This window comes from Phragmites australis, chromosome 7, assembly GCF_958298935.1.
Source record: "Phragmites australis chromosome 7, lpPhrAust1.1, whole genome shotgun sequence".
Taxonomy (NCBI): Eukaryota; Viridiplantae; Streptophyta; class Magnoliopsida; order Poales; family Poaceae; genus Phragmites; species Phragmites australis.
In genome coordinates this window covers 35,659,599-35,731,220 of record NC_084927.1, presented here as the reverse complement: position 1 = coordinate 35,731,220, position 71,622 = coordinate 35,659,599, and the positions used below count along the sequence as shown (strand labels likewise).

Here is a 71,622-nt window from a genome sequence, read left to right as displayed (position 1 = left end):
GTCAGAAACAATGGGCCCGCAGAGCTCATTAACAAGAAACGGAGTAACGACATCAAGCTTAGTCTCAAGTAAGCACACAACATAAGCACTGTGATATGTAATCATGGATTGAATGATGTCACGACGGGCCCTAAAGTTGAGGCCGCATACATTCCAACTGAGAATGTTAAAATTATCCATGAAAGTGGAAACGACAACATTGCATGGAGGCACCTAGCAAGCTAGGGCCTCCGCGGCTTGCGCGGTGGCGCTGCATATGCCTGGCAAGTTTGTGTCGTAATGGCCTTGTCATCCTTGGCCAGGCCAAGGCGTTGCATGAGCAGAGCCTCCCCTCTCTTGGTAGGTCTGATCGAGGAGATGTTGGCCGAGCAACCAACCGCTTACTCCTCGAGGTGCAAATTCCAAGCACGGGAAGGAGTTAGAAGAACGGGTCGGCATTGCCAGGGGGTGGGAATCTCCCTAGAAAGTTTTTGGAGGAAAGAAGCCGACGCTGCCTCGACCGTGTCGCCCGTCAAAGCATCTGGGGCAACTGAAACAGCGCATGCGTTCATTGGAGTATCGTCTGCTTGCTGCTGAGACACGGTGCAGGTCATCCGACAACAGGCCCGTCTACGAAACCGACTGCCCAAACGCAGAGAGGAGGAGCACCGAGCAGAGCGAGCGGCGAATCGACAACCACAACCCATATAGTGTGGGCCATCGTAGAGGCGACCCAAGTCTTCCTAGGAGGTGGGCTCTAGACTGGGATCAGCAATGGAGAGAGTGGGGGCCTCAGAACCCAAGGAATGAATAGTAGGTGGCACACGACACGCACGCCTCGAGTATATGAGAGCAATGCGTCGAGAGTCAGCAAGTACCTCGCGACCATGTTTGACTTTGGTGGCACAACGATTGAGTTCCTCTAGCATAGGGTTGTAGGCACTCTAATGGGTGTCACGTGTGGGAGGATAGATTGCGATAGGGTCGTTCTCCCTAGACCATGATGCACCGAAAGTAGACAACACAATGCATGCGCCCACAAACGATGTGAACAGGCCCATCCTCGAGCAGCGTGATAGGGAAGGATCTGAACTGGATATGCACGGATGACGAGGATAACGAAATGACGCCTTCCACCCATCAGACACCGTGAGGATGGCTACGCACTAGTGATGGTCCAGATCCAGCCTTTGTGCATGGCAATGGCAAGAAGGACAACTAACGCCCCGGTGGAAGGCTAGAATGACCCATGCCTCCCTCGCTGGCCTCATCTCCGAAGGAGAACATGCCGCTGCTACTGGAGGAGGAGGGTGTCCGAAATTGCACCAAGGAGACGAGCTGGATGGAGACATCATATCTTAAGTTCCTCACCTCCGAGATGTATGGCGGAATGCAACTGAAGAGTTGCTGCATGATAGGGTCGCTATACCGCAAGGAACGGCCTGGCTCTGGAACATCCATTACAACATTGCTGGGGATTTTCTCCATAAAATCACACAAAGCAACAACACAGAGATCCGCAAGGTTTGCCCTATCTATAAGGGCGACTTCATCCTCTAGCCTCTCCACCCAGCAATGGTTGCCTAGTAGGTATTGAGCCGTAGAAGCCAACCATGTATGAGGCGAGACTCCGTGAAATGAGATGATGACACGGTAAGGTAAGGCGCCGCTGGTCGCATAATCCAGCCTCGTCCAAGGCCAGAAGAACCAGAGTGATTAGGAGATAGAGGCATGCTGCTTGCGGTAAGGATGGATTCACATGCAGCTTGCGACCAGCAGATGATTAAAAAATTGTAGGGGTAGAACACCATAACATTGAACTCCATCGTCGAAACTCTGAGACCACCGGTGATGAAACTAGAGAGCTCCGATAGAAACCCTGTCGGGCGCTGTCGGCGTAAGCAAGGATCACCAAGCGGAGATGACTCTCGTTTGCAGAGAACGTGTTCGACCAAGGCACCACGCATCGCCGAGGTGCCGGGGTGGGGTAGGGACAACAACCTTCCAGGTGGAGGTCTGTGGCGAAACTGGGCCTGCACATGCTGGAGGAGAACCTGAAGGGGTGGACCTGAGGGCCGTGGTCCCGGAGGGAGTGGAGCCTCCCTGAGAGCCATGCTGCTCAGACCCAGCGAAGAGAGGTGGCGTAGCGGCCCGGGCCGTCGAACCCACCGGAGTGGAGCCATTCGGGGAGATGCGACAGAATTGACGGTGACGGTCAGATCCCTCTGAACTGGAGGACGAAGCCCGTGAGCGTTTGCAGTATTTGGCATGATGCCAGAAGTCTTTGCAACAAAAGCATCTGGTGGAAGACGGTAATCCGCACGACGATGCGTAGTAGACAAGCAATTGAGACAGTGGCCATTGAGAGTAGAGAGCAAGCTTTGCATGCGAGGGGCAGAGTGCAGACGACCAGAGGCAGCCTTCGGTGCCCGAGCGCGATTGTGTTTGGTGACCACAATCCAGCCGCTATCGTCGGCCTAGGGAGGAGGGGTAGGCGGTGCGGGCGACAGGCGAGAAGTGGAGCAGATAGGAAGGGCAGGTGGTGCCCTCCTCGCGGAGGCCATGAAACCAGTGGGAGCAACTTGACGGGGAAGGAAAGGTTCCATGTCATGAAGGATGGATTTTCCTTTGAGAGCGGCCGACAACCTCGTGGCCTCAGGCGAAGGCGAGCACCCGACCAAAGACGCAGAAAGTGGGGACTCGTGGAGCCATCGCTGCAGTTTGGATCTGCCTGTGGAGGTGGCACTAGGGCAGCAGGGTCGAGCGAGAGGGGAGAGGGGAGGAGAGGTCACTGGGGAAACGGGTGGTGGACAAGGAAGGACCGACGGTGGTTGGTGGGTGGACACCGAGCTCAGGGTGAGCGATGGCGGGGGAGAGGGAGGGGAAGCGAACTCCATCAAAACACCAGAAATCGTGCTTTGTATATTCGTATAGATATTGACTTAACATGAATGACCAATGAAAGTAGATGTGGCACTTGCAACACCAGTAACATCATTTGGTAGGGATAGATAAGTTAGTGATACATGTTATAAGTCTAGAAAAGAGAAACCCTAGATTAGCACATACCTAGAGCTCTCATAGCTCATGAATGCAAGCATGATGCGTAGTAATGTGACTTTTAGACTCACATAAATGTTGAGTATCACCGAGAGTTTTCCCAAACACTCATATTGCACCTAAAACTCATAAAGATAGTAACTTGAATAGTGCCACATGAAATGCTTGCAGGGAACTCATGATAAAACCGAACATGGTTCATTATTGCATGCATGTTACCCACATGACCATCATATATACTTAGATGCTTGGTAACACCGAGAGTTCCCCCAAACACTGCACAGTAGCCCTCAAGCCAGAGACTTGTGAAGTGCTTGCAAGGAACTCCTAGTAATACCAAACGTGTGGTCCAATGTTAGTTCATCTCATGTGGTATTTGACCATATGCTATGCTAAACGTTTAGTGACACCGAGAGTTCCCCCACGCACTTCACAAAAGCTCTCAAAGTAGTGCTTTGTGAAGTGATTGCAAAGAACTCCTGGTGACGCCGAACCTAATTTTTCTCCACTATCTTATATCACATGCTGGCCTACTATAATCTCCAAAGTACATGCATTCATAGACCTAAAAGTAATTGTTGCTTGCCACCCAGAGTTCCCCCAAACACTTCACTATGTTTACATCTCTCTGCTAGCCCCATCACCATGCACATAAACATGCACCAGTGCCATGAAATGGAGTGTAGCTACTGAAGTGATTTGAGGAGAACTCCAGATGACAACCAACCAAATTAGGACACTTCATCTCCTGGACAGGACCACTTCGCTTGTTTAATCTTCCCCTGATGATGAGCTCAGAGCTGGCTGCTATTTATAAGCCTAGACTAGAGAGTAAGCTAGCTGCTTCCTCCTGTGGACTGTACGTGGTTCTTGGTCTTTGTAGTGGATGGAGCGGGGAATGCACCTAACCGTGATGCAGCCTAGGTTAACAAGCAGCCGAGCGAAGGAATCTCGTGAGGCCTCTGGTCCGCACTCAGCAGGTTCTGTCTCCGAGCTCCGAATCGCAGAAAGCGCATGCTGCAAAAGCTCCCAGCCTGCAAATTCCCTTATCTCCAGCAGAGCCTCTGTGCCGTCGCCCCGTTTCTGACCACGCATAATCCTTTCAGCTCAACAGCATGTATACGCTCATGGTAGACTCTTGTCAATTACTGGCAAACAATGGCCAATGAGTGTAAAGCTAGCTTATGCCAGTTGCAGGCAAGGGAAGAAAGAAACATGCAAGGTGCACTTCCGTGTAAGCGTGAGTAGTTTGTAGCTGGGGAAAAGCTAACTCTACCATGTGAGTGTTGCCGCATGTAAATGTTTGGTTCCAGTCACTCAGATGCGACCCATTGCAGTAGGCGCATTTAGCAGTTGTGCTCTGGTGCATACTACTGACTTGTACAGGCCCAGTTTAACTGAGATGTGCTACTGGTCTGATTAACCCATGTTGAGCTAGCAGCCTAGCAGAGAAGGTAACTTTGCCGAGAGTATATTTTTTGTGCATCAATACTTGATGAGATTGATTTGTGATTTGTGAGTGAGAGATCACACACACACTCATATATACACACACACACACGAAGATTTCAGTTATCTTTCACGCATGTGGTTGTCGGTGGAATATTATTGGAACTTGGAGGCTCGTCAGTTTTTAATAGAGGATGGCAATCATACAATAAAAAATGATAAAACACATAACCTAATCTGGTATTTCCTGCTATAAAATTTGTCCAAATCCTGTGGGCTAGTTGTGTCATTATGCGTGACTGAATGGGCAGGCAGCATAAAGGAAAAATGCTGGGACACCAAAGAATCAATGACTCGTATTTCCAAATCCCAAAACGCCAAAACCACATACTCAAATGAAAAGCTAGAGAGGGCGTCCAGGTTCAATGTATGCGATCCCTGTCACTGCAAGACATCTTTCAAACCCCACTAGACAAGTTTCAAAGCAAAGTTCAAATTGCAACTCTGAACTTCGGGGAGATGGAGAGCGGGATATTTGCAGTATAAGTAACTTTGAAGAAGCATCATTCGTAAAGGAGAGATGCATCAAAAACTATTCTTCCCCAAGCTGTAGCCTGCGCGAGGAGAGGTGATCTCTCCCATGGAGTTCCCCCATTCACTTCTTGGTTCCTGTTCTTTCCTTCAGGTAGAAAAGATTTGGTTTTGTAATTTCTTGCCTCATAGTCATAGGGAAATGGATTTGTCACCAATCATCGTCATGCATGTTGTAGCTTGATTGTATCGATGCAAATAAATCGCTGATGTTTCTTGATCTTCTTTATTGACTCAAGTTTCTTGTGTGTTTGCTTGCGATCGCCTACAGAAATGAAAATGTGAGTCTTCTAGTTAATGTAGCTTTTTCGTAGTGTTGATATGTAAAGATACGAAGCTTCGATCCTTCTTTCGTGCTTGCTTGAATGGTAAAGAGTAGGCATTTTACAGACGGCTGGAGAATGATTAGAATTTTAGATCACAGATCAGTCAGAAAGAAAGAAAGAAAGAAAGACAAACAAATCAATAGCTCGCCAAACCGCAATCTTTCTGTAATTACATCGCTAAGCCTTATATCGATGAACTCAAATAAACAGTTGGTCAGTTAAGCCAGCTAAAGTCCCCTGAATTTTTCCAGGCAGCTAGTTTCTTATATTCCAGCAAACGACATGTTGTAGCAAAAATGGCCATATTAGATTATAATTATGATTTTGGTGATTAATGATAATATAGTTATTATGACTAACATATTTGTTAAAAATATATGTTAGTAGATCTTATGGTTGCAATACATTAAGAAGTCACCATGGTTAGGACAAAATTTGATTAAATTAGAAAAATCCTAGGAAGATTTGTCCTACCGAAAAATTCGGTGCAGAGGAGTTTGCACTTATCGGAGCATTATGTCCAGAGGCTGATAGTCTCACCGGATGATCCGTGTTTAGGGGTTAAACTTATCGGAGTATTTCTGACAAATAGGAGAAGGCTGACTACCTCACCGGATAGTCCGGTGATCTATACTATGTAACACCGGAACATTTCTTGCAGAGAAGAATACAAGTACAGAAAACTAAAGATCAACTCTCTGAAAGGTCCAATGTTTAGTTTGTGCATATCGGAGTATAGCATCTAAGCATTTCTTGCAGAGGTCACTGCAAGTGCTAAAGAATGAATATCAACTCATCGAATAGTTCGAGGATCACAGATATAGTTGCACAGAAGTATTTTTCAGAGAAAGAAAGAGAATGTTTAACTCATCAGATGGTCCAGTGCACCAGAGTATTTTACATAGAGATGCTGTAAAGGCTCGGATGGCTCAAGATAACTCACTGAAAAGTCTGGTAATAGATTTAAAGGCACACCGAAGTGTCTTGTGTTCACAGAGGCTATGAGTGGAGTTTTAACGGCTAGTTTCTGAGTTGTACTCACCGGATGATACAGTGTTAATACTACTGTTCTCATCGGATCATCCGGTGTTAATAACTTTTCTGAACCATTGAAAAAACGGCTAGTTTTCTGAATCTTTGCGCATTTATCTTTCTACAACAGTTTGCTAAGATTAGCTATAGGTTGTAAAACTCTTTTGAATGGTAAAATAGACACATTAGATAAATCTAAAACATATTTAGATAGATTTATCTTATAAAATTTTTAGAGTTAATTTAGTTTAGATTTTTAAGTGTTCTAACTCAATTTTCTCGTAAGACGTACCGATCCTCACACACGTCCATTCTTAAAAAAAAAAAAAGCAAACGACACGAGCGTTTTCCTTGTTTTTCAACATGGTGAGTTTCTAACACAATCTCCAGACGAAATTCCTACATACACAGTTTGCAGACTGAAAACTCAAGTGTCAAGGCTACGGTAGCATGCTGATTGCTACTGTTGTCATGGAACATTTGCTTCTGACTTGAACATGCAGTCATGAATCATGCCGCATAACCACAACCAACAACAAAGCCTTTTGTCCTAAGCAAGATGAAAGCCAACAAGAGCCACAAAACTCTGCATAACCGCAAAACATCACAGAAACTAGCGCATCTCCAAGCTGCAATAGCGACATTTCCTGATCCCTACGTAGCATCTCTGGTATTCCACAAAAATGAGCAGCTTTAAACAAGAAGGCATGCAATAGAGCAAATTCAGCCAGGAAACAGAAAACGAGCCTTTATTCACTCGTGGGCATCGTTAATTAGAGGAGTCAAGCTAAACAGCACATGATCGTTACAAGGTAGAGGAATGGTCTGATCTCTCACTAGATCGATCCCTCGACTGGAGATATCGTCCTCTTGCCTGTGCAGTTTTACTCCATTGGGCTTGTCCATCCTAGCTATGCCAGCATCACAACGGTAAGAGATTTCATGAGGCTACCTGTCCATAGCGAAATCTCCATATGCTAGCTTGTATGTACATGACTCGATAAAGATTTAATAGTTCTAACAAACTTCCGTCTCAAACTTCAGACATATCCCCATACTAAAGAGCTCCTGGTAGAGCAATTTTGCACCATATGGCACATTGATCCTAACAATGTTCTCTGAAGATTTGCAAAAGCCGCAGTACGGGCCACGGATCTTTTTTCCTCCAGGGACGCACCTCATGATAACATTAGCCACCCGCTCACATGTCTGGCAGGCGTGCATCTGAGAGAAGTCACTGAGCATGAAGAGCCGCTCATGGAGGTTGGCAGCTGCCCCATGGGCGAGGAGGCAATCACGCTCCATTTCTCCAAACTTAACTCCGCCAAACCTTTTCCTGTCGGCGACAGGCTGCCTTGTGAGTGGGTGCACTGGCCCAGTGTTCCGGAATTTCACCTTATCTTCGGCCATGTGAATCAGCCTTTGATAAAAGGTAGGGCCCATGAAAATCAAGGAGTGCATCCTTTCACCCGTTCGGCCATTGAGAACACTTTCGGCTCCCCATCTTGAAAATCCAGCCCTGCAATGCAACAAGATACGTAAATTTTGGAAATTAACTAAATAAGTCACAGAAGAAAACAAGTCTACACCCCAAGAAAATAGCTAAAATATTCTCATACTCAGAGCTATTCCCTGCAAAATTGCGCTTGATCATCTAAAGTAAGATGCTCACTAATGCCAACATGTCGGTGCATGAGTACACTCACAGCTTCATATCATCTACTATTAGCACTATGGATGTCTAGTTTGAGAAGAAAAAAAAAGGCATCAACTGATACATAATATCTGTAAATAAAAACCAACATACTTCCACTATTTGGAGTAAAACTACAAAAAAGATATATACATATGCATAACATTATGTAAAACTTAGGAATTAGGAAACATGTACATTATGCATAGGGTGCATTAATGATGTACATGATTTTTATAAGATGCAACTGAAACAGATTACAAAGTTCTCACTAAAATGCTCAACCCTTTGAAAGCATTTCATCTATTTGTATAGTGTGCAAGAGACTGGTTACTGAATTAGGGAAAGCAACTAATCCATCCATTTAAAAAAGAAACACTTACTTGTGCAACTGTTCTGCAATAACATCAACTGATGCTGTGGTGAATGGTGTAGCATATCTCATTGTACCTCCGAGGGCTATTCCCTTCCCCAAAGCAGCTTCAAGCAGCTGGCCAGGAGTTTGACGTGTTGGGAAGGCATGTGGATTTATCACAATATCTGGGACTATTCCTTGGCGGGTAAATGGGAAGTTCTCCTGAGATTCTAGAAAGCCAACAACACCTTTCTGGCCATGCATGCTGGAAAACTTATCTCCAAGGCACGGTGATCGAACCTGAAATCAGATCAGGTAACAAACTTCATATGGCCAACAAAAGGCAGCACATGCTGTGTGAATGTAAAGGTACACCAAAAAGGACAGGGAAGCATATGCATTCAAAATGTCGCTGAGTCGCCCAGTTGAGAGCTATTTGGCGGTGGTATTACAAGTGTTTAGCAGGGAAAAATATCTGAGGAAAATGGAAAAAAGGAGAGTCAGGCTGCTGGCTCAACCAGGCAAGCAGCCCATCTGGGTCCATCCATCTCCCTAGATTCAAGGAGAGAGGGTATAATTTAAAATTTGAAAAAACAATGCAAGCATGGAACGAATCAAGTAAACTGTTGTCCCCATAAAAGGGTAATGAATTTTAGCAAGTTTTTACATTAGGCATAAACTGATGAAGTATGATATAATCCCTTAATACCATGACCTCGCTGGGGTATCAATGAGTGTACATATGCTTATTTTTCCAATTATTCCCTCTTAGTTACATGGCAAGAATTAGGGTAGATAATTCATTATTCCAAAAAGGAAAGATCAATAAGGCCAACAACAATCCCTCAAGAGCAAGATGATTACTGGGCCCCATAAGCAGCAATTCACTAGTTTGCTAAAGCATGCTACATCATTAGGCACACAAAACAGGCAACACACCCAACTAAGAAGCATTGCAGCTGCCGATGGTTTCTGTCAGTCAATCAGTGGAACAGAGAGAGATCAGGAGTAATACGTGGCATTCTATTGTCTATAAGTAAGATTATAGTATACTTGCTAGTGAAGTCAGAGTTCAAGGAATGTGCTACATAATTGATACTTCTTTGCTAAAGATAAACGTCATTTACCTGTCTTAGAGTAACAACAGCAAAATTCTTCCCTTCATCATTTGCTGAAAGCAAAACTTTCTGTACCATTCCCTTTTCAGTATGCTTCAGCTTAATACTGTGGTCTTCTCCAGTTTCTGAGACTTTCCCGATAACAATGTCATTGGTCTGAAGACTTGCACCAATGTAAGGTAAGCCATCATCATCAAGATTGTCGACCCGTCCTTTCTTGCTTTCCATTTTTCCAAAGTCTATCTTTTCCTTCTTCAGTCGTTTGTGGAAGTCTTTGTTTTCTACTTCTGCCTTATAGCTCCTGAGGTGTTCAGTCCTAAACATACCTCGTTCAAGAGAAGCCCTATTCATAACCAGCGAATCCTCTTGGTTAAACCCCTGATGAACATTGACTGCCACAATCGCATTTTGGCCATTGAAATATTCTGGCCTAGCAAAGTCATCTTTTCTTCCAAAAGTATAATCCGATCTGCCAAGACAGTCGGCTATAACTGTTTTGAAAAGAGGCCTCTGAGGATAATACAGTTGATGAGAAAGAGTATCAACTCTGATGCATGGATTTGTTGTAGAGTATCCAATAGCTTGCTGTGAGTGTTTTTCAGATTGGTACAATACCCTCCGAGCGAAGTTGTGGTTTGCAAAAGGAATAATACCACAACTTAATCCCAGAAGAAAAGAGGGGTCCAGCTCACAGTGAGTATAACCAGAGATCTCTCCTTCACTCCCCAACAAACGCCTGATTCCCCAGGCACATTGTATATCTTCCTCCTCTTCAACACCAATGAACTCAATTATTTCTTGTTGCATTAATTCCTGGAAAGTGTAAGAGCGGCCCTTTGGTTTTCTGATTTTATTCAGATTTTCAACCACAATAAGGGGTCTGAGGATTCGCCCTGCGTCAGAGAACACACGAACCTCCTTTTGGTGCATGTCCCTTTTGATTTCAACCTAATAACATAAAACAGAAAACATAAGAAACATTATAAAGGACATCTTGGCGTAAAGTGTTTGTAAATATTATCGAGAAGGTGTAAACATATCAAAGGAACCAACATCCTCTTGTTTGTCTATTGAGAAAAGGATGCAATCTCAAATTACACTACTCAAACACACATTCAAGTTAGGCAGTAAAGAACCTCTTAATTTCATTGACCAAATTGTGTAAAACATTTATTCTCAAAAAATAGATACTTACAAATATAAGACAGAGCATCAAGATGCACTACAAAATGGCATAGCAGAAATAACAAGCCATGAACTACGGCAAACCATTATTACTCAAGTAGATTGGAATTAAGTTCTATGGGTCCATAGTATACAAAAGACGAAGATTTGACTTTTGCAAAAACTATGACAGATCATTAGGAACTCTTCCGAAACAAAAAAATTAAACGGGTATGGAACCTGCACACCAAGCATCTTGGTAAAAGCTGTACATAAGTTTAGCAGAAAGCCTCTAGCCATGGGAAAGAGAGCAAACCTGTGGATCAATCAGACTGCTGCGTCTCATGCACCTTAATCGCAAGACAAATGAAGCTGAATCAGTACAAGACCCTACCCAATTGCCATTCAGAAAGATCTTGTCCATTCTTGTAACCTTCTCATTAGGAATTTCATCCAGCTTATTCATTCCACAAGAAATGAAGCTGTCAATCAAAGGCTGCACCACCCTAGAGCTAACAATAGCAGTAACAGCTAGATTTTTCACGAGTCCACAGTTTTCACCATCAGGAGTGGACATAAAACAGAGCTTTCCCCAGTAGGACGGATTCCTGTACATAAGGGTTTTATGTTTCAAGTCAGTCTACACTAGGACATACAAAAGCGCAAGATGGACATGCAACACTTGGTTTAAGAAAAAAAATTACTTACGGATATCTCGCGTCACCAGCTTTCCCAGCATAAGCAACCCGCTGACGGGTTTTCCTCAAGTCTGACATCATTTGAAGAGGATTTGTTCTCCTTAGAGTTGCAACAATTCCTGAGCACCGTTCATTTCTTTTGTAGGGATGGCACCAAGAACCAGTGGAAAAGGCACGATTTAGACCGTTAGTAACAATCGATGCATCCAGATAACGCTCAAGATCTTGTAACTCACGGTCACTATTCAAATCTCTCTGAATGGCCTTAACCATGCGTCTCTCTGCATGCCTAATATGTGCCCGAAGTTCCCTTCCAAGCAATTCACCAGCCAAGTCCAACCTCTTGTTCCGGAAATCATCCTTATTATCACACTTGCGCTTCCCAGTGAAAGCCATAAGCAGGCATTTCACCATGTAACCTAAGAAAAGTGCTTTGTTCCTATTTCCACTAATATCAGGAAAGAGAAACCTAGCAACATAGTCATCAAAGGATTCCGCTGGAGGAAATTTTGAATTTTTTATCAACTCATCAACATATTGACAGGCTTTTTCTGAATTACGAAAGCCTTCACACAGTTCATCAGATTCTTTGATAGTCGCAGATATCGTGTTGATAACAGAAGCATCAGAGTCTTGCATATCTATCACATCAAAGGCTTCCTTATCTGATGATATGCCTAGGGCAAAAAACATCAACCAAACTGGCATAGTCGCATACAAAAAGGAGATGGAAATGATTTTACTCCCACTAAAATATTCACTCTTTGTAGATTCAACTAGTTTTACATATATGCGTCTTCGTTTGATTTGAGACATAAAAGAGACAGTCCAGCAAGGACGGTCAGCAATCCAAATCCTGCTCAGGCATCTTTGCTCCTGAGCAATGAATACCTGCAGGTTTGACAAAAATAGAAACATAGTGAGATGGAAGAACATGCTATGTATGGTACAAACATTTTCTTTGCAGAAAAGGGCTGCTATTCTGACAGAGTCACTCCCCAAAAGGAAACACCAAATAAACTTAGCAAATGGTCAGCACTCTGGCTTACTACTTCTAGCTTGCCGGACATAATTGTGAAACGACCTCAGAGTATGTCATCAGCAAACCCTCATTGTCCAACCAAAATTTGAATATCTACTAGGATCTCCACCATATGCTTCTAATAATATATTGCAGCACAAGGAACTGAGCCTAGCTCAGTTGATGGGATGTGTGGGTGTGCACCCCCGCCACCTAGGTTCAAGTCCTCTTCAACTTGAATTTGAGTGCCTATTTCTACTTATATGCAATGCCACATAGTTCCTCCTAGGTTGGTCGAGTTTTTCATCATTCTAAAAAATAATAATATATTGCAGCACATTGAGGCCACATATAGCTAAAACACAAGAAGCCAGTATATGGTACCAGTAGCAGACCAACTCACGTGGCTGCTGTGCCAAAGTTAATTCCTGTGATGACACCCCATGTCTATATAACTACAATTCATGACAACTGTAATAGAGCCATTATGTTTGGTACTAGTGCTTTCACAAAACTATATCTGGACCTCTTTTTTCATTCCTAAGAGTTACCAGTAATGCACATATAAGATTCTTCGAGTTGGAATTTAAGAAAGCTCACAACCCTATAGTCTCATCTCAGACTACAAAAAGGACACTTGAAACATGCGTGATTCAATCATCCTGCATAATACATTAACAAATAATGGAACAAGCAAACAGAGATCAGAGTTATACCTTCTCCATTCCCTTGACCAAAAAGTATCCACCAGAGTCAAACAGGCAGTCACTTTCCTTGAGACTATGCAGCAAGCATAAATTTGATTTCACCATAACTGGAAGGCGACCAATAGATATCCAATGAGTTTCATTAATAAAGTCTCTTTTTTGAACAAAACCATCATTCCCCGTTTTAGACTTGTCACTTTTCTCTAAAGAATAAACCTGATACAGTTGAGAACGCTTCAAACAATCAGTCAGGTGACTGTGACACTCAAATCTGAGTAACACTTTAACACCAATATCAGTGCCATAACTCAATGTCTCTAGTTTCATTATGCACAAGCAGAGAAATCAGCATATAATGTTGCTTGGAATAAGTAAATGTATTCACATAATAATTCAACTAGAAGCCAGTGTGCAGGAAAAAACAACAGCTAATTGTGCTGATGAGTGATGACTCCTGGACTGTTTTGAAAACACCAATCACCCACCCAATTCTAGGTTGCCCTATTTAATGTTCAACCATGGACCATCTGCTAAATTGATTAGGGTACCAGGGAATAATATGACTACCAAATGAAATGCAGACGCCTAAATTTGCTCGGTAGTAAAATAAAAAGATAGATAGCTAAGGTGTTGGTTTATAGGCTTAGTTTATGAGAACAGGACTAAATTTTGTGTTGCCTACAGTGCTTAAAAAGAGGATCATGCCATCCATATCATAGAATTTCGGTATTCTTTTTTTTCTTTCACATCATTGATTCCACAGTTTGTATTCGTGGCATTTTTTCAGAAAATCATGGCATAAAGAATAAGTAATTGGCATATACAAGAATGCAAATACTCAGGACCTGAATATTCACTTCTACTTTAATTTTGGAAGCATATGTCATATTCTGGAGGCGAGCATGCCTCGGTTTAAAATCAATATCAACTTCATCTTTGCCAGACCAAAATACAGGCCTTTGAAGCTTCACTCTCCCAAACTTGATGATGCCATGCTTCCAGCCACCTGATCCTTTCTTTGAAGGATCATAGCCAGGTTCAACAATCACTTCCCCAAGCGAATCAAAAAGCTCCTGGAGCCCATGGGAGACAAACTCATTGTAGGAATTTATCTGATGGCTAATCAGACCAATTTCATCAAAAAAGGACCTTGATGCTTCTTTGCAAAATTTCTCCAAGCTTTCCACACTCATGTCAATTGGAACTTTTGCGTGTGGATTGGAAGAAGACTTTCCTTTGGCACCATCATCAAGGGATGATTTTCCCTTCATATCCACATCCATAGAAGACTGCCCTCTGTCAACATCTATAAGGGACTCCCTGTTTGCCTCATCCACTTTATGGGAATTTCCCAATCCATTGTCATCCATTATCATAGGTTCCAGCTCAGAATCAGAGCCATTTGGTGATTCCTGACTTTCCTTCGGTGGCTCTTCCATTGCGCAAGCACTGGCAGCTAATACCCTATCAAGCATCACAAGATCATCATATAATCATAAATTAGTCAATTAGAAACTAACCATTTCAATAGAAAACATGTCATATATGTTGCACCGTTAAGATCCAGAAATACAGATCATTAATCATTTATGGAGAAAAACGCTCATAACGCGCAGGAGGGCTTGCACGCATGCAGCATCTTCCCAAAAAGCTGGATACCTCAACCTCAGGATGATGTTATGTCTGTTTGGATGTTACAGTATTTCAAAACCACAGTATTCGAAAACTACAGTTTTTTAGATACATGGCATGAAATGTCACAGTTTGTGATTACCACGGTATTTTACAGTTTTGAGCAAAACCAAGATGTGTTTGGCAAACTGCAGTATTTTTATATGGCAATCGTTCGAAAACATAGTTATTAGACTGGCCATTGGTTATAAAAAAGGCAGTAATGTTGTGCACACTCATGGAGCGCTAGCCAGTAGCCAGGACATCCATTAAGTAGCTATATATTCAAATTTTATGACTGCAGTACGGGCCGGTATATTAGGTATGCCAAATTTACCACATGGAAGTTCAAGGCCGGTATATAAAGGCTTTGTTGTTGTTGAGGTTCAATTTTACTCTTGGAGAAAGAAATAACAAACATTCGCTTGTATGTACATATGGTGGACCACATGGCCAGGTCAATTTTCGTGGTACATGCATTATTACGGTTGCTAATCATGCTGCAGTCCGGTGTGGTTACCATCCACGGCACCGTGCAAGAGCTCGGTTTAAATTTTTTTCTAAAACTCCAAAAATACCACTTTGTTGTATCCAAACACCTAAAAGTTTTGAATACAACGGTATCTCAAGAAACCATGGTATTTTCTAAAAACTCCAAAAAAACTACTCATAAAAACAGGGCCTAAATGATTTATACAGCTCAGTACACTGAGTTGCACAAAACATAAGGAGCAAGTGACAGCACAAATCAGAGAAATCCACCCTAACTTATACCAATAGAGTCACGTAAGCAGAAAACAATGATATCAACACCCTGGCTCACCATCATCACTGGTTCACAAACTGAAGGAACTGAATACAAGTCACACATCAATCATTTGCACAAGCAAGTCACAACGGATACCCCATATATGCCACCGGCTGATCTCCCTTTCACAGTACTGAGTTATCATCAGGAGCGGGCTTAACATGGGGCGGGGATTCAGTTGAACCCCAAAAATTCATGGACAATAAACCGCATTGGCTAGCAAGAAGCTCTGCGGTGTCAACTAGGTCAGTTTTGCGCGCTAAAGAAGAAGAACCTAATTGAATCACTCATGTATGTATTGGATTAATAAAGCACCACGCAGCAAACAAATCGACAGAAAACTGAAAATGGAAACCGACTCTTACAACAGGGGGAATCCATCCAATCAAGGGTTACCTACGAGCAAACGAAGAAATCAATCCACGTACGTCTGGATGGAGGTCCACTCAACTAGACCGGCGGCAGTAGTCGACTGAGGAGCGGCGGGTGGAGGATCCGATGGTGGGAGGGGAAACTGCAGGAGGCCGGACGCGCACTCCCTTAGGGGGAGGGGGTGCGCGGCGGCCTCGCCGGATGCGTCGTCCCGAAGCAGAACCCTAGCTCGCCGGAACGACGACTCCGTGCGATGCGAGCGATGCTTCCGAGAGTGGGTGGGAGGAGGGTTCTGTCTCTCTGCGGGAGAAGCGCCTTGGGTCACGAGGGAGGGGTTTAGCGCTGTGTTCAGTTGGTCTTTTCTGGCTTCTCAAGTCAAGTGTTGAGTTAATTTTTGAAAAGTTGATTTTAGAGAAATAAATTAAAGCTTAAGAAACTGTTGAGATGAGCTTTTCTGATTTCTGTTGTACTGGAAAATTAAATTTTTTAAAAAAACTAATGATAAAAGGTCAAAGACAAGGAGAAACAGTTTTTTAACCGAAAGTCAAAATAACTTAGCTCGACCAAACAGACCGAGGTGCGATGTCACCGGTAGTTTTGGCAAGCGAGTCCTGCTATTTAGCGTGCGTGAGTAAGTTTCCTCGCGAATCTCCTGACAGCCTCCGCTCTTTCATTTTTTGAAAACTTTTTCCTCTCACGTCATTTTTTTGAAAAAGTTTGTACGAAGACAATTTGACTTAAAAAATTTTGAGAAAAATTTATACGAAAAAAGTTTTGAAAAAAGTTTACGTGGATCTCACCCAACCGTTGTTCGCTCGAAGCTCACGCGCGCGGACCGTCACGGGCTGTCTGATCGTGAGCGCACGCACGTGTGGGCTTTAGCGGTTATGGGCCGTCCACGTCGCTCGGGCCGTCACGTGCGACTTGGGCCGTCCATGTCGTACGTGGTTTGTTGTCGTAGCGCGCGCGTTCCAAACAGATTTTTCGCTGACAAGCGGGCAACCGGTCGGAAGTGCTCTGTGGGGCCCGGCATCAGTGAGGAGAGGATTCGATCGGCGGAGAAGGATCGGACGTCTGTAGCGCGCTGCAGGACATTGAACGGTGGGCTGCGTTGCCTCGAGCGGATCAAGGAGGGTCGCGTGGGATCTTCTGTGCACGATCACGGTTCATTTCAAGTTTACAGGGACGAAGGATGAGTGACTGAACGGCCTAACGTTAACTAAATAGGCTGCTGAGAGGTTGGTTTTTGAAAAAACTGAAAAACTGATTTACGAAGAAATAAACTAAAAGCTAAATTGAAATGAGTTTTTTTGATTTTTGACGTGCTAATAAACTAAAAATTTATTAAAAAACTAATAACAAAAAAACCATCACAGAAACAAGTTTTTCAGCTAAAAATCAAAAACTTTAACCCAATCAAACACATTCTTAGTTAAGTGATCGGGAAGGCTAAGGGGGCGAAACGACAACACGGTAAGTAATGTCAGCCTTCGCATGTCTTCCGAATTTCACCCTTATTTATTCTGCAACTTCTAATCACTTGTGGATATGCAATTTAAGTTAACTTCTAATCAGACTAAAACAGACGAAACCGTCAGGAAGAAGCAACGATTTCAGAGAATCGGTTTGCAAAATTCACAGAAACAAGGATACAAGCTTATACAAGTTCGAAACCCAGCTTGAAGCAATGAAGCTCTGTACACAAAGGACTAAATGCTGAAAGCACTCTGTAAACAGCAAATATATGTTACACAAGGACCGGTTGCCACATAATCCAGTTCCACTTACGAAGTACAATAAGGGCGCAATGGCCATTTGAAAATCATGCATATGCTACATGCAAGAAGTATAACAGAAAGGCGCGCAAAATGGCCTCAATCCTTTGCTTGTTTCAGGCTTTCGAACCATCAGGATTGGCCACCAGATCCAGGTTGCCTCCAACTCCAAGCATGGACATCAGCCCTCCACCATGCACTCTTCCCTCGGGCACGACGAGCCCGAAGCTCTGGCTCCGGCTCCCTCCGTCCTCCCCACAACCGTTGCCAGCTAGGCGGCACGAAGAAGAGGGCTTCAGTGAGCCAGGGACCAGCACCTGATGAGGTATCAATAGCTTGCCGCCGCTCAGCATGGTGTCTCCTGACGAGTCGACGCAGTCCGACCACGTGCCATGACCCGAAGAGGAGATGGCATGGTCCATGCTGCTACCCGCTGCCGAGGAAGCAGAGACAATGCCGCTGAAGAGGCCAGGCCCGACCATGCTTCTTCCCTGTCCGGACTCAACATCTTGGTTGGAAGCCATCAGGGTTGCATGCGCAGCGCATAAACCGCTCCTTCCCCGGGCAAACTTCTCGCAGCCGGTGCTCCAGGCGCATCGCTTCCCGCCACCATGGGCCTTGCAGAAGTCTGTGCTCCCCTGTGCACTCTTGTCGCACCCATGGAACTTGCATCGCTTGCCACCACCGTGCTTCACACAGCAGTCACTGCGACCACGAGCACTCTTGGTGCAACCCGGGACAGTGCAACGTTTGCCTCCTCCATGCCCGACGCAAAAGCTAGTTCCGCCGTGAACGCTCTTTGGGCACACCCCACCTCCCTCAAAGAGGCACCTCTTACCGCCACCATGCCCTTTGCAGTACTGCGTGCTGCCCTCGGCGCCTCTGGTACAGCCTTCAATCATGCACCTCTTGCCTCCACCATGGGACTTGCAAAAGATGGTTCTTCCTTGTGCACCATTACCACAGTTTGGGTACTGACACCGGCGACCGCCTCCATGCGAGATGCACAACCCAGGTTGTCCTTCAGCGCTCCGCCTGCAGCCCTCTATCTTGCACCTCTTCCCTCCGCCATGTTTTATGCAGAATCCTGATTTCCCTCGTGCTGCTTTCGCACATCCCTGAATGCCGCACCGGCTACCGCCACCATGAGCAATACAGAACTCTGTCTTCCCTTCGGCGCTTTTGGTGCAGCCTAACTCTTGGCACCGTTTTCCTCCTCCATGAGCTTTGCAATATGTTGTTCGGCTCTCAGCGCCTTTATTGCAACCAGGCTTTTGGCACCTCTGACCACCGCCATGGGAAATGCAAAGTCCTGAGGCACCCCTTGCGCCTTTTGAACATCCATTGAACCTGCACTTCTTTGGATGGCGCTGATGACTTCTCTGCTCCCCACTAGTTGTACCGACTACTATATTAGAAGTTGCAGCAAAAGAACAATCAGTTGTTATGGACAGATCAGGGCTAAGCTGAGCCTCGTGATGATTAAGTGATCTATCATGATCGCCTTCAGCATTACATCCAGTTCCATCGTGCTGTTGTACATCAGTCTCTGGAGGTGTTCCATTAAGACAAGGATCGTCTGGCGCAAACAGAAGCGAAAGCATATAACCATCTAAATTCCTTTTGGCTGAAGTTAACCCCTCATCAATATGTGGGAATACGATACCATTTTTTCTTGCATGTGAATACTTCTCACTGCCACTCGCTGTTGTGGGTTGTAAACTTCTTGTGATGCATCTTGAAAGACCCAGCATTAAACCAGGATCGGTTGTGGCACAATGTTGGGTGTGCAAAGTTGCAGATTCATAAGCTTTGTTTCCACCATATGAGTGAGTATCAGCAGAATATAGATTTGGCGTTGGCCCAAGTCCAAGAACAAGCCTGCAGCCATCATCAGGAACAGCCAAATTTTGATCGCCATGCTGAAATGATTTTCTAGAATCGTGTGTTGTTTCTGAGCTCCCGAGGCAACCCAAGTTCACTGCTGATACAGCTAGGTCTTCATTCCTGCAATTTATTGCAGCCGGTTCAGCCTGGGACAATGAAGAAGCAGCTATATGTTCCTTCTCATGAAACCAGAGATTTGTCATATTGAGGTCCATCCTGCTTAATATGAACAAGGTAGGATTATGATAGAAAAAGATTTAAGTGCTGTCTGGAGACCAGATGCTTCAGTCCAACCATCAAAATTCAGACCCCAGCTTTACAACTTTACCACTGAGGAAGCACATAGTATACACGAAATTAAAATACACATGGATGTTCATGCAATGAAGACCACCACTGACAAAACCTGATGTATCAGCTCTGTCCATGAGCATCAAGCTTACTGGTCCCAAATGGCAAAAGATGTTGCAGGACTACGGGCAAATCATTTGCACAGCATCTTATGTGTACAAAAACCACAAATAAGACTTCATATCACGATACAATGTCCTCTGAGATCTGCAAGCAAAAGAGGTAACAAGTGGAATTTAACTAACAAGATTGACACGCAACAACAGAGTACAACTGAACAAAGTTAATGTTTCTGAAAAATGATGAAAAACAATGTGATGGCAAAAAATAAAATTGCAACCATCAAGCTAATTCATGCCATAATTAACTCAATGTTTCTTATCCTATGTGAGAAAAGATGGTGGGTGAATATTTAGCAGCTATATGATTACTGAAGAATTATTAAACCCCGGGTAAGCCATCCGAAGGTTAACAAGATGTTCACTTAATGTAAAATATGTTAGAATATATGGGTTTGGTCTATATATTTGTGTAATTCTAAATAAATCTCAAAGGTCTAACCATATAGAGGTGGGTGTGTGATTTTTAGTTCCATCTTGTTAGTGGAGGTGAAGGAAGACAAACTTAAAAGAGATTCTCTCCTCTTCACTCAATTACCATGTGTGGAAGAAAGGACTAGGAGAACACGCGCGCGCTTGCTTGCCTCGCCTCGCCGGGCCGAACCGTGGCGATGGGTGCGGGCGCATGACACCTACATAAATGGTCCTCCGAAATCGGACCTAGTTGCTAGCGCAGGTGCGGCTCTTTTTACAGTTTTATTCTTTTATGATGTAGGCAGACAGATAAATATAGAGAAAACGTATTGATTAAAAGTTCGATCGTGGCACATCTCAACCGCGCAATCCACCCTCTATATATATCTACCAGCCGTCGCCACAAAAGACATGCGCAATTAGGGTTTTGCCGTTTTTCTCTCTGTTGTGTCGTCGTACGTAGTCTACTCCATCCCACTGTGCCAACGTGGACCAACAAACGGGAGAGAATGCCTCTGGAACCCGTCGCTCTTGGGATCCTACACTGGAAGATGGTGAATAAGGTTTTTTAGGAAGCGCTCGTCGCGATTGCTCACGATCTGTTTTCTTTACATCATTGTGATATACTTCAACTACTTCATCATCTTCATCATCGTATACAGCTTCAACATCACGAAGGCATCTACATCACACGTCGCCATCGGGTACATTCATTGCTATTTAGTCGAACCATATTCTAGTGATAGTCAAATTGTCATGTGCGGCATCCAGTACCGTCGTAAGCGGCGGCAGACATAGGAGAATGCAGCTCCGGATCAACCGTGATCTCTTATCTTCAAGAATTGTTTTTCCTAGTTTCCCTTTCAATTGGTTTGGTTTATTAGTTTGGTTAGTTTGCCTTCAGTCGGTTTGGTTTGTTAGTTTGTTAGCATCGAAGGTTAGTTTGTTGCTCATAAATTGTAATTAGCCAGCTATAAGAGCCGATGGACATTGGGATTAATGCAAGCAAGAAATCAATGTTATCTCATCCCCTTTCTCTACTTTCTTTGCTCTCTCATCTCCCTGTTGGCTTGACGCCTCCTCGGCGTCAGCACCCCAACCACGGGCAGGAAATCAGTCAAAGATTGACCGACAACCTCCCACAGCTATCTAATCCGATCACTGCCTCACGGTCGTGACAACTTGGTATCAGAGCCCATGGGATCTGGAACTGAGCAGGACCAGTTCAAGAAGCTCCTAGCCGACTAGGAGGATTCACTAAGCAAGGAATTCCAAAGCAACTTCAACAACATCAATGACAACTTGGTCGGTGTCACAAAGGCCCTGGCTGACATCACCAAGACGATGGTCGGTGTCATGGACCGACTGACAAAGCTCGAGAGGTCAAAAGGGGTGCATGCGCCACCACTTACGGGTGATTCTGCAGCGTCTGTCGCTGACCCTGACACAACGTCGGAGGACACCAACTTGTCCAAGCCCAACGATGGCACGTTGGCACCACTGGCGACACCCCCCCACCGCAAAGGCTTCCCCTGGCATGCCTCTCCTCGCCGGATCAGGTATCTTGCAGCACGATAGAAACTTGCGCCATAGCACGGATCTCGTGCCCAAGAAACTGTTCATCGCGCTGTCGTCCACCACCGGGAGCAACCTTGATGACGACAAGGCGGGCGCAAGCAGCGGAGTCACGGGCAACGTATCGCGGTTCTTCAAGCTAGACTTCCCGCACTATGAGGGGAAGAGCGACACGCTTCCATGGCTCAATAGATGAGAGCAATTCTTTCACGGCCAAAAGACGGAGGAGAAGTCCAAGGTGTGGCTTGCCACCTTCCACATGGACAGCGATGCACACCACTGGTACGCTCATCTGGAGCGCTCCCGCGGTGAACCGCCATGGGTGGAGTTCCGCACCCTCTGCAATACCCATTTCGGTCTGCCCATCCTCAGCAACTCGTTGGGTGAATTGTACCATCTTCACCAGACAGGCTCGGTGGAAGACTACCAGGGCCGATTCCTTGCCCTCCTCAGCTGCGCAACCCTCTGACGGAACGACAGGAGAAGCAATTGTTCACGTCGGGGCTAGCTGAGGATATTCGCGTCGACGTCGAGCTTCAAGACCCGCAAGACCTCGAGATGGCCATGAGCTTGGCCAGGGCATACGAGAAGAAGGTGGCGCGTTCTGGAGGTGCCTCGTGCAGCAACACTGCACGTGCGTTCCTGACGCCCCAAAACTCATCCTCTACGCCTATGACAAACTCCACCACCGCCGTAGGGCAGCACGTCGGTACAGATGGGGTCGCTTCCCATCAAATTTGTCTCCTCACACCGTCCGAAATGGCGGATCACCGACGCAAGGGCCTTTGTTTCAACTGCGACGAAAAATTTGTTCGCAACCACAAGTACACTCACCTCTTCTTCATCGAGTATGATGACATGATGACGAACGAGCATGACTAGGGAGACGACGACGACTCCCACGATGATCCGCGTATCTCCTTGTACGTAGTGGATTGCGTGCATACGGCGGACACGGTACGCTTGAAGGTTTGTGCCCAAGGGCACGAACTGGTGGCGCTCGTGGACTCCGTGTTGTCGCACAATTTCATCTAGGAAGACATCACAGCGCGCCTTGGAGTCCCACTTAAGCCCGTACATGAAGGACTGCGTGTGACTGTTGCCAACGACGATTGGCTAGGATGCTCGGGCATGTGTCCTGCTTTGGACGTGATAGTTGATTCAGAGCCGTTCCGGCTGGAGTGCTATGCGCTGGTCCTTGGCGGATACGATCTCATCCTCAACACACAATGGCTTCGCTCCTTAGGGGCCATTCTTTGTGACTTCATGAAGATCACAATGTCTTGCTCCATAAATGGGCGGTGCGTCACCTAGCACGGCGAGCAGGGCCCTACGTCACCAATCTGCACGGTGGTTCACAGCGACAACCTACTGGACAGGCTGCTCGACTCCTTCATGGATCTCTTCGGAGAGTCGAGTGCTCTACCGCCGGCACGAGCGCGTGACCATCGTATCCACTTGGCGGCTGGTGCTCAGCCCGTGGTGGTGCGGCGCTATCATTACCCCCAGCTCAAAAAGGATGAACTCAAGCAGCAATGTGCCGAGATGCTCAAGCAAGGCATCATCCGCCTGAGCACCTCTACGTTCTTCTCTCTGGTTCTGCTGGTCAAGAAGCGCGACGACACGTGGAGGTTCTGCGTCGACTATCGTGCCCTCAACACGATCACGATCAAGGACAAGTTCTCCATCCCTGTGGTGAAGGAGCTCCTCGACGAGCTACACGGTACGTGCTACTTCACCAAGCTCGACCTCTGCTCCGAGTATCACTAGGTGCGAATGCACGTCGCTGACAAGGAGAAGATGGCGTTCCGCACACACCGGGAACACTACGAGTTCCTCGTCATGCCATTTGGTCTGACGAATGCGCCGACAACTTTCCAAGAACTAATGAATGACATCCTCGGTCGGTATCTGCGTCATTTTGTACTCGTATTTTTCTATGACATCCGCATATACAATTCTTCGTGGGCGGATCACCTTCTTCATGTGTGTGCGGTCTTGGAAATGCTTCATCAACACAAGCTCGTACTTGAGATCGAAGTGCTCTTTTGGAGTACCCATGGTCTCCTACCTTGGCCATGTGGTGTCAGCTGAGGGTGTCGCCATGGACAGCCTGAACGTGCAAGCAGTTGGTGAGTGGCTAGTACCCCGTTCGCTGCGCGCCGCCCACGGGTTTCTCGACCTCGTCGGATACTACATGTGCTTCATCAAGGGCTGCGACACCATTGCCGCCCCTCTGACGCGCTTGCTAAAGAAGGAAGACTTCGAGGGGACGAATGACGCCGCCCGTGCGTTCAAAGAGCTCAAGCAGGCTCTTTCGTCAGTGCTAGTGCTGCAACTCCCCGATTTCAGGCGAACATTCATCGTGGAATGTGACGCCTCTGGTTCAGGGATGGGCGCGGTCCTACATCAAGGAAGTGGACCGATCGCTTTCTTCAACAAGAAGATGGCTCCTCGTCATGTCGGTCTGGCTGCCTATGAGCGCAAGCTCATAGCACTAGCGCAGGCAGTGAAGCACCGGAGGCCGTATCTTTGGGGACATACTTTTGTTGTGTGCACGGATCATTATAGCCTAAAGTTCCCCCTCGACCAGCGTCTCTCGACCATGCCCCAACACCGGTGGATCAGCAATTTGATGGGCTTCGATTTCTCTGTCAAGTACAAGGTCGGCAACACCAACATAGTTGTAGACGCACTGTCTCGTCGTGACGCGGAAATCATGTCCACCTGTGCGATCTCGATTCTGATGTTCGACATTTGGGACGAGCTCCGGTAGGAGCTGGATCAGTCCGCGGATCTCTAGAGGTTGAAGGACGACGTCACATGCACTCGTAAAGGGCCGCAGTGGGAAATCCGCTACAAGCTTGTCACGGTTGGGCGTTGCATCTTCGTTCCGACCGCGTCTTCCGCGCTTCCGATGCTCCTGGACAAGCGCATTCCACCGAGCATGAGGGCGTGCAATGCACACTCCACCGGCTCCATGAAGATTTCCATATTCCCGGTGATAGAGGCACTGGTGCAAGACTATGTGCGTGATTGCATGGTGTGCCAACGTAACAAGACCAGCCATCTGCACACGACAAGCTGCCCGTGCCAGCGCAAATCTGGAGCAACGTCGCTATGGACTTCATTGAAGGATTGCCCCGCGCCAACAACAAATCCGTCATCTTGACGGTGGTGGAACATCTGTCCAAAGCGGCACACTTAATTCCCCTCGGTCATCCATACACGGCAACATTAGTGACTAGGGCATTCTTCAACGAAATAGTGTGGCTCCATGGCCTGTTGAAGTCCATCGTCAGCGTTGCAACCCGATCTTCACCAGCAACCTTCGGAAGGAGCTTTTCCGCCTGTCTGGGACACGCCTCCACATGAGCTCGACGTTCCACCCATAGAGCGACTGCCAATCCGAAGCGGCCAACAAGGTCATCATGATGTATCTTCATTGTCTCATGGGTGATCGCCCCAAGCAATGGCTGCATTGGCTCCCATGGGCAGAGTATTGCTACAACACCGCCTACCATTCAAGTCTTAAGGAAACACCATTTCGACTGGTTTACGGTCGACAGCCACCGTCCTTGTGCGCATACGAGAAAGTGATGCTCGCTCACCAGCGATGGATCAGCAGCTACAGGAATGCGATGATTTCTTACAAGCGGCACGTGAACGTCTAATGCAAGCTCAAGTCCAAGCCAAGCTGTACTAAGATGCCAAGCACATGGAGATGGCTTTTGGTGTGGGCGATTGGGTTAGGGTGAAGCTTCTGCACTAGCCCATTGCGTCCTTGCCAAACCATGCCAAGGGCAAGCTCGCTCCACGCATCTACAGGCCGTTTCAAGTGGTGGAGCGCATCGGTGATGTTGCTTATCGTCTCAAGCTTCCAGCAGGTGTGAAATTCCATGATGTCTTCCATGTTGGCGTCCTTAAGCAATTCCAGGGCCACCCACCTGCAGAGCCTCCATCGCTGCCGCCAATGCTACATGGCTAGGTCTTGCCGACTCCTTCTGGGGTGCTAATATGCTGGGTTGGCCAGCCTGCTAGCGAGGCCACTTGGGAGGACATGGAGCAATTCAAAGAGTATTACCTGGCGTTTCAGCTCGAGGACGAGCTGTTTCTGAAGGAGGGAAGAGATGACATGTGTAGCATCTAGTAACGTTGTAAGCGGTGGCAAGCGCAGGAGAATGCAGCTCCGGATCAACCGTGATCTCTTATCCTCAAGAATTGTTTTTCCTAGTTTCCCCTTCAGTTGGTTTGGTTTGGTTTGTTAGTTTGGTTAGTTTCCCTTTAGTTGGTTTGGTTTGTTAGTTTGTTAGCATCGGAGGTTAGTTTATTGCTCACATATTGTAATTGTCCGGCTATAAGAGCCAATGGACATTGGATTAATGCAAACAAGAAATCAATCTGTTATCTCATCCCCTTTCTCTACTCTCTCATCTCCCTGCTAGCTTGACGCATCCTCGATGTCAGCACCCCAACCACGGGCAAGAAACCGACCAAAGATCGACCAGCGACCTCCCAGAGCTATCCAATCTGTCACTGCCTCACGGTCGTGACACAAATCTAGTCGAGACTCGTCGGAGCATGTCGAGCCCTACTCGAGTGATAGTCAAATCTTGTCGAGACTTGTCGGAGCTAGTCACAATCTAGTCAATATTGATTATCTACATCTGTTCTTGTTCATGTTATATCATAAATTGAATTAAATTAAATCTGAAAGTGCCATTTTTCCAACAAAATAGCAGCCTTTTTGTGAAAGGCTGAAGTAGCACATATATTACTTTAGCACCCCTGCAGCCAATATTTCTGGGTATCTATCTCTTCAGGACCAACTTTCTGAAGTTGAGTTGCACAGGCTGAAAAACTTTGCAGTAGAGACCACCCTTGTCTAGTAGGATAAGGAGTTGCACAGGCTGAAAATTTTTGCAGTAGAGACCACCCTTGTGTAGTAGGATAAGAGGTTGCAAGTTCCAGTTATAAGGGTGTTTTCTTGTTTTGCTGAATCTCTTGAGCTCGTGTTATACAGTACAAAATCTAGAAACTGTTTAGAGGCATGCCCACTAAAATTTATATGCGCTGTTCTTAGCGCAAAGACAATTGTGTAGGTGCTGTAAGGAATTAAAAAGCCAAATTCTCGTTGAATTTGAAACATTGGCACGAACATGTACTTCAGAAATTGCCATGAGCAGAAAAAATAAAAGCTGTGACGGTCACAGAGAAGACAACTATACCAGTTTCTCTGCAAAGACATGATCACCAAATTTCCACTAAAATTGACAAGTTTCAAGCGAAGACTTCAACTTGCCAACTTTTCCACCCAAATTCACAAGTTTGAAGTAAAGACTTCAATTTGCTAACTTTTCCACTAAAATTCGTTCACTGGTATCATAAAGAAAGACAATCCTTCAAGCGCAGGGCCTTGAGTTTCATGCCTTCAATGATTACAGCACAGCAAACAGGTAGTACTACAAAGATTGCCACACAAACTCCTCTTCAGAGGAAGCACAATTCAGCTCAAAATCCCAAAACTAGTGGTGACAAAAAGAAGATTAATTAGGGGAGAAGGAGAGAACTTTGCACTTTCCAAGCAAGCGGTAGTGAAGAGGAGTGCAGATGAGTACCGGCGTGGCGAACCAGGAGGCGGCGAAGCGAAAGGGTGGAGACCAGCAGGGCGAAGCGAAAGGGTGGAGACCAGCGCGGCGAAGCAGGAGGCGGCGAACGCGGCGAGGAGACAATGGAGACGGAGAGTTGCGAGATAAAAAGATGCATGGGGAGGGAAAGCAGGGAGCTTTATGCCATCACGTCATAGGGGAATGGAATTTGGCTTTTGGAGCTCGGAAGGAGCACCAAATAAAATCAATCAACTAATCTTGCACGACTAGGGAGGGAGAGGGGGAGCGGAGCCCGGCGCTCGGCTCCTGCCCCAGCCGCAGCCACGGCGCGTACCGCGTCGCCCAGCGCGCGGTGAGCCGGCTGCAGACTGCCCTCGCCCGCGCGGACGGCGTCACGTGACTGACCCTTGATAGGCTTTTTTTTCAAATTTTCTAAAAAAAATTAAAAGCTATCTAAATAGCTGGCTTCTAATTTTGGTTTTTTAGCTTTTTCGTCTAGCCAATAATTTTAAGGTCAGAATCTAAAACAGGCCCTGAATGGGGCGGCGGGGTGGCCACTTCAATCAATCTGACGCGGGAACAGTTCTCTTTTTTGGCTCTGTGCATCAGTGCATGCATAAGCGCAACGACTAACGAGGCAGGCAGTCAGGCCCCGCACCACGTGGGTCCGCGCCTCCTGGCCATCCGATTGGCCACAATCCTTAGGACCTAGAATACTAGTTTATAAAAAAAAAACTATGTTTATTTTTACTAGAGGAATAAACCGGCAAATCGATGAGAGCGCAAAAGGAACCATCCAATGAGAGTTGTCACTCTAACAGTATCCCTCTCCATGCATAGCACAGAGACCAATTCGCTGGATCCCCCAAATTATGCGGTAGGTTTATCCCTCTCCATACAGTTTTGATTTGTCACGTTTGTCTCACCGGGATCGATTCGGTTATCTCACCGGGATTTATTCCCTAATTAAATATATACACATATACGTGTTAATAGTATTACGAGTTTTACATACTGAGATCTTGAATCTCACAACTACTTCCTAACATGTATATAAATATGTACGCGTGTATACGTGTGATATAAGTGTTAAGTGCGTAAGTAGTGTATCTCCCACTATACCCTTAATAAAACACAAAAATAAACGATCAGCTATCGCTTGTCCTTGGGGAAAAAAAGAAGGCTCCATGCACCGTTTGTTACTCGGCGTTCGACACGATCGGATGTGTTCCCATTCCACCCCTGGCCACCAATTCCACTAACCCACTTGCACCACTTGGTTAGCGCTGCACTAACGCAGTTTCAGTTTGGCTAGCCTAGTAGGCGAGTGGCACGAGCAGTGCAATCTACAGCCCATGGCACTAGCTGCGTTGAGCCTGGATGGACGTTCCTCTACCAAGTCGAAAGCCGCACGAGAATGCGCCACGACGAGACCGGGAGCCGAGGAGCGGAAGGAATCGAGGAAACAAGCGAGAAAACACCAGAAACCGATCAGGTACAGGGCCGCAGCGGTAACCGCCGAGCCGTCGCTCCTCGGCTCGGCTTGGAGCTGCGAAGCAAGCGAGAAAAGCAAGGTGCGCGCCGCGCGCGTACATGGACTGCGCCCAGTTGCCGCCGCCGCCCCACGCTCGGCGCATGCACGTCCCCGCGCCCCATTCGCTGCGTCCGGGCCGGCGCCCGTCCACGCGAGGACGACGCGGCGTGCGTGCTAGTGCTCCGCCCCCGCCGGCGTACGTAAGAACTACGTGACAGGTCCCTTTCGGTCGGCGTTCGCAGGGCAGGGCAGGAGTAGATTAGCGCGCGCACGGCGGGGGCGTTAGCAGTGCACTGCACCTGGCACGGAGAGACGGGACGAGACGACGAAGCAGGCACGTCCGGGGATGCGCGTGTTCGGTGGAGGCGTTTACTCGGCCCGTCCAATGGCGAGGCCGCGCATTTCGTTACCTGATGAGTGGTGAGAACGAGATGTTCGTGTTCTCAATCAGGGCCGGCGACGTGCCATCTTTGACTCCAAAGATTGCGACGCGGACAGGGTAGCAGAGCAGAGACTTTGATTACAGGATATGAATAAAAACACTGCATTTCACGTACGTCTATTTCCGAGAAGCAACGGTCTACGGTAGAGTACATATACTGGTCCTAGTGTATACAAAGATCGATCGAACAGTTTTTGCAGTCTCCGAACGGAGTCCAGTATTCTCGTGTACTAATTCTTTTTCTGCTTGAAGAAGCTAAGAGATGAACTCAGCAAAGCTACAAAAGATCGACGGGCCGTGAGCTGTATAGTTATAATACGCATCGTTTTCGTACACAAAGATTCTTCAAATGGAGAAAACATGGCTGAAACCCCTACTATAATATTAGGTCAGACCAATGAATCATTAATTTACGGGCAGCCTGGCGCCATACCGTCGATTCTAAAACCAAGTTGGCAGAGAGAATAATACAGCTCACAAATTAGGAGGTTCATGTATTATGTATAGGCTGCAGTACGGTTTTATCACTTTTATAGATGTACTTTAATCAAAATTCAGTACTTTCTGGCAATAATCAGGCCCCAAGGAAACAAAACCAGAAAAAGATTCTAGGCATGGACAGGCAACCCAAGAACATAGTACATAGGGTCACATCACTCGATAATCAAGTGCTAACATGGCTTTCCTTGATTGGAGTTGGCAATTCAGACACCAAATCTAGCCACACGTATCAAATCATATAACCTGTCAGGATATTGGGAGAACTAACAATGGACCAACTCTTATTAACGACGAGTTCTGCAGATTGGTGAAAAATATGATCATGACATGCCTATATATTATGCCCATGAGAAGATAAAAATATCTTATGTTTTTCACAATTTGCCAGGTATCGAAGTACAATGCTAAGAGCCACAAAAACAGTAAAAGAAAATTGCAGGTGGCTATATATTTTTAACAATGATCCCTTGTAACGTTTATCACACAAAGTCTCAAACCAGGAATGGTTTATCAACAGATTAGGCGCTAGAGGGCTTCATCCTCCTGAATCATTATCTCTTCTTCTGGACACCCCAGCAGCAGCGAGGCTTTCCGCCACAGGACGACGGGCAGCAGCTCTGCAGTAAATTAGTGTGAGTTAGGGAATACAACAAAATGTAAAACTAAAGGCAGAAGAAGTGAAAGGATGCCCAGTTTTCACTTCAGTACCAATAAGAAACACTAAACAATGTCAACTACAGATGCATAGCTTCCCATCTAGGATTCCATATGTCTAGCAATTCATCTTAAAGGATCATAGTCACCAACTCAGCATAGCATGGATCACCGAAAGTGTCTCCACAATGGAATCTGGGATAATTCACAAATGAAAAGTTTGTTTGTCTGAACAAATGGAATCATTGGTAAGATTAGACTGGATTAAATCCTGGCAAATGTTTCGCACAACATATCTTTATTCTTATCTGCTCATTCCACAAGTACATAAAAAACATTAAGGACACGGTAATCTCTTTGCCACACAAAGTTGAAGTATTGCATGCATGTAGAATCTTTTGACAGGATATGCCTTCATGGTGCTTTAATGATCAAATCATTATAATGGTTCATCAGTTTTGCAATAGAACTACCATCTAGGATTTATATTTGCGGCATTATGAATTCCTTAAACTTCACCATTTTTTTAGTATCAGGAAATGGAAGAGTACGGTCATAGTGACACACCTTAGAGCAAGTGTATATGATAAGAGTCAGCCAAGTCCAGCTGTTGGGTGCATAATTTGAGGAACCGCCGCCAGCTTCATGGAGGAAATATGATAAAGGAGACATCAATTGCGATTCATATTGGCGTGGTGAACCACACAACCTACAAATGCCGGCATCTTGTAACTTAGTTGCAGCTGATAGTGGCTTACCACCATAAGAATACCTACAAACATCAAACACCAAAATTTTATTCAGGTCGTGCAAGTCAAAAAAGCGCTGTTACACTTTAACATGATTTGAAAAGGTAGATCACAGACACTATGAATTTAAATACCTAGAACATAGCTGAGGGTATGCATCCAACAGTTTCTTGAATTTTAAGAAAGTTCTGTCAGCTCCAATAGCTTTATCATATTCATACTTCTCTCCTTCCCATTTTTCTTCTTCATCATTTACTGTGTCCAAGATTTCTTTTGCCAAAACTAACTCGTTGCTACTTGAACCCACAGTGCTTTTGCACCCATATTGCTCCTTATCATAATATACATAGAAACCGGGAAGAGTTGAAGAAATAAAATTATATCAGATCAAAACACTGAGACTTTGTATTCATAGTAACGGGCTCTACGAGATTTTCCTCACCTGGTATGCTTGGATCATCTGCCTTCTTCTTTATCACAGGGCGTTTTATGGGCGCATTAGCACGCTTCGATTTATTTTTCTTCTTTGAGTTAGATGCCAATGTCGCGGCTTGCTCAAGTGCTTCGGCCAGGGCATCTAGATCGAAATCATCATCTTTGATCTCAAGACTTTATTTTTATCATTTTGTTCTTGTTGAACACTCGTAGAAGAAGGTCCATTTGATTGACTTAACTCATCGCCACTGGAATCTGTTTTCATACCACTATGGCACTTCTGAACTCTTAGGACCTTCCAACTGCAAGAAGCGAAGTAAAAAAACGACAAACCAACTTAAAATACTGTAAAAGGTCTGAGTAACTTATAATTTCCCTGTCAAAGAAAATAACTTACCATTGTGCTGAATCTTTTTTAACATAAAGGTAGGAGAGCTGTCGTTTATATTAATAAGAAGAAGCACCTGACGGATAATAGAGAGTATTAACAAAGCAAAAAGAAGGTCGTAGCCAAAAGTACTAAAGGCCTATTCTCGCCTAATTAGACGCCCCACGTGTCGCGCTCCTGCGAGGTCCCAAAAGACCGCCTCCTCTATGATTTTGTGAGCCACTACGGGTGCAGTCCGGTATGTGCTATTGAAGATCCTAGCATTTCGTTCCTTCTAGATCTCCCAACAAATTAGTATGATCAGAGACCTCAAACCCATTCTGGGAGTGTTCATCGCTAAGCCCGACCACCATTGTTGCAAACCGCAAGAGGGTGGCCAAGCCTACGGTCGTAAGGACGGCTGCGCCACCCACTCTGCAATAAAGGACCAGATGCGTCCGATGAATCTGCACTCTAAAAAGAGATGGTGGGTACTTTCTGGCATTTGCGCACACAACGCACAATACAGATCACAGTCGAGCAAAGAACTTGGGCACACTTTCTAGATTAAGGCATTGTAGTTTGGCAGTGGTGTATTGACCATCCTCTGTGAACTTCCAGGCGATCATGTCCGGAGTGTTGGGGCTTAGCTAAACGCTTTCCAGAGTGGTCCAAAGAGCAAAGTATTGCACAAAAACTCAACCGTGATCGAAAGGGGGTTTTTTAGGTGAGAAAGATTTAGTTTTGAGTAATGACACTACTCCTGTTCGTCGTCAACATCGGTGGGCATAATAAATCTTCCTCACCTAAAAAACAAACAAAGCACGTGAGTACAAAGGTACTCATAAGACTTAATCCATAATGAGCACTTATAAATATCTCGGCTTCAAGGAGAATGCATATGGGTAATTAGCAAGGACTCAGCCACAAAGGTTAAGTAACTTTATATGCAAAAGCGATTTAGACTCAAGTGTAACCATCTACATCTAACCAAAACACCATCTTATCCTGAGTTCATCAACATAACAAAGCTGTAACTTGAACCATATCAACTCTCCATCAACAACACAATCCATTTCCCGACATCAAAACTCTACGATTGATGCAAATGTGCAGAAGCATGCTTGTCGGAGGATGAACTCCACAAGCGGGGATTCGGAGGGACCCCCTTTGAGATTCGGCCGGGAGGATGATTCTGAATCTACCTCGTACGTGAAATAAATGGGAGTAAATGAGATGCAGGTGTGTTGGATGATCAGATGCAGGAGGAAATAAATGCTCAGGGGATTTTAGATAGGTTCGGGCCGCACGGAGCATAATACCCTACTCCTGTGTGTATGCTATAAATACTCTGGAAATGCCTCTCTAAGGATCTCTTGTGTTACAAGGATGTTTGTCTAAGTCTAAGTCTAGAGCTTTGTGCTGCGTGAGCCTCTGCTCTGTTGTGCTTCTTGAAGTTGTCTTAATCCTGAAGAACTCCTTCTCAAAGAACTTGATCTGCAGCGAGCTCGATCTCTTTTCTCTGGGGAGTCCGCCCCTTTTTTATACCCCGTCGGGGCGGTTAGCGTGCCCAGAAAGGATGGCGCGAGTTCCAAGGCGCCATAAATGGAAAGCAAGCATCATGGGCTGCAGTTTGATGTTACGGGGGGGGTTGAAAACGTGCCCCCGTCCGGCCCTGTCGTCATCATCCCGCTTTTCAGCGGGAGCTGCGGGGAGGGCCCACCGGACAGCCACCGAGCAACCCCGCGTGCCCGCCCGGTCAGAGCGAGCCTGACACAGCAGAGTGGTAGGCGATATACCTCAAGCCCTACGACGTTATCCCGAGGCGCGCCGGATGACGCGCGATGGGACCCGCCGCATTAAATGTCCACACGCCTCCCTGCCAGGCAGTGGTAGGGACTGACAGCAGGCGTGGGGGGAGTGGTTAGAAGTGACAGGCCACGCTCCCTCTTAAATGCAGCATCGGACTTCTCACCAATTGACACATCGCCTCTCACCAATTGACACATCGCCGCTGAGCCCTTGTGGGGACCACCGGCGAAGGACTTCTCAGGTCCTCGGGGACTACTGTTTATAGCCCCGAGCACTCTCTCCCGGATATGCCATTTCTTGATCCTCGGAGAACTCGAGTACTCGGGGACCACTGTTCATGGCCCCGAACGGCCTCTTCCGGAACTGTGTATGCTCGGGTCATCGGGGAACTCGGGTGTTCAGGGACCACTGTTCATAGCTCCGAGCGTCCTCTCCCGGAACTTGTACTTCTCGGATCCTCGGGGAACTCGGGTACTCGGGGACCACTGTTCATGGCCCCGAGCACCCTCTCCCGGAGCTTGGTCTTCTTGGACCTCAGGGAAAAGTCCCCGAGGGAAGGCACCACGTGGCACTCTGTTGTCCTGGCCTCAGGACTCGGGGACCCCCGGTTCCCATGTCACCGACAGGAGGGGAGAGGTGCAAATTAAGCCCTAGCCCCGAACCTGACCTAAATTGGGGGGCCGAGCTGATGGCCTTGAGGGGGAATTTATACACCCAAATCATCCTTACCGGGTCTGAAACCCATAGGGTCCCAACCCGACCTGACCTGCTGCCATCCTTAGTCCTATCGACGGCGAAGCACTACCGGGAGCCCAGAATGGACGTTGGCGCTATTGTCTTGTTCCATTGTCAACCCCACTTCACCGATAAGCCTCCTCGTCTCGCTGACCAGCCTCCTCCATAGCTCTCAACGCTGAGTCCGACCAATACCGCTCGACACCTGCGACACTTATGCCCTGACATCTACCTATGACAGGTTACACAACTGAACTTTTCGTATGTACTTTTCATCTATACCCATATCAGTTCATGTACTAGATACGTGGCGCTCATAGCTTGATTTTGCTTAGTATATGTCGGAGAATGAACTCCACAAGCGGGGATCCGGAGGGACCCCCTTTGAGATTCGGCTGGGGGGATGATTCTGAATCTACCTCGTATGTGAATTGAATGAGAGTAAGTGAGATGCAGGCCGGATGGAGGATCGGATGCTAGAAGAAATAAATGCTCAGGGAATTTTAGACAGGTTCGGGCTGCAAGAAGCGTAATACCGTACTCCTATGTGTATATTATAGATGCTCTGGGAATGCCTCTCTGAGGATCTCTTGCGTTACAAGGATTTTTGTCTAAGTCTATAGCTTTGTGTGTCTTGTTCTTCGTTAGCTTGTCTCAGTATTCTTCAACTCGTGAGACTTGGTCAACTTCCAGAACTTGTGTTCTGAAGCACTTCTTTTTGTCGTCGGGATGCACCCCCTCCTTTTATACCGTCGGGGGGGGGGGCTTGGCGTGCCTAGAAAGGAGGGCACGAGTCCCAAGGCGCTATAAATGGAAAGCAACTATCATGGGCTGCAGCTTGACGTTACGGGAGGGGGGTTGAAAACGCGCCCTCGTCTGGTCCTATTGTCATCATGCCGCTTTTCAGCGGATGCAGCAGGGAGGGCCCACTGGGCAGCCACCGAGCAACCCCGCGTGCCCGCCCGGTCAGAGCAAACCTGATACAGCAGGGCGGCAGGCGATATGGCTCGAGCCCAGCGATGATATCCCGAGGCACGCCGGATGACGCGCGATGGGACCCGCCGCATTAAATGTCCACACGCCTCTCTGCCAGGCAGTGGCAGGGGCTGACAGTAGACATGGGGGGAGTGGTTGGAAGTGATAGGCCATGCTCCTATTTAAATACAGCATCGGACCTCTCACCTATTGACACCTCACCGCTGAGCCCTTGTGGGGTCCACCGGTAAGGGGCTTCTCAAGTCCTTGGAGAACTCGGGTACTCAGGGACCACTGTTCATGGCCCCGAGTGCCTTCTCCTGGAACTGTGTCTGCTCGGGTCCTCAGGAAACTCGGGTACTTAAGGACCACTGCTCATGGCTTCGAGCACCCTCTCCCGGAACTTGGTCTTCTCGGACCTCGGGGAGATAATCCCCGAGGGAGGGCGCCACATGGCACTCTGCTGTCCTGGCCTCGGTACTCGAGGACCCTCGGTTCCCATGTCACCGGCAGTATATCACTCGGAAAGGTCTAAAACCATTGCTTGTTAGAGATTGAGCCTTGGAGTCAGGACAAAAGAGGGGGGGGGGGTCGGATCGAGATATAACAAACAGGTGAATCATGATAGGGCAAAAATAAAAAAAATAGACAACATATGCTACCGTATTTGCCAAAATAGACAATGTATCAACATATTTGCAAAATTAGCATCTATATTCAGCACTTCAAACACCGAAAAATCGATTCCGGTACCTAAGGCACCGAAAAAAGATGGGCCCGCCTGTATTCAGCATCTGAGGTGCTAAATATGGCACTGTGCACCGTATTTGGGACCTCAGGTGCCAAAAGCGCCCTGTATTTGGTACCTAAGGTGCCGAATATGGTGAACAATGTTATATACAGGCTAGGCGTGGTGCTCACGTCCCTTCACGTGCTTTCGGTGCTTTTCGCTTTTGTTTTTGTCTTGTCGGTCCCTTCACATTGCGTTTTGTCCCCGCGGTTTTTAGCCCCTGTGCTATCATGTTTTGCTATAAGATGAGAGCGGGGTGGTAAGGAGTCGCAGCGCGAGAAGAGAGGAGACGAGCAGCAGCACGAGACGAGGAGGAGGAGCAACGCAAGGAGAGGAGAAGCAGCGTGAGGAGAGGAGAAGCAATGTGAGGGAGGAGGAGCAGCAGCGCGAGGAGAGGAGGAGCAGCGCGAGGTGAGGAGTAGCAGTAACGCAAGGAGAGGAGAATCAGCCCAAGGAGAGGAGGAGGAGCAGTACGAGTTACAGTAAGTACTTGAATTATGTATTTAATGAATACTTGCAGCAATATAGTAAGTAGAGTAAGTAGATTGTTTAATTCATTTAATTACATTTGTTTAATTGTTTGCTTAGTTTGATTATATGAATTTGATTATTTGCTTAGTTAGTGTAATAGTAATTCTTCTGCTAATTTGCGTTACTATTTTCCTCCTCCTCTTAAGATGATCTAGGTATTCAACATCTATGCACTATGAATTATGCAAATGCCATACATGACTATTTATTTTATTTATCTTTCCGTTTTATTAGTTCAGTTTGATGGGTATATAATTAGTGTCTTATATTAACGTACTATGTTATGAACTATTTGTGAACTATTTAGGACATTGGTTGCAGTTCTAGCATCAACTATGTGATTGTATGAACCGTTCAACACACAATGATTGCTTGCTTTAGGATGAATGCTTAATACAGGCTTTGAGTTTGGGTTAAGATCAAGGGATAGATGTTACTTCTACACCCACTCAAAATCAACAGTTTTCATAGGGAATGCTTTCATAGTATTCTATGCCTCCATGTAGAAGCAACAATAACTCATTGCTGAACTTTTGCGGAATGAAATGACCACACCAAATAACAACTTTCACAGGGAATCTCTGTCAAGCATCAATACCACGATTTTTCTAGCTTTCATAGAGAATCCTATACTCTAGCCCCCAGTCAAGCACATGCACGTAGTCCATACAGCAGCCCCCAGCCATTATAAATAACATCATCCTTATCCATAGATAGACCACTAATTCCTCAACTTTCTCAACTACAATGTTTTCCTAAGCTCCACCAAACCTACACAAGAAACATTGGAGGATTTTCATTCCCAGGGGGTCGAACCACCGATGTGCTTCTGTGACAACCCCTGTGGGCTTCGCGAGTCCCAGGACATCTCCTACACCTATGGCATACACTTCTTCATGTGCGCCAACTACTAGTACGACAAGTCTTGATATGGACCGCACGAGTTCCCACCTGTATAACGACATATATCACCCATGTAGCACTTTACTTATGATTCCATGCACTATCTTACTAATGTGCCTTCTTGTTTCATTTGTCCAGTCTCCTACATCTATCTGTGACTTCATGGAATGGTTAGACATGGAGCAAAATAAGGACCAAAAGCGGTGGATCGACATGAGCATGCAGTGGAGGAGGGAAGTGTACAAATACCGGGAGTACTAGCAACGACAGAAGGAACTATGACTCAAGTGTCAGAAAGAGAAGCGTATGAGGATGGCAACAAAGGAGCGCACCGCGGCTGAGGCATACGGAACAGAGAGGGAGAGAAAGCGGGAGAAGCGGAGGGCCCCAATGCCCTGAGAAAGAGTAAATATCCTAGATGCACTCAGTAGAGAGCATCTATTGTAACCCAATCTATTTCCATTCCCTAAGATATGTTAGGTTTAGCAGCGGAATACTATTAAGTTAGTCTTTAAGCGTATCGTACATGCCATCGTTTGTTACCGTCATCTCTTTATGGTTAGGGTCCATTCGCTCAGCGATGAAAACCTCATATCCTATGTAATATTTATCAGCGTATGTAACCTCTATACCAGGTTATATGATAATCGTATTTTATACTATTATTGTTCGACAAATTAGAATTTGTATCCTTCCAACGTTACTTCACTAAAAAGCTACTCACACAAATACATTAAATGAATAATAAAATGTCAACAAAATTATACACACTAACTCATCCAGTTTCTTTATTTATTTATTCGCTCATACCCTGATAGAATAAAGTTGTGCTATTGTACTCTATTCAGCCCCACTATCAGCAGTAAATACTGCATTCTATGCAAAGAGATGACAAAATGACACACACTTACGTATTAAGTTCCTTTCTTTATTTATCACTCGTGCTGTAATAAAAGAAAGTCGTGCTACTGTACTTTCTTCAGCTCCATTATTACCAATACGTACTACACTCTGCGCATAGAGATAGCATGAGATGACACATGACAAAATACGACGTGAGTGATAAAAGCAGCACGCGACATGGTCGACCTGTATTCGGCACATAAAGTTGGCACCGAATACATGACGTTTTCGGTAACTGAGGTGCCGAATATAGACGGATCCATTGTTTTTCGGTGTCTCGCATTCCGAAATCCGGTTTTCAATATTTGAGGTACCGAATACAGATATTACATTTGCAAATACGTTGTTATGTCATCTATTTTAACAAATATGCCTGTGTATATTGCTTATTTTTGGATTTTTCCCATCAGGATAGATACCTGTAGATCCGAGGATGCCAAAATTGTCTTGTCACGCGAACTGAACATTCCGGTGACACTTTGGCTCCACGACGTGCTGTAGCACGTTCCAAGATTCGATCGACTAGCATGACCTGACAATGGATAAAACAACGGGGATTGTCTCGGAGCAACAGAATGCAGCCTATGGATGACACGTACAGGAGGGTTAGATGGTTGTGATGGACCTCATCCAATGGGTTCCCAAATGCTCGACGACTAATACGTTCGAAGTTAGGTCTGAAATACTGCTGGCGGCTCTGCTCTTCTCTGCGTGTTTTGTGCCGCGGCAGACAGCAGCATTTGTCAGAACGTGTGCTCCAAGTGAAGCTAATTCTAAACCAAATACGTACCCTTTCTCCAATTAAGAATTCAGAAGAAGAAATGGTGTTATTTATACATCTAGATATCCATCTCGATCATGCATGTACCTAGAATGAGGTGCATGGTGTTTTTCGAACAGCTGTATACTGATGGATGGTGCAGGCCATGCTGATCTGAAGGTTAACAGCTGGGACACTGAAAAAGTTGGTACAGTAACACTGTTCTGCTGATCTGCAGCGGCATTATGAGTGGATATCAGACTTGCATTGAGTTTGTTCTAAGCAAGGGAGACCCACCAGCCACTACTATGTGCCTACATCATACTATATCCTAACTGACTCAATGATGAAACGGCATCTTGAAAATGATAAAAAAAAAGAATAATTAGCACTTTAGACATGAGTAGAGCGGAACTAGGTACAAAAAACGTATGATAAATCATCAGAATGTTCTTAAAGTAGACACGAAAAGGGGAAAACAATATAGCATGCAACTAGTCTTAGATGGTACTCGAACTATTTTAACCAGGCTATAAATGGCAGTAACATGTTTCAAGATCCGTTTCAGTATCTTTCTAGTTTCTTCAGTAAAGCAGGGAACTCCGTTCGTCTCTAAAATTTCAGTATATTTCTCTTTGATCGAAGAGGCCAGGAGGAAGCAGTGAGTGTGCTATAGATGATCGGATAATTCACAACGAGATCCAGAAACTAGAAGCTGTCTTACATTTCTTTACAAACAGATTACTGCCCTCGAGACTTTGACACCTACCAGGGCTTAGCTTCTTATCTGCAGCTTCGCGTGTCTAGCAGCGTTGTTCGGAATCACCTGCGCTCGCAGGAGGACTCCGATGTAAATGCGGCCCACTAAACTATCGAAATTATGCCACCAGCCCATACATACCACTCCAGCAACGCTCATGTCTCATCTGCAAGACTCCAACGGCTTATCTCGTCGAACACCTCTGATAGCGATGGCTCACAACTTTGCAAGGAATTCGGTGACCACGTCGTTCGACGCATGATGCAGCGCATATCCCCCAGGCCTGTGTCCAAGTGTCAGTTTTACAGCCTCGATTGGCGGAGCTCGACCAGAGCTGTGGGGTCTCCGGCTGGGTTCGGTTCCCGCAGGACGCGCCCGCCCGCCCGCCCGTCGGTTCGGTACCGCGCGCCCGTGACCCGGCGGCCGCGCATGGCTGCTCGTACGCTGCGTACGCAGGTGAGCAGAAACTCACGGGATTTCACGCCCATTTCTGGCGTTTTACGCGCGGCGCCGGCCGTGGGGACACGGCCACGGGCTTGGCAGGCCGGCCGTGGCGTCTTGCTAGGTTTGGTGCATGCATGCACTCTGTGCGCGCACCACGGGGAGATAGCCTCCTCCTGCTGCTGCTACGGCTGGTGCTTCCGAGAAATCATGGCGTCGTGGGACGATCCCGTCCTAGTAGCATGTATATCCGCAGTTCCGCACAGCTATGTGCACTGTAGTCGCAGTGCATTGTTCTGGACCAGTCATAACCCGGTGTCCATGGTAGCGCCACAGTCAGGTCCAAGCTCCCAGCTCAACTGCTATGTGGTACCCATTGCGGTCGGCGAACTTCACCGAGACGTAAGCGAGAGAATCGAGTGAACTCGTTGGGATGGACATGAAGAAGAAGAAGCAGAGAAAGGACAAGAAAGAACTGTCTCAACTTTACCATTAATTTTCCTACCAAAAATAGTAACAACTCTCGGTTATATACCCAGTAATTCAACCCCTCCCCCTCAGAGCCCCACACACGGCAACTCCCATCAGCACGGGAGCACCTCATGACGTTAGCGCCAGCTGGATCATCTTCATAGAGACTCCCTTGTCGTTCTTCATAGAGACTCCCTTGTCGTTATTGTCGTCCCAGCTCCAGTCCTGACATCTCCCTCCCCTTGAGATGTTGCTTGACCCCAAGCAACCGCGGTCGGGAATTGCTTCTGAACCACATATAAGTCATCCCAAGTTGCCGACTCTGTCGGTAAATGAGCCCATTTGATTAAGATTTGAGGCGGTACTGAATTCCCTTTCTTCACCAAACGCCTATCTAGAATAGTATCAGGCTCCACCACTCTAGTATCAAGCTCGGCAACTTTAGGCAATTCAATGAAAAATTGGTGTGAAGTCGGAAGTAAAGGGCTTTAGCTGAGATACATGGAACAGGGATGAGTGCAACTACTCTCCGGTAACTTTAGACGATAAGCAACGGCCCCAATTCGTTCCAATACATGATAAGGTCCATAGTACTTGAATGCCAACTTAGGGAATGGGCGATTGACCATAGATGTTTGTGTATAAGGTTGAAGTTTGAGGAGCACCTGACCATTCACCTGGAACTCTCGATTTGTTCTCTTGCGATCAGCATAAACTTTCATCCTGTTCTGAGCTACTGCCAAATGTTCCTTTAACACCCTCAATTGATCTTCCCTTTCTTTAAGGAAAACCACAACAACAGCTGGTGTGTCTGAGGTCAGAAATAGCATTGCTCCGAAATGCGGTTCAGAACCATACAAAAGCTTTGAAAGGAGAACACCCCAGGGCAGTGTGATATGATGAGTTATACCAAAACTCTACTAAAGACAACCACCCTTTCCATTGCTTAGGAGAGTCATGGACAGCAAACCTGAGATACATATCTAAGTATTTGTTGACTCTTTCAATTTGCTCATCGGTTTGTGGGTAATATGATGTGCTCAACAACAATTTGGTGTCCCGCATTTTGAACAATGCTTGCTAGAAGGCACTAATGAACACTTTGTCCCTATCAGAGACAATAGAATAGGGTATGCCATGCAATTTCACTACATTATCTAAGAAGGCACGAGCCACTTGCAATGTAGTGTAAGGGTGTTTCAAAGGAATAAAATGAGGATATTTAGATAAATGATTTACCACCACTAAGATTGCCTCAAAGCCTTCGAATTTTGGTAATCCTTCAACAAAATCCATTGATATGTCTTGCCATAGACCAACAGGAATTGGAAGAGGTTACAAAAGGTCAGCTGAGTGTATATGCTCATGTTTAGCTTTTTGGCAAATTTCACACTGTTGAATGAAGTTTGTGACATCTTGTTTTAGCCCTTTCCAGTAGAAACTTCTCTTAACTCTCTGATAGGTAGCCTACATGCCAAAATGCCCCCAAGAGAACTAGAGTGTAGAGTTGCAATCAGTTTTGTCTTCATTGCAGAATTATCACCAATCCACATCCTATCTAAAAATTTAATGAGACCTTGATGCAAGGAATAACCATTCTCATTACGACTGGAGATGGCCAACTTAGTGAACAGTGTTTGTGCTTGAGGATCAGTCACATAAGAATTGACCACCTCTTGTATCCACACAGGTGTGACAGTGAATGTAGCTTGCAACACCATCAGATGACCAACCCTTGACAAAGCATCTACAGCCACATTATCCTAGCCCTTTCTATACATAATATTAAATTGGAGACCCATGAATTTAGTCTTAGCCTTCTTTTGCATATCAGATTGTAGATTTTGCCCCTCTAAGGAGCACAAGCCTCTACGATCAATTTGTATGATGAACTCATTCATTTGTAAATATGATCTCCACTTCTCTACAACCATAATCAAAGCCAAAAATTCCTTCTCATATATTGATCAATGCTTGTGAACCTCTCCCAATGCTTTACTCAAAAATGCTATAGGCCTGCCTTTTTACATCAATACAACTCCCACACCTGAGTCACAAGCATCTGTCTCCACCACAAAAGTGTCATTGAAGTTTGGAAGAGCCAACATAGGTGTATTAGACATGGCTTGTTTTAAAGCATCAAAGGTTGTTTGAGCTATGTCAGACCACTAAAATTGTTTCTTCTTCAGCAAATTAGTGAGGGGCTTAGCACAAATAACATAATGTCTCACAATTTTTTTAGTACCATATGATACCTGAGAACCCTCTAAGCTCCATAATATTGCTAGGAGTAGGCTAGTGTAACATAGCAGTAGTCTTTGTTGGGTCAGTGGGCACTCCCTTGTCAGAAATAATATGCCCAGGTACACAAGTTGGTTTTATGCAAATGAACGCTTAGATTCCTTGATATAAAACTAGTGTGTCCTTAATGTGGATAGGACCACTTTGAGGTGTTCTAAATGCACATCCAAAGAGGGACTATAGATTAATATATCATCCATGAATATCATAGCAAATTTTCTCAGAAATGGCTCAAGAATCTCATTTACCACACACTAAAAAGTAGCTGGAGCATTTGTCAACCCAAAAGGCATAACTCTAAATTGGTAATGACCATGATGATTCTTGAATGTTGCTTTATATTCATCTTCCATAACCATTCTAACTTGATGATATCTAGCTTTTAAGTCTAGACTAGTAAAATACTTTGCCCCAGTCAATTCATCCAAAATTTCATCTATAATTGGTATAGGAAATCTGTTTTTGGTAGTCTACACAAAAACACCAAGACCCATCTTTCTTTTGCACTAAAAGCACATGCGAGGCAAACTAACTAGTGCTAGGGGCAATTAGGCCAACAATTAATAATTCTTTTACTTGCCTTTTTATCTCATCTTTATGCAAAGTAGAATATCTATAAGGTTTAGAGTTTACTGGAACAACACCTGGTACAAGATGTATGGTGTGGTAATATGTTCTGGCACGTGGCAATTCAGAAGGCTCCCCAAAGACATCCTGGAAGTGAGCTAAAACTTCTTGTACACCTGGAGGACATTCAGTTGTTGATATTGGCACTGATTATTCAAGCATAGCCAGAGCCCAAACATCATTGCCCTCACTCCATTTCTTCACCTGTTCAACTGAAATTTCAGATATAAATAGTGCAGGTTGAAGAACACCCTGAAGTTTAATGTGATGTCCCTTGTGTGTGAACTCCAAGATTTTGTCATCCCAATAGCAAACCATGGGACTATGCTACTTCAACCAATCATATGCAAAATGACATCTTATACCCATAAGTCCAACACTCTCATGTCTATCTGAAAAGTGTAGCCATGTGCCCACCATTCCAACTAAGGAACCATCTGATCCGACAACATTTGATCTCCATTAGCTACTTTCACTTGAGCAGGTTTGACTGAATTGGTGGAAATACCCAATTTGGAAACCAAAGAGGAGTTGACAAAACTGTGGGAGCTACCACTATCAATCAAGATTAACATGACTTGTTTTTTATCCAAATCTCTAATCCTGATTTGGTCCATATCAGTTGTCCCAACTAGAGCATTCAAGGACAGTTGGCAAAAGTCTGCAGACAATGAATCTTCCATTGCCAACTTATTTAAGACTACATTAGATAGTTCCATATCCAACTCATTCAAGGCTAAAGCATTGACATAAGTTTTCACCTTTTGGAGGGCACTTGTTAGCGTAAGCAGCATCATACTTTTTTTTTTCTACACTGGTAACATAAGCCATGAGCACATCTATAATCTTTGAGTTGGTGCTCTTTCCAAAGGGAACTACCCTGAGTATTCTGCTTGGATTCAGGCTTGGAGGAAGAAGTATACTGCTTATGAACTGGCACCTGAGATGAAATATGAAGCTAGGAGCGGTCCAACATCGACTAATGAATTATAGCCAATAATGCTGCTCGGTCCACTATCTCAGGGAGTTGGGCATGCTCAGGACCTTGCAGTTCTTCCGTCAGACCCTTCGCAAATTGAGAAACAGGGAACAGCACATCATACCTAGGATTGAATACCACCACCTGATAATGAAGGTCCTCAAAATCCTTGATGTAATCATCAATGGATCCAGTTTGTTTGAGTTCCAACAAAGCACTAACAGCCTGGCGATAATCATCATGACAAAATTTCTCCTCTACTACATATATGAACTGAGACCAAGAGACCAAGCCATGAGTCATTTTGTAGACCTGCAACTAGCGCACTGCATTGACATCCATGTGCAGGGAGGCTATTTTCTCCACATGGACTCATGAGCATGAAAGATAGTAAAATAACATATGCATTTACCCTTCCCAATCTTCGAATTCGCCCCCATCAAATTTTGGAAATGATAGCTTGTGAATGGAATTGCGAGGCAAACAAGAAACATCACTCATACCTCTATTGGGTCCCCAAGTGAAGGGCGAATCTGGTGCCACGGCTGGACAAACTGGTTGAGGTGGATGAACACTGGATCGAGGAAGCCGAGGTTCTGGGTGCAGGAGCTTTGGGTGAGCTAAATGTCCAGCCATCTCCTCCATCGAGGATACCATCAGTGTCATCATCAATCGAGCGATGGCTTGACCATTAGCTTTGACTTGCTTCGTCAGTGTTCACACGTAGATTGTTCCACAACTTTGGCTGTGAGATCCAGTTGGGCCTGCATCTGCTGTTGAGCCGCATCGATGCTCCTCATCTGCACCACCACCATATCCAGACTTGCCAAAACCCGCTCCCAGCGATCGTCCACTTGCTTCTCCGCCTCCTCCATGGCCTGAAGGACGAAGACAATCTACGACGAAGTTTTGAGAGGCGTCGTGCCGATTGCCCTCGAGTTGTGAGAACCGAAATCGTACAAACTCAATCTCAATCACCAGTCGGATTGATCGCACCAACCAAAGGAATCCGCGATCAGCGGAGATGAACGGTAAGGGTGATTCTGATATCAACTATTGTACCGTTGCCATCAGCGAACTTCAATTAGATGTGAGCGAGAGAATCGAGCGTACTCGTGGGCGTGGAGAAGAAGCTGAGAAAGAAGAAAGAAGAATGGTCTGAACTTTATTATTAATTTTCCTACCGAAAACAGTAATAACGTCTGGTTATATACCCAAGAACTCACCCATCCTTAGAGCTCCACACACGCAAAGGCACATCAATACGTCAGCACCTCATGACGCGAGAGTCGGCTGGATCATCTTCATGGAGACTCGTCGCTGTTGTGGTCCCGGCTCCAGTCCTGACATGCTCACGGGAGGTTCACTAAATATTTCACTTCTACGGATTGCTGACGCATGTGTACTGACCTATTGCATGGTTGTATGCATCGATGGTTCTCAAAGTACCTTTCTTCCGAAGGATGCAGGAATAATGTACTCTTGCAGCACATATGCGTATCCTAAACCTAAAGTATTCTTAATTGCTTCATAAGATCGCAAGCAACCGCTTTCTATAACTGGCAGGCGAAGAAATGCTTTCAACCATTCCGAAGGGGAAAGGCGACACTGGAAAATAAATGTACATTTGACCATAGATCAATCGGCATTTCCATCAACTCTGCACTCTGATGAATTCTTTTTAGAGGATCTGAGGGTGCAACCTGACTGACATCTGTTGTGTATGCTCTACGGCATGGTTTCGGAATGGAAATGGAGTGGTTCGGTTGTTACCATCTCTGAAGCTACGTATTCACGTCATGAAGTCATTCGTATAGCCTCCGTACTTCCGACGTAAGAGATCTCCATCACATGAGGTGCATTGACTAGCAAGATATATACTGAGAGAGAGCATGCTGGCACCTCTGACTTACAAAAGCAAAGCATATTGCTCTGTTTTCCTATGCAACTTTTCCATCTGAAGAGAACTTCGCATCCAGACTTGACGTTTCTGTTGTATCCTGCAAAAATATTTGTGGGCAAATCTGTTTGATGTGCAGTTTCGGTAGGTCACTAGACAACCTCACCATGCAGGACCAGTGCCCCAAAACTGTAACTTGATTCGGACACGCGTCGCCATCGAGCTAAATACATATCGAATTTGCGATGGTCATTTAAAAGGGGGAAAACTGCAAAAACCCCCCCAAAAGTCACTTGGATTTTGACTTCCCCCCCCAAAGTTGTTTTGTTGCAAAAAACCCCCCAAAAGTTTGACTTTGTTGCAAAAAACCCCCCTAAAAATTCAAAAAAAATAAAAAATCATTAAAAAAATTCTAAAAAAACTAGAGACAATTATAAGACCTTCTGTGAAATTTGTTTTCAAAAATAATATCCTTTGCATCATATTTCATGGAGATGAAGTTTGGAAAAAAAAGAAAAATGTGCAGCTCATTTATTAACTCATGTTATTTTAACTTTGTCATGTCTAACATTATTTTTCCTACATAAATAATTGTTTAAGTAAACTAATAAAAGTGGTTTCACTAATTTTGGGGGTGTTATGGATTAGTTATGAATTAATCTACATGCAACCCATTTACTGAATCCTGCACGTTACAATAACTATTTCAAGATTTTATGTATTTTTACAAGATAGAGGATCATGTAAGAAGACTAAAAAATTTTGTTTCATGATTTTTGGATTAGTAAATAATTAACTATGCATTTAACTCGAATTAATAAATGAGTTGCACGTTTTTCTTTTTTTTCAAACTTACTCTCCATGAAATATGATGCAAAGGATATTATTTTTGAAAACAAATTTCACAAAAGGTCTTATAATTGTCTCTAGTTTTTTTTAGAATTTTTTGTGATTTGTTTTAAATTTTTTTGAATTTTTGGGGGTGTTTTTGCAACAAAATCAAACCTTTGGAGGGGTTTTTGCAACAAAACAACTTTTGGGGGGAAAGTCAAAATCCAAGTGACTTTTGGGGGGGGGGGGGGGTTTGCATTTATCCCTTTAAAAGGAGATGTCATGTGATCAAGACCTGCATCTCTGAAGTCTGAACCACTGTTACCACATCAAAACAATGATCATCTGAAACCGATTTCTCGTTTGCAAGCTAGGCAAGGAAGATACAGTTCATGCGTGTCGATGCACTGGTTCATGTGAGAGATATGACATGATCTAAAAGCCTGTGGATCCAAAGGAAATACGTACGTTCAAACGTATATCCATTCCTCCATCTCATTTATTGGTGCTGCTGATTTGCTGAAAGCAGTATGCGTAACCACCGCTGGTCCAATGATCAAGCGCGCGCCAATCACGCATGAAGCGACATGATATTGGAGGGTAGCCCAGCCGGGAGCAACGCCGAATTCGAGCCTCTCATGGCATGTGTGATGCTCTGATATTCTAATCAGATCAGGAGCAGATCAGATTCATCCGCAATGGTGGCCCAACCACCGAATGTGTCGGTAATCTCATACGCAAAATACGTTTTAAAACCAACCCAACCATGCATCGTCTTGTTGTCCGATCGCCTTTTCCTTTCCGCGGTGTTGGGATCGTGATACAGGGAACAGGGCAATAGTTGTTGATATAATAACTGTTTATTCCTCTTTTACATTAAGGAGTAAAGGTATTTATAGGTATATTTTAATCACTTCTATAGTTATTGTTTCTTATCCATAAAAATATTCCTACTAATGAATGTGGAATATTTCAGATATCTTAAAGGACATTATAGTCATTATCTACATATATTATCCTAAACAATGAAATCTTGATATATGTCTTGGGGTCCCGCACTAGATCCTTCATCAGAACTGTTAACAATCTTTCTTGAGCCACTTCCTTATCGGGTTAACGCTAATGTGTGGATCTCCCTTCAAGCTAGATTTCACTCTATTACCGAAGGGTCTTGTGTCACCTTCTTTCGGTTTCAGGACTTGTGCTGGGTCCTCAATCCTTTGGTCTCATTGCATCTTCTTTCGATTTTAGGACTTGTGCTGGGTCCTCAATCCTTTGGGTCTCGTCGCTCTCCCTTGGATCTCAAGGCTTCGCTACACTCTTTGTCTTTCAGACCTCGTCACACCCCTTCGGCCTTAGGACTTCACTACACTCTTCGCTCTTCGGGCTTTGTCACACCACTTCGGTCTTTTGAGCTTCACTCTTTAGGTTGTTAAACCTTATCGAGTCTAACTCCTACAAAATATAAAAGGGAATTATCCTCAGCTAACGTTAATTTCTTTATTTTGGTTTTTAAGAATTGTTCATTGTGATCGAAATCAACGTACAGATGCTCACATGGTACTATTCCCCAACACATGGCAACCCACCACGCTTTTCGTCCAAGAATCTCCCGTTGCCAAGCCACTCGATCACACTGGAGTAGGCCAACGTTCACGTTGAACACTTTCCCGTTTCTAGCCAGAAACAGGACATTTCTATCAAACGGGTATTTTGGTTTATGATTTCTACATGAAACCAAGACGAACATTTCTGCTTTTTTACTAACAGGAGAATCATTTAAAATAAGGTTTCTTATTAGAATCATCTTCCCCTCTCACATACAATCTTTAGGAATCCGAATTAACAAGCTAAATAATTGCACAAATTAATTCTGATTCAACATATAAATATTTTTTTTGAGAAACTGAATCCAAAACATTTTTAAAAGAACCTATAATCATACCAAATGAGATCTAAGCACTATGCTCCGTGGCGCATTGTAAACTCAGGTAACCATTTTTAAGCTACAACAATTCAATTTTGTTTGAGTAGTGAAGATTACCCTAAGCACTAGGTTCCATAACGTATAATAGGAGCATAGCAATTGCAAGAGTGTATTCGCTTTTTTGCCACTCTGAAGAAGTGATAATTACTCATTTGCCATCCTATCCTATCTTATATTTACTAATTGGAGGCTCCTTTTGATGCCCCCACATTAATCATAGGAAAATCCTAAAAATTCTCATAAAAAAGCAAAACATCTGACCGTCGAATTGATTGATTGACTAACTGTAACCATAGATCAACAACTAGAAGAAACAAAAGATTAAAAAATAAATCAGAGTTCAACTCTAAGACTTCTTCTTTTTTATAGATACCCTTTGTCTAACGAGATTATGTTAGCAAACTCCAACTTAGTTACGTTAGCAATAAATACAATTTTCCAAATCAATTAAAATATACCAATTAAATATGCGTGTAATCAAATATTACAAAATTAAAACAACAGAACGCAAACATATTACGGATTATCACATAAAAGTAATATCAAAGAATTTATAATGTATTTTAAAAAATTATATGAGATACGGTGACGATATTAAAAATAATAATAATTTCAAAAAATCAAGAAACAAATAAAAATCAATTTGCATAACACATAAAATGAAAATTATAAATTAGATCTATTCACAAATAATAAATATGATTTCAATATTATGAATAAAAATTACATTTATATTTTATATTCTAATATTTAAATATAAATAACTGATGTACCTTAGCATACAATTATTATTAACATAAATATCTAAAATTCAGCTGTAAGCTAAATTTCTAGCCTGTGCAGTCGCACAGGTTGATGCGCTAGTATATATATAGACTCTGAACAACTCGCGTATCATACTCAACTAGCAAGTGGCCCCCGCATTTGCGCGGCTAGTTTTTTTATTTGAATAAAATGATGTTTTGTTTTAAATATTGTAGTTTGCCAAATAATTACATACTTACGGACTATTTATACGAACCCTAATGAATTGGACTCTTTGCACCTTTCCACCAAATTTCTTTTCCTTCCTTTCCTTTCTAACGAAACTACCGTATGGACTCTTTTTCAACGAAACTACCGTATGGACTCTTTGATTTGATTAAATGTTTGGACTCCTTTTCTTTTCAACGAAATTACCGTATAGACTCTTTGATTTGATTAAATGTTTGGATTCTTTACACCGTTAGATATTCATAACAATTTGAATGGTCTAGATCTTTTTCTTTTTTCAGATTAATGTGGTAATGTTTGGACTCTTTCCACCGTTAGATATTCATAACAATGAATGGTCTAGATCTTTTTTTTCAGATTAATGTGGTAATTTTGTGGCTTTAAGAGCGAACGTGAAGGCTCTTTTTGTTGGTCAATTACCAAGGTAATAGATAACAATTGCTATTTTTTAAAGTAACATCTCAATAATTATCCCAAACTAATATGTGGACCCATCAAGCACAGTTCACGCAGGGCCTCAAAATAGGCAAATAGCTGAAAGGATGGCTCCAAGAATCGCCTCACGGACTCGGTAGAAGTAGAATACAAAGTGCGAGCACAGTGCAAGCAAAGTACGAGAAAAAATAAGGGCTCCCCTCGTCCCCCACCGCCGTCCCTGCCACGGGCCGCCCTCACCAGCTCACACCCACCGCGCGCGCCACTCCTCCCGGCCACTCTATATATCTATACCACGGCGGGTGCCTGTACTACGGGACGGGAGGTGACCAGGAAGCAGAGGACGAGCTAGCATGGCCATGGCGGGGCCTCGGTTCTCGGCCTCGGCCGTGCTGGCGGTGGCCGTGGCGGCGGCGCTGCTCTGCGTCAACTGCAATGTGGCGCGGGCGCAGACGCCGGTGTTCGCGTGCGACGCGTCGAACGCGACGCTGGCCGGGTACGGGTTCTGCAACCGGTCGGCGAGCGCGGCGGCGCGGGCCGCTGACCTGGTGTCGCGGCTGACGCTGGGGGAGAAGGTTGGGTTCCTGGTGGACAAGCAGGCGGCGCTTCCGCGGCTGGGCATCCCGCTCTACGAGTGGTGGTCCGAGGCGCTGCACGGCGTGTCCTACGTCGGGCCCGGCACGCGGTTCTCGCCGCTCGTGCCCGCCGCCACCAGCTTCCCGCAGCCCATCCTCACCGCCGCGTCCTTCAACGTCACCCTCTTCCGTGCCATCGGCGAGGTCAGCCACCAACCAAACCCAAACTCCCCTGCTTTTCCCGTACGCTCTGCTCTTCCATAGCATTTTTTCCCACCTGCATTGCGGTAAACATGCGACCTTTCTCCTCCGCACCACCTGCATTGCCGTTCTTGCGCTTGGTGGAGGTCGATTCGACGGTGAGGTTTCGCTTTCGGGGTTGGTGCTGGATTGGGGCGATTCGGTTCGGCGCTGGTCTGGGAATGCTGTGCCTTGCTTTTTCCTTCCTGCGATGCGGCGAGGCAAGAAAAGCCGCAAAAGCGCGTCACCGCCGGATACGCGAAATGGGCAAGACTTCGATTAGACCATTTGCCCTTTGGATCCTTTTCGCCGGCGACGACGCAGTCCAGAGCATACATTTACGCCGCGGCTAGGCCATCTCCTACCAGGTTAAAACAAGCGCTGCGACGATTTGTAATCGTGCCTAGAGCTAGCATAGTTGGGAGCCATAGGACTGTACTGTACTTGCACTACCTCTTCGTTCCTGGTCATCCAAACATGGTGATGGAGATGTACTGTACGTAGTCGGTACCACATTTGTCGCAGTGAACCGCACGAAAAGTTGCACACATTTAATTCGGTTCAAACGGCAAACACAATGGCGACATGTGGAGTTAAAAAAGATACTCCAAATGATAGCTGCTCTTAGATTGCAATTGCAATTAGATTTATTTTACATGTCATGCGTCAAACATCATTCTTCCGTGTTAAGAAAAAGTAGAGATGGATGTGGTGGAACAATCTGATCTAACTAGAGTAGATCCACGGATAACAACGCATTGTTCGGCGCCTATCCCTAACAAAAAGGGACTCGGCAGGGACTACTTAAAGAGTGTGGGTGGACATAATTATGCGGTACGTTGTTGATCCAACAGCGGGGCAAAGGTGCAATGCAACTGGCATATGCAAGTCTCTGCGCGGTCAAGATTTACGGCGTTATCACGGGCATGCAGCAGCACCATGTGGGGCCCGCTCTCCAGTCCAGGGTCATGAGTCTCCTGGAGTCCACTGGAAATTTGCATTCCAGTATTTTAGACACCTGATTATCACAGAAATGGTAAAAGGCATTTCGTTTACATGTATTAGCAACGTAAGGAAGGACCATATTGAAAATATTTATGGGTTTGGGCCGGTGAGTCGGTAGCCTTGTTGCACACTTGCACTCATAGTCTTGTCCCATGTATGCGCTGCATACCGACATGAGCAGTTCTTTTCTGCACCCGAGACCATACTATTGTCTCGTGGATCGCATTCACTGGACGCTAGCACATCGCCTGTCAGGCAACCAAAACCTTTTCCCATGCCCACTTCTCTCATCTCAACCCATCTGTTGAGCCGTCAATCCAGCAAAAAAGGCTGTCCCCATGATATACTCTGAATCTGGTAGTGGTATGCCGGTAGCGTTTCAGACTTTCAGCTCTAGTAGCATATATGAGGACCCCTCTCCGGCCACATGCATGTGGCTTTACCAATGCGAAAACGCAACTCATCTCATCATCGTCTAGCTCGTGTCCTCATCGACTTGTCGATCGCATCAAGGCGGCGATGCCGTCTCTGCCTCTAGGATCTTGCTCGTTTCGTGCCTGAATTTGATCTGCATTTGGGAAGTGGAGTGAGGAATTCAGACAAGCTACTGGAATTTAACAGCGTACCGACCAATCAATGTTTCTCGCAAGAATTCAGCGAGGACTGGTTATTGGGCACGTCATGTATGCATGTTTCACACATTGGGGATTGCACGAGCTATGATTCTTTGTGAATTCTGACGGCGTTGATGGTAAGATTTGAACGTGAACTGATGAAATTCTGGTGGTGTTTGAATTCGCAGGTGGTGTCGAACGAGGCGCGGGCGATGCACAACGTGGGGCTGGCGGGGCTCACGTTCTGGAGCCCCAACATCAACATCTTCCGCGACCCGCGGTGGGGGCGCGGGCAGGAGACGCCCGGCGAGGACCCGCTGCTGGCCAGCAAGTACGCCGTCGGCTACGTCACCGGCCTGCAGGACGCCAGCTCCGGCGACAGCCTCAAGGTCGCCGCCTGCTGCAAGCACTACACGGCCTACGACGTCGACAACTGGAACGGCGTCGAGCGCTACACCTTCAACGCCGTGGTAAGCTTTTTGCTGGACCTGCAGCGCCGTCCGTGCCAGATTACTCTATCTTTTCTGCACCGGTAGGCTGTCGTGATTGGCCGGCTTGATGGCCATGCGTGCTGTGGCGTGGCGTGGACGATGCTCCCCGTTGTTGTTAGGCTCTGCATGCCTGCCTGCTCTGCTCTCGTAGCGGATACGTGCGACGGTTTAAATGAGTGTGCCTGCCTGCCTGTGCACGCAGAAAGCGCTTGCAGGGTCAGCTGGTGATTGAGATTGACCCATGTCGCAATTACCATCGTTTCCCTTTCGTTAGTTTAATCGATCCATCTCCGTTTTGTTTAGCCAGTGATCAGTGCCAAGTGACGCCGTAGATTGGATCAAGTTCTTGCAGGCCGACTGACACCGACAATAGCATGTACTGAGCCTCTACGCCAAGTCAGCCGTATACGGCTACTAGTTTCTCCCCAGTTCCAGGGCGCCCTTTTTTTTTTTTGCCGTAACACCTAGTGCTTCTTGCATTCCAGGGCGCCTTGATTTTTTATTTATAAGGAAACACCTTGAATTAGATAAGGCTAACCACTGATAGAAGCATGAAGGATCCCTCGTATTAAGGAAAAAAACAATGATTGATTAGGGAATGTCCCAACGCGTGTAGATTACAAACAAGTTGAAGCCTGGTCACTCACCACTCAGTGCAGATGTTTGTTTTATGAATTGTTAGCCCCATGAGATTCCGGTGGTTGCAGTTCCCCGAAATGGGAGATCTCGGCCGTGTCCATGCACCGAAATGCATAAACAAACCTGCCTTTACGCCTCGTTGGCAGCGTTTGTCCCGGGTGTGCCATTTTTCTATGCCTCGGAGGGTAGAGCACTGTTGTATTCTATTTGCAAGGACAGGATCAGGAGCAGAACCATTTGGTTTTGGGAATACTAAGCAAATAAAACAATACCGCAGCTAATCATGCGTGTCGTATTAGATATCGTGTATCTTAGCCTCGTTCAGTCCTAACAAAATTATAATCGATCAATCCATGGTTGCTGTTATGCAGTGACACGTAACACTGTAACAGTATCTAAAGTTCCCTAGCTACATGAACCAAAAAGCTGTACAAGAACGGATGGGTAAAAAGGAAAAGAGTCGAACACAATATACCCAAATTTCAGCATTCTAATCTCGATTTTGTTACGCAAATTCAGGTGTCACAGCAGGATCTGGACGACACATTCCAGCCGCCGTTCAAGAGCTGCGTGATCGATGGGAATGTGGCCAGTGTCATGTGCTCCTACAATCAGGTCAACGGGAAGCCCACCTGCGCAGACGAGGACCTCCTGTCAGGAGTCATCAGAGGGGACTGGAAGCTCAACGGGTCTCTCCCTATTTCCTTTTCAGTCTTACAGAACTTTTTGCAAAAATTATACCCATCTCGTGTTTCAAAGAAGAACATCTTACCATGTTCTCAAGCTCAGTTCCGCTCTGAAAGTTTAGGGAAACTGAAATGCTGCTTCAGAAATGTTGATCTAATGATCTCTGTATGTGGTTCTTTGCAGATACATTTCGTCAGACTGCGACTCGGTTGATGTGCTGTACAATAACCAACACTACACTAAAACCCCCGAGGACGCGGCCGCCATCTCAATCAAAGCAGGTTCGTTCATTTGTCGCGAACAGATTTATCTCTATGCCTTCCACCTAGGATGCAGATAATGTTCAGTTGCAGAATTTAGTAGCCTGTTAAGCGCAAATTGTTCGTTTTCCTTTATGTTCAAACCATCGGATGAGATGATTAATTAGCGCAACTCGTAGCAGCTATGCAATTAGTAAGAGTGCTGAGTGCAGGCTGGCTGTAGCCATCTAGCTGTTAAGGTGCCCAGGCCAGTGTAATTTGTGGGGTCTCAGCTACATCTTTTTCTGCTCAAGGGGCCTTGACAACCTACAACCTGACCTGAAAAAATTAATCCCAGTGTCGGCGTGCCTACATTATAATTAGATACTGTTTAACAGATTTAGGAGCATTTCTTACTAAAAGTGTAAGTGGTGGGGAAACTCCCAGCTCTGAAATATTTAATGATATACTATAGTCTTACTATAGCGATCATAGTATCACAGCTACCACGTCACATGTAAAGAGGCGAAAGACCTAAAATACTCTCATATGCACGTGATTATAAAATAATATCTTGATGGCAAGTTGGTAATTTTTGCTACTCCTCCTATTTATATAATAAGCCCTCAAGGGCAGGGGAGAGGGGGCCGCTCTGGACCCGTTACATCGATTCTGTCTCTATCTCTCTCTCCTTTTTAGCTCACTATTCTTCTCTAAGCTTGAGCGTCCTCTATAGAGAGGGGCTCTCGTCGCACTCTGTTTAGGACATATTTTCATGTACTAACAGATGGTGGAGGGGCTACGAGGCCGATGGTCTAGAGCTCCGCGGCGAAGGTCAAAAGCAAGGCTGAGGGCTCGAAGCTCTGCGGCGAAGGCCGGAGGCGAATTTGACAGCAAGACCGAGGGAGGCAATCTGGGACTCCCTCAGCATGTAGCCACAACGATGCTCGACGGAGGCGAGGCCGTCCGGAGCGCCGTGGCGAGAGCCGAGGGTAAGGTCGACTGCAAAGCCGAATGGTCGTCGTGGTGATGGCGAAGCCTCGGAGCCAACATATTTTGAGTTCCACTCAAGTTTTCCAGGATATCGGCTCTTGCTTTGTTCCTGTAATTGTCTTGAAAATAATGCATTTTGATAGTTTCATCGAACTATGTGCCGTGGGCGGCGCATCATCTCCCGACCCCCTCACGTCCTTCGACCGCGAGCGAGCAGAGGGCACGTCCCGCACCTTATGTGGCGTATGTGGCGTGCAGCGCGTCATCCCCCGACCCCCTCGTGTCTTTCGGTTCCGTGCAAGCGGAGGGCACATCTATAGGGACCTTTAGGTGCGACTAGAGTGACATCCAACACACTAGTGATTTTATTGTGAGGTTCTTGCCCTCAGAGTTACGATTCAACTCGATCGAAGCCTGTGGCCTTCGTGGTGCGGTGATTTTTACACTCGACGCGACAGGGGCTTACGACATTTGAGGTGGCGAAGGATATTTACGCTTGACGTGTCGGAGGCCTATGGCCTTCGAGGTGGCGGAGGATATTTACGCTCAACGCGACGGAGGCCTATGGCCTTCGAGGTGGTGGAAGAAGTGCCACTGTGATGAGCTTTTGCCATCGTTGTGGGCTTTTGCCAAGGCATGGGGCTGTCGAGGCAGTGCGTCATGCGACCGAAGCCTATGGCCTACGAGGTGCAGAGCAAGTGCCATTGTGATGGGCTTTTGCCATCGTCGTGGGCTTTTATCAAGGCGTGGGGCCGTCGAGGCAGTGCATCATGAGAAGGACTACAACCTACAGATGCGGAGTAAGTGCCACAACGATGATCTTTTGCCATCGTTGTGAGGTTTTATCGAGGCGCGGGACTGTCGAGGCAGTGTGTCACGCGCCCGATGCCTATAGCCTACAAGGTGCAGAGCAAGTACCACTGTGATGGGCTTTGGCCATTGTCGTGGGCTTTTTGCCGAGGCCCGAGGCTGTCAAGGCAGTGCGTCATGCGACCAAGGCCTATGACCTATGAGGTATGGAGCAAGTGCCATTGTGATGTGCTTTGTGCCACAGAGAGGTAACACAACCTAGACTTATGCTTTTATATCTTCAAGGTCACATGTGTTTTGCCTGAAAATATATACTATAGCTTGACTAATGTCGTATACTCATATTAGTAATGACTTATTTAATATGACGTGCGTAGGCCATATGTGATGTGCGGTTGGGCCTACACACTTTTTGTCCATCATTTCTAGCTGTAGCCTTTGCTTTCGGTCAAACATGGGGGCTATGCCGCTTAATTCATGACATTAAGCTCGACCACATTCTACTTACTATATAGGATAAACAAGTTTAATAGGATAAATAAGTTTTAAATCATGGCACTAAGCTCGACCACGTGCCAATTCATATTGTACTTGCTAAACACTAGCTCTAGCCAGCCTCCATATGAGCGAGCATGCGCATACATATGCACGCGTTTGCTAGTCACCTGGTGCCATACATGTGCGCGTGTTTTGCAAGCATGCATGCTTATTCGCATAGTGAACAAGCACAAGTATTTAACTTAGAAGGCACTGTGACATTGACGAGCCTCGTCACGAAGGCCCCCCAAGGCGTAGCACTTGGTAGGGCATGCCTCCCTCAACATAGAGTCTAGCTGGGGCCCGCGAGGCCAAATGCGGCCTTTGGCTTCGCTCTGTGTGGAGGGTAGCCGTACTTGGCTTGTGGCTTTGTTTGGCTATGCGAAGGGCATCTGTCGTCATCCCACTACTCCGCTTGCCCTTGTGGAGGGCGGCTATGCCCAGCCTGCGGTTTCGCTTGCCCGTGTGGATGGGCCGAAGCCGCATTGGACGTGAGCTCGGAGCACGAACGCGCAAAGAGAAGGGGGTGCAAAGTTGTCATTCATGCCCATTACCAGCATCATGTTCGGCATTGCTCACCGAAGCTCGACGTCGTACACTCCAACAAGTACTAGCTAGTAGCAGTCTAGCTAGTTTGGTTGGTTATGCGGTGATCTAATGGGAACCTACATGCATGGGTTAGCAAAAGACTGGGCGCGCCGATGGTAACAGTCTATTGCCCAACGCCACCCCAACTTATGAAAATAAATGCTAGTAATACTAGGAAGGTCAATAGGGAGCTAGCCGCTCAGCATATGTGAAAGGTAAAGCTGCCTTTTATTGAGTACAAGCACTTAGGACTTACGTGACTCAAATCTTGATTTTTTTTAGCCATGTCATGTTTGCATGCCAGAAGATAGACTTCACTATTTGACAGATCGAAAGTGGCCCTCTTGTTTAGCTGGTGGTCCGGGCGCTGCAGGCCTTTGGGCCCCACTCTTTAAAGCTACCAGTGACCTCGATTGAATAAACAAATCACAAGTAAACAAGCCTAGCAGTCTATGCGTGCTGTAGTCATGTGGCCTATCACGCTCCATTGGACCACACCAGCAGTCCCATGGCTAAGGGTATGGCCACTACTTTTTACTATGCAGGTGTGACTTGACTGTTTTCACACAGCGCGCAAGCTATGCATGGTACTGAGGACTTGTGAGTCTGGCACGTGGTATGTATATTATGGATATGTGCTTGCAAATAATAGGAAAAGATGGAGTGCATAGATTAATACTCTTTCGTGGCCTCTAGTGGCCTTTCGCGGCAACATGATGTACTAGCTAGTGATGGGAGCAGCTACCCAGCTCGTGATGGTTCAAAAGCGTGTCAGATTGCTATGACGGGTCCCATCACACTACGTACCTCTTCTGCTCGACATTGTTGCCTTGCACATGCTTCCCAACAAGAAATTAAGACATATCAGCATGTATACCTGGTGCCTAGCTGGAGAGGTCAAAGAGGTCATCACGTTCCTTACAGAGGTGTGCGAGGACGTGCTCTGGCTCGCGCTTGCAGGTGTGGCTAGGTGTGAGCATGTGCGTGCAGTCACGCCGCACTTCGCTCACATGGTCGGCAACACGCTAGGACTGGAGATGGCCTGCATGCTCGTGCGACGGCGTTCGGCGAAGAACATGCCACTACTGGTGGGTAGGCCGTGTGGGTGCTTCTATAGCACGGTGTGCGCATTGCGTCCACGATTGCCTTGCTCACCGCAACGACGTGTCACCTCTTGGTGGTCTGTCCGCTCGCCGCTGTTATGCCTTGTTTCGCGGTGCTCGGTGTTGTTCTCATGAAAAGAGAGATGCACGAATGACATGAATGCAAGAAAAACAGAGGAATGTGCAGAGATGGATGAAGCACTCCTCCCTACTCTCTTGCTTCCTCCCTTCAACAAGGCTTTTTATTTCATTCCCACGGGCAGCACCATTTGTTGGTGCACGAAAATGTGTCCCAAACGGTGTGCGGTGAGAGCTCCTTCCCACAAGTGAGGTTTAAGCTTGAAAAAGAACAGTGAGCCAAAAAGGGGGAGAGAGACATAGTCGATGTGATGGGTCCAGAGTTAGCCCCCCCTGCCCCTGCCCTTGAGGGATTATTTTATAGAGAGAAGGGACAAGAGAAATTATCTGCATACCTTTAAGATTTTATGTTACAACCATGTGAGTAGGAGAGTATTTTATGTCTTCCATACCTTTATATGTGTCGTGGTAATATGGGTACTATAATCACTATAATAAGGTCAGAGTACACTATCTAAGGATTTATTTGTTTTAGTTGGAAATTGTGAAAAATAACTTATAAATTGTGAATTGCAAGAAGCTGAATTGCACAATCTGCATAAACTAGTGGAATATAGATTGTTAGATTGTTAAAATCTACGCACATGCAGATTGTGCAATCCAGTTTTTAACAAACCAGCTTCTAGATTGTAAATTATGATCATAATCTACAAACTGAAACAAATAAGATATAAATATCTTAAGATTGAGGTGTTTCCCTAGCGGTAAGTAATCCATATATTTCATCGTGTTCCATGTTCACCACCATTTTCTCTTTCCGCGTACTGTCTGACAGAAAATTATCACTATTCACTAATCTGTATCCAATACATATTCCCAAGTTTTTCGGCAATAATTTGATGAATGCACATACTCCAGTGTACGTTAATCCGAGGACTGTTCAACTGATGAATGAGGACCAGCTCTTTTGATGCTCTGCTGCGCCAAAAATTCTTCATTTCTGGACCCATTTTCACATGTTTCCTAACGTTGCTTGGTCAAATTGCGGCAGGGCTGGACCTGAACTGCGGCAACTTCCTGGCGCAGCACACCGTGGCGGCCGTGCAGGCCGGCAAGCTGTCAGAGTCCGACGTCGACCGGGCCATCACCAACAACTTCATCGTTCTCATGCGGCTGGGCTTCTTCGACGGCGACCCGCGGAAGCTCCCCTTTGGCAACCTCGGCCCCAACGACGTGTGCACGTCCGCCAACCAGGAGCTGGCCCGTGAGACTGCGTGCCAGGGCATCGTGCTCCTCGAGAACAAGGGCGCTCTCCCGCTCTCCGCGAAGTCCATCAAGTCCATGGCCGTCATTGGCCCCAACGCCAATGCCAGCTTCACCATGATAGGCAACTACGAAGGTATTTTATCCCGGAATTTCTGTAAGAGCTTCTTGATTAACTCAGTTACAAGTCGAACATGTCGCTGACTGCTGTCTGTTGTCGATGCCGTACAGGAACGCCGTGCAAGTACACGACACCTCTGCAGGGCCTGGGCGCGAACGTCGCCACCGTGTACCAGCCGGGCTGCACCAACGTTGGTTGCAGCGGGAACAGCCTCCAGCTTGACGCCGCCACAAAGGCGGCGGCCAGCGCTGACGTGACCGTGCTGGTCGTCGGCGCCGACCAGTCCATCGAGCGCGAGAGCCTGGACCGGACGAGCCTCCTCCTGCCCGGCCAGCAGCCACAGCTTGTGTCCGCGGTCGCCAACGCATCCAGGGGCCCATGCATCCTCGTCATCATGTCCGGTGGCCCGTTCGACATCTCGTTCGCGAAGTCCAGTGACAAGATCTCCGCTATTCTTTGGGTCGGCTACCCCGGCGAAGCTGGCGGCGCCGCCCTCGCAGACATCCTCTTCGGATACCACAACCCGAGTAAGTGGCACGCTGCGTTGGCACTTGCACTGCTCTTTCCCTCAACTGTTTACAGATTAGCTCTGACGTCTGAGCACACTACTGTTTTGACGATGATCGCAGGTGGAAGGTTGCCGGTGACGTGGTACCCTGAGTCGTTCACCAAGGTCCCGATGACCGACATGCGAATGCGGCCGGACCCATCGACCGGCTATCCTGGGCGGACGTACCGGTTCTACACCGGCGACACAGTGTACGCCTTCGGTGACGGGCTGAGCTACACCAGCTTCGCCCACCACCTCGTGTCCGCGCCGAAGCAGGTGGCTGTGCCGCTCGCGGAGGGCCACACGTGCCTCACGGAGCACTGCCTATCCGTAGAGGCCGAGGGCGGGCACTGCGAGAACCTCGCGTTCGACGTGCACCTCCGGGTGCGGAACGCCGGCAAGATGGGCGGCAGGCACACCGTGTTCCTGTTCTCGTCACCGCCGTCTGTGCACAACGCGCCGGCGAAGCACCTGCTGGGGTTCGAGAAGGTGGCCCTGGAGCCCGGGCAGTCGGGCGTGGTGGCGTTCAAGGTGGACGTGTGCAAGGACCTGAGCGTCGTGGACGAGCTGGGCAATAGGAAGGTGGCGCTCGGCAGCCACACGCTCCACGTCGGGGACCTGAAGCACACGCTAAACTTGAGGGTTTAATGGAATATGAAAGGGAAATGGTAATGAGGCCTTTGATGCAGTTGGAATCGGAATTGGATGGCTCAGGGAAAGGGTTCGTCAGAATTGGTTAAGGAGGTTTAATAAGGGCTCCCCGTTGGAAAAGAATTGGATCCACGGGATGCTTAGTCATTTGTTTGGGTTGTTGGATTTATTTGGAGGGTCGATTTGCAATTGTAATCTCAAGAGAAGCTTCGCAAGTGTTATTGATTGGAAGGGAGAAAAGCCCATTTGTCTATTCAATTCAACTAGCAAGTGGTCCACACTAGTTTCTTTAATATTTTATCATGATAACTGTTATTAAAAATTAATCTATTTAATTTTTTATGTGTTTAATATCATTTAGTTACAAAATGTATAAAATTAGAAGAAAAGATAAAAATTATGTTAGAGGAAGAGAAAATTATTTATGATTTAACTTGTACTCGAATTGTATATATGTATTAGTTCTATTCGTATATGTTTTGATCAACTGTTAAAATTGTGTGCCAGATGTAGGTAGGCTGATTAAAATTAGAATAGATTTGCCAATTATATAATAATTGATTTTTTTCTAAGACTATATTTGATATGTGTCGGTGTAATAGGTAAGGGGTGCCCCACGTGACGAGTCCTGTGTCGCTAAGTGTCAAGTAGCAATATGTATTGTTAAGACCATGGTCGCATCGCGCGACTAGGGCAAAACTCACATGACCAGCCCCTGGTCGTGTAGTGAAGTCCTACGATCAGCCCTTGCTGGTCGCAGAGTAGATACTCACCTATCTAGTCAAGTCTCATTTAATGCTGCCTACTCGAGCGTTTTTCCTTTTCTCAGTCACTTGCTTTCGGCGAGGCATGGTCATGGGACGGTGTGGAGTTACAGTGACCCATCTCGTAGCATTTAATGCAATGAGATGGTTTGATGGGTGAGCGTGACAGCGTTCGGTGATGGTATAGGACGCGAAAGACGACCGGAGCATAGTAGTCATGCCTATTTGACGTCATAATGAGTTAGAGGTATTGACTCTGGTAGAGATAGGTCTGTCACAGGGTTTGATATTGTCCGTTTGTTTGTGCATCTTTGCCTTTAGTATATAAATGTGTCAAGACCTTGCTTGTGGAGGACATTCGATAACAAGTTCACTTAATTCATAAGACAATACATATGCAATAAGACTATTATCCCACGAGATGCTTGAACCTGAATAAATCATGGTGTTCTTGAGTCTCAGCCGAGGCGGCTGTCGGGTGTCGCCATAGGCCATCACCCCTATGCCGCATCTGACGTGGTGTCGAACGGGGCCACTAGGAGCGAGGCATCCCAGCCCAAGGCCCACCTAACTAACACCGATGAGCCCCTCCGTGTTGTGCTTTTCCCCGAAACGCTCTTCGCATCTCATGTGTTATATATATTGTTTTGTAAAATATCCCCAGTCTATAAGGGGTTTCTTGCATATTATCATCTGTACATGTGTATATCTACTGGTCTAGGGTCTCCAGGTAATACAAGTTGCTATTCCTAACATGGTATCACAGCTAGGTTTAGATTTTCTTTGGGACACGCAATTCGTCCTATAGATCTATTCTACTACCGGCTCCTCCTTCCTGTCAACTCATCCTATGCTTCTCGGCTGGTGATGGGCTTGCCTCCCCCGCTCACCGCTGGTCTCCCCCATCCGCCAGCCTTTCGCATGCCATCACCTGCCCACTGCTCTCCTCCCCTGGATCCACTGCGCGCCACCTCGACTCCTCTCCGCTGAATCCCTGTGCGCCGCTGGCTCCTCCTGTGCCAGGCTACCTCGCGCCTCCGCCTTCCTCGTCGGCTGGCATGCCAGTGCCTCTCGGTGCTGGGAAACCCAGAGCACCCAGGTCGAGTGCAAGGTCCGTCCAGTTCCCAGGGCTAGAAATACGGCTTTCCAGAAGACCTCAGAATGTACAAAAACAGGAAGAAGTCGAGTGCAGTGGTCGTGGATGCATTGACACAGGACATCACCTGAAAAGTTTATGTAAACATCATGCAAACGCTTGCAGCACAAGGAATAGAGATTTCTATCCCAGAGGAAGCTAGCCTAAAAAATGCATGGAAGAGTAGCTACGCCTCCAAGGAGGTCGATCAACCAGTAGTCGTCGTGACTAAGCCGAATACAATTGACCTTCTAGAAGGGCCTACGCCCTGCAACCTTGTAATTAGGCAAGGCGGGTATTACATTGAGGTTGTAAGGGGGCAGGTGCTTCTGGACATACATATCTTACATACGATCCTAATACGTACTGAGTATGTCGTGGTTACGTTGGACATGGTACATAGCAATGCCACTAATCACGTGTTGGAGCTCCCCCCATGATGAAGTCATAACTCTGTATGAAACTCTTCATCAAAGGATCCAGTGGAAGAGAAGCGACATTGTGGTCTCTAGTGCATCCCCTAGACAAGCTTCAAGTGCACCGCCACCATGCCCCTCACTTCCAGAGAAGCCGGCTTCACTGCCTTCTCCTCCGCATCCGGTGGCCTCATTTCCAACTCCAATTTCGTCTCCCCTAGAAAGCCTAAAGAAGAAGGAAAAGAGAGCTGGGAAGAAAGGCTCTAAGAAGCACCCGTCGAAGAGGTCGGATGTTATTGTACTAGCGAAGAAGTCTACGGACATCAGAGCAACATGGACTAGTGCTAACAAGAAATTTCAATATAGGAAGCCCTTGATAATGATAGATGACCTAACAAGGGCAGAACAAGCATATGTCGACCTGCATAATTACTACATGCAAACCTCTAGAGGCACCAAGGCTCAATCTATAGTCGTATAGTACAAACGACGACACTACTTAACCAAAGATAGCTACTTCCTTGTGGGTTTCAGTGACTTATATGACCTCTTCAACCTTGATGTCATGGACATATCGTTATTACGGATCTTCACACTACAAGTCCCTTAAAACTGGATATTTATTAATTAATATCACTAAATCTTGAATATAACTATATCTTTATCTATAGACACTTGATCAGAGAAACAAAGAAGAATAATGAGCCCATCAGATTTCTTGACCCTGATGCCATTACAATCTCGGTCATCCATCTTCATAGCAACTACGATGTGGACTATGTGGCCAGTGCAATGCAACAATGTTCTAAAATAGACAACTTATTTGGCGCCCACAACACAAGTGGCTATTGGGTCTTACTAGTCATTTTGTCTCAAGTAGAACTTAGTGTGGTACCTCGACTCATCAAGACCAGTAGGACCAAAAGGCAAACCTAGATAGTGTGATTACAACGCTGTAAAATGACTCCTCGATGCGTAAGTTTTGCATGACTTTGTTTACATATTTAAATTTTTTAACATTTAAATGTTCCCTAATCGATCCCTCTTTATGCAGGGCTTTTGACAAGTACATCGAGTTGATCCTGACTACAAAGCGAAAGATAGCTGCATACTGACACACAAGACCAGGTTCATGGTAAATACTATCAAACATATTACCAAATGCTGTATGTTGCTATTTTTTTCCTTTTTATCTAACAGTAAATTTTCTTTTCAGCAGTGCCACCAATAACCAACGAGCAACGTCTGCGGATTTTATGTTACATGGAACATGCTCCTCACAATCAGAGCAAATGATATGAAATCCCCTGATGTAAGTTCAATACAAGATTATTCATAACTAATTCTAGTAATTAGTTTAATTTCATGATAACATGACATTGGTTACACATCAAGTTATGCAAGATATTTTAGCTTGTTTTTTCAATGATGATACACTCCCAAGATTCGACAACGAATTGCTGAGTTCATGATGTCTGAAGTCATCCCACACCACGAGTTGCACTATAGAAACCCTAGGTTATGAGATCTTATGTAATATGAATTGATTGAAATTTTGTAACCTTTGCGATTCTATGATAAATTGATTGAACTTTGCAAACTTTGCGATTCTGTGATGCAGTGAGTTCTTATATAAGTGTGTTTGTCGATATGGATTTGGATACATTGCTAGTGTTTGTAGGGAGAAGACGGCATGCCACCTATCACTTATAACCTCATTGATAACGAGTTGTTACCTGTTACTTATAACTAGTCATTAGTAATATGTTCAGGTGACGTCACCCGTCACCGTGTCTTTTTTCACGTAGGGTGAAGAGATCATTAGTGTTCTTCAATGAATTGGTTACAGGCTTGTAGCATATGATGCGATGCAAAGCATGCTCCGATAAAATGAGAATGATGCAGTGCAGTGGGGAAAAATCTGGTAATACAGGACCGTTCAATTTTTTTTTTCAAAACTTAATTTCTCCAGTACACAGAAAGGGAACATGGTACGGTATATGATCTATCCCCCATTCTAAGTGCTTCACTTACAAGCTCAGAAGGTCCAGTACTAGGTACATGTTTTTTATTCATCCTCAGGAAAATACATGCTTCAGTGAGTCTCTAATTACAAGCTCAGTAGGTGTAGTAGTAGGTACAGACAGTTAACTTATGGGGCTAATCCTCCCCGGTACACTATTTCTCTGATGAGATCTACACATTTCACGGGCTTGACTACACAAAAACATTATGCATGTTCTGAAAACCAAAGCAACTCCGACGCAGACAGTCAGTCAGACAGAGGTCTGATCACAGAAGAACATGCAACACCCTTGCAAGACCGTGTGCATGAGTTCTCGCTCTCAGATGATTGGGATTCTGTATTATCCACACCTGGCACGTACGCAGGGATCCATCTCGGAAAAATACAGAACAAACTCCGCTGCCACCGTGCATCCGTAGACGAAGCTTGCGAAATGCGTGGATCTCACTCAGCAACTTTTGATCTATCTATACTTGTTTTATATACATAAACTTTCTATCTAGTCTCTATACGTATATACGTGCGTGCTTATACGTCGTCGGACCAGTCCTGGAGCTCGCCCTCGGAGAAGAGCGCCTCGACGATGTTGTCGATGAACGCGTCGACGAAGACGTTGCAGCCCAGCGTGAACATCTGTCCGATCCTGTTGCGCGAGCTGGAGATCCACGCGAACGCGGCGGCGCAGGCGACCACGGCCACACACACACCTGCTGCCTCCTCAATCTCCATCATGTCCAGCTTCTTGAACAGCGAGCTGCCCGTCGTCACCTCCACCGCCACGGCCGCCGCGAACGCGACCTGCGGCAGCAACGCGAAGGAACCATGAGGCTTCGCCGCTGATCTCTAATCTGAACGAGAACAAGAAAGGGAGGAGCAAAGAAGCCTTACCATGGCGAGGCGGCCGGAGATGGTCTCGAAGTCCTGGCTCTTGCGGGAGCTCTCGATGTAGTCGGCGAGCGACGCAAAGAACGGGGAGGCAGAAGAGCCACCCGAGTCCGCACCCGCGTTACCCTCCTCCTCCCCCTCCAGCATCCTCCGCGTCACCACGCCGCTGCCGGCGCCGTACGACCGGAGCGTGCACAGCCGCGGCTGGAGCACGACCTTCCCACCGTAACGCGTCCTCGGCGGCGTGGGCAGCTGCACCGCCGCCTTCTGCGGAGCCAACTCGCAGATGATCGCGCGCGCCGCGGCCGCCATAGTGGGCTGTGTCCGTGTGCTAGCTCTCTCGACGGCGCCGCGGCGCGGACTTGACGAGCGATTCAGCTGGGTTCTCGGAATCCGCTTGTGATTCTGACTGTGGTGAGTGAGTAACCAAGCGGTGACTTGCCTCCCTTTTGAAAGTCCGGCAGGGACAGCGAGTAGCGGACGCGGCCATTAACCGCCCGGTGAAGGTGAACTTGCCTTGTGAGGCAGGCGAGGAATCCGAGGATTCACGGAGAGACGCTTACACACCGACACGTCGCGGGTGACTTTGGTTGGTGGTGAAGGGACCCCGGATTCCTCCGTCAACTTCGCGCGCGCGGTCGGGCGCGGCCGTAAAATTATCGCGTTCCCGTGTGTTCCAGCAACCCACGGAGCCGTTGCTTCGCCGAGATGCTGGCGCGGGCCGCACGAACGTGGCGGGGTTCTCGGACGCAGGCGTTGCTTTCGGCGCTGCAGGATCATGGACCCCTTCTGCGCCATCCGATCCCCGTCCGACTGCTCTCTCTTCCCCTTAGACCTTTCTGCCTTTCGTCCCAGTTACTGGGAGATCGGCATACGTGTAGGGGGCGAAGATAGAGTTTTAAATATCCGAATGTATAGTTTAACATATTTAGATCAAAGGGTTGAACATATTTAGATTTAGGTGTGGTATAAAAGGTGAAATTTAATTACTAATAATTAAGATTTTTTTACCAATGTACTCGGATGGGAACACGCAACTTCACCCTGCGTAGGTGTTAGGTTGGATTATGCCTGAAAATTTGGAACTATACCATCTTCCATCGCGGCGATTATGTGCAAACAACCAAATTTGGATGTGTGATCTCTTCGATTAATTGATCACTACTTCCAAAGGGTAGTCGCTGTTTCAGATGACATTTTGAGGCCATAAGCTATGACAGCCACAGCGTACAGGACGGTGGATAGGGCTGTGGTTCTTCTCCAGAAATGGTCTACTGGCTGTCAGGATGTCCAAGTTGCCTCATCCGCGCTTCGCGGTCAGTTTACGAGGTCTGCAGACTGCTGTATAGTGTAGCACACGTTTTCTCATGTTCGTGAGCTATCAGAGCTCCAGGTCCAGAAGAACGGCACCTAATGTCTCCTATCTCGTGACCAATAGCTCAGTTCGTACCCATCAGGATAACTTGGTAAAAGAGATAGGAAAAAATGCAAACCCCTCAAAAATCACTTGGATTTTGATTTCCCTCCTAAAAGTGGTTTTGTTGTAAAAACCCCTAAAGGTTTGGTTTTGTTAAAAAACATCCTCAAAAATTCAAAAAATTAAAAAAATCATAAAATATTCTAAAAAAACTAGAGGCATCGAGAGGAAGTTTGAAAAAAAAAAGAAAAACGTGCAACTTATTTATTAATTCAAGTTAAATGCATAGTTAATTATTTACTAATCCAAAAATCATGAAACTAATTTTTTTGTCTTCTTACATGATCCTCTATCTTCTGAAAATATATAAAATCTTGAAATAGCTATTGTAACGTGCAGGATTGAGTAAATGTGTTGCAGATAGATTAATTCATAACTAATCCATAATACTCCAAAATTAGTGAAACCACTTTTATTAGTTTACTTAAACAATTATTTATGTAGGAAAAATAATGGTAAACATGACAAATTTAAAATAACATGAGTTAATAAATAAGCTACACATTTTTATTTTTTTTTAAACTTCCTCTCCATGAAATATGATACAAAGGATATTATTTTTGAAAAAAAATTCACATAAGGTCTTATAATTGTCTCTAGTTTTTTTAGAATTTTTTTATCTTTTTATTTTTTGGATTTTTGAGGTTTTTTAAAAAAGTCAAATTTTTAGGGGTTTTTTTTTTGCAACTTTTGACAGAAAAGTTAAAATCCATGTGACTTTTGAGGTTTTGCATTTTTCCCTTTCAAAGCAAATCAGACAGCTACAAATTTGAAAGACTTTTAATTAATAAATCAGTCGCCAGATAAATAGCAAAACTGTTAGAAATTCAGAATCTCGATCGCATCTTCAATTAGTTAATTAATTTACTTCCCATGGCAGGCGCGGGCCACCAAACGCGTCAGCTTTGCCCCTGACTCTCACGATGGAATTGTGCCCTAAGAAAAGAACAACACGATGGAATCGGAATTTCTCGGTCGCATCGCATATTCGCATGCATACCATGCACACGGCTGGCGACTCACCTCAATCAGGCTCTCGGTCGCGTTCTTAATTTGTTGATTTTAAACGTGTTAGGCGTGATCAACTGCTAATTAAGTACATATAATAAGGAATGGCAGGGTAAGTTGTTGATTGCCCACCGTGCCTTCATATCCATTCTGTGATATGGCAGCTAGGACTAGAATAATGCAGCGTGATCAGCGAGACTCTGATGAACCAGCAAGTTGCGTGCGTTTTTATATTTTTTGAAGTGTAGTCTGATCATGATGTTTTGCTGTCCCATCTCGGGCGTCACATGAGAAATCTCGTAGTTTATATTTTTTAAGTGCGGTCTGAACATTTAGATTTGTTTGATGATTCATGATTCAAGTAATCTTTCATGTGTCGGTTACGGTCGCGGTGATTCCCCTCACCGAAGAGAAGACAGCCGTCATTAGGTTTAGGCAGGGCCAAGGTAAACGCTGAGATGAGGAAGAGACGAGTGGTAGACTGAGAAAGTCCGGGACAGAAAGCAATGGTATTTTTGCAACAGGAGAAAAAATAATGGTACCACAACAAACCTTTGCTAGGGCTAGGGTTGAAAACGGACGAAAAACGGATGAAAAAACCCCTTAATTATTTTCACTTTTATATTTTCTCAGCCGGACGGAAGATAAACATAATAGACTGGAACGAGAACAGTCGGGACATAATCGGAGGGTCGAAAACAAACCAACCCGATCGTGAAAACACCAGTATCGGTCAGGATACAGAAACACAACAGAAACACCGACCCATAGAACGATCAAAATATGTCAGCATGTATAAGTTTAACAGGATCTACAATAAATGCATCATCCATGCATAACAACGACATGTATAAGTTTAACCATGCAAGCAATAAATCTTAACTCAAACAATACAAGATACGAAGATACAACCATATAAGCCTTAACTCGATCTCGAGTATAAAATAAACATAAGTGATAAGTCTTAACCAAAGACATAAGTGAAAAAAAGTACAAGTGTTCATACAACCACACAAAGTCTTAACATAATAACATTGAACCACTAGTTCACCACGACGTCAACTTATAATAATAATAGGACAACAAAACACGAACATAAACATTCTTCAATTATTGTCAGCCTACAACTGCTCATAA

The 71,622-nt window shown here is 45.7% G+C and overlaps 4 protein-coding genes and 1 pseudogene across 7 annotated transcripts; 1 reads left to right on the top strand and 4 right to left on the bottom strand.

Annotated features, from left to right (window-relative positions):
• Positions 1-7,168: 7,168 nt before the first annotated feature.
• On the bottom strand, positions 7,169-16,391 carry LOC133925088 (DNA-directed RNA polymerases IV and V subunit 2-like). 4 transcript variants are annotated; one of them, XM_062370920.1, is made up of 8 exons: positions 16,069-16,391; positions 14,039-14,657; positions 13,203-13,409; positions 11,476-12,356; positions 11,084-11,375; positions 9,613-10,551; positions 8,514-8,785; positions 7,169-7,956 (listed from the first exon to the last, which is right to left on the bottom strand). In XM_062370920.1, the coding sequence occupies exons 2-8, from the start codon at positions 14,630-14,632 to the stop codon at positions 7,455-7,457; spliced, it is 3,687 nt and encodes a 1,228-aa protein (XP_062226904.1). In that variant the 5' UTR covers positions 14,633-14,657; positions 16,069-16,391; the 3' UTR covers positions 7,169-7,454. The 4 variants fall into 4 exon arrangements, with proteins under 4 accessions (XP_062226904.1, XP_062226906.1, XP_062226905.1 ...); XM_062370922.1 differs by having other exon boundaries at positions 16,073-16,391; XM_062370921.1 differs by having other exon boundaries at positions 16,101-16,391.
• A 1,254-nt stretch (positions 16,392-17,645) lies between these two features.
• Positions 17,646-20,062, bottom strand: LOC133925087 (uncharacterized). The gene has a single exon (XM_062370919.1). It carries the CDS (start codon positions 19,919-19,921, stop codon positions 17,936-17,938), a length of 1,986 nt encoding a protein of 661 aa, XP_062226903.1. The 5' UTR covers positions 19,922-20,062; the 3' UTR covers positions 17,646-17,935.
• Positions 20,063-30,776: 10,714 nt separating this feature from the next.
• LOC133925629 (uncharacterized) lies at positions 30,777-42,367 on the bottom strand (annotated as a pseudogene).
• A 9,362-nt stretch (positions 42,368-51,729) lies between these two features.
• Positions 51,730-63,032, top strand: LOC133925086 (beta-D-xylosidase 4-like). The gene is made up of 7 exons (XM_062370918.1): positions 51,730-52,369; positions 54,213-54,494; positions 55,674-55,843; positions 56,025-56,122; positions 61,241-61,588; positions 61,684-62,100; positions 62,203-63,032. Exons 1-7 carry the CDS (start codon positions 51,944-51,946, stop codon positions 62,769-62,771), a joined length of 2,310 nt encoding a protein of 769 aa, XP_062226902.1. The 5' UTR covers positions 51,730-51,943; the 3' UTR covers positions 62,772-63,032.
• Positions 63,033-67,132: 4,100 nt separating this feature from the next.
• On the bottom strand, positions 67,133-68,460 carry LOC133925085 (stress enhanced protein 2, chloroplastic-like). Its single transcript, XM_062370917.1, has 2 exons — positions 68,004-68,460; positions 67,133-67,913 (listed from the first exon to the last, which is right to left on the bottom strand). The coding sequence occupies exons 1-2, from the start codon at positions 68,310-68,312 to the stop codon at positions 67,644-67,646; spliced, it is 579 nt and encodes a 192-aa protein (XP_062226901.1). The 5' UTR covers positions 68,313-68,460; the 3' UTR covers positions 67,133-67,643.
• Between the last annotated feature and the right edge of the window lie 3,162 nt (positions 68,461-71,622).

Coding starts and splice junctions, on each gene's coding strand:
- LOC133925086 (XM_062370918.1), top strand. CDS start 51,944: ATGGCCATGGCGGGGCCTCGGTTCTCGGCCTCGGCCGTGCTGGCGGTG. Junction 54,495..55,673: donor GCTACACCTTCAACGCCGTG/GTAAGCTTTTTG, acceptor ACGCAAATTCAG/GTGTCACAGCAGGATCTGGA. Junction 61,589..61,683: donor CATGATAGGCAACTACGAAG/GTATTTTATCCC, acceptor GATGCCGTACAG/GAACGCCGTGCAAGTACACG.
- LOC133925088 (XM_062370920.1), bottom strand. CDS start 14,632: ATGGAAGAGCCACCGAAGGAAAGTCAGGAATCACCAAATGGCTCTGAT. Junction 11,376..11,475: donor GCTGGTGACGCGAGATATCC/GTAAGTAATTTT, acceptor CCTTATGTACAG/GAATCCGTCCTACTGGGGAA. Junction 8,786..9,612: donor CTGTTGTTACTCTAAGACAG/GTAAATGACGTT, acceptor ATCTGATTTCAG/GTTCGATCACCGTGCCTTGG.
- LOC133925085 (XM_062370917.1), bottom strand. CDS start 68,312: ATGGCGGCCGCGGCGCGCGCGATCATCTGCGAGTTGGCTCCGCAGAAG. Junction 67,914..68,003: donor TCTCCGGCCGCCTCGCCATG/GTAAGGCTTCTT, acceptor TTGCTGCCGCAG/GTCGCGTTCGCGGCGGCCGT.
- LOC133925087 (XM_062370919.1), bottom strand. CDS start 19,921: ATGGACCTCAATATGACAAATCTCTGGTTTCATGAGAAGGAACATATA.